The 72,089-nt window shown below is 41.2% G+C and overlaps 1 long non-coding RNA gene across 2 annotated transcripts; it reads right to left on the reverse strand.

The window, feature by feature from the left end:
* Positions 1–8,677: 8,677 nt before the first annotated feature.
* On the reverse strand, positions 8,678–44,643 carry LOC129527976 (uncharacterized). 2 transcript variants are annotated; one of them, XR_008673091.2, is made up of 5 exons: positions 44,553–44,639; positions 22,042–22,138; positions 16,298–16,504; positions 15,268–15,306; positions 8,678–9,232 (listed from the first exon to the last, which is right to left on the reverse strand). It is a non-coding gene; the product is annotated as an uncharacterized lncRNA (long non-coding RNA). The 2 variants fall into 2 exon arrangements; XR_008673092.2 differs by lacking the exon at positions 22,042–22,138 and having other exon boundaries at positions 44,553–44,643.
* Positions 44,644–72,089: the final 27,446 nt, after the last annotated feature.

Raw genomic sequence — 72,089 nt, forward strand, 5'->3', positions numbered from 1 at the left:
AACAAAACAAACAAACAAAACAAACAAACAAAAAAACTCTCCTAGAACTAATAAGCAATTAGAGCAAGGCTGCAGGGTGGTCAATCACTTCTATATACCAGCAATGAACATGTTAAATTTGAAATTAAAAACACTACACCATTTATATTAGCTCTCCCCAAAATGAAATAGGTATAAATATAATATATACAATATCTATATGCGGGAAAATACAAAATTCTGATGAAAGAAACCAAAGAACAACTAAATAAATGGAGAGATAGTTTGTGTTCATGGGTAGGAAGACACAATATTGTCAAGTATTAGTTCTTCCCAACTTGATTTATAGATTCAGCAAAATCCCAGCAAACTTTTTTGTGGACATTGACAAACTGATACCAAAGTGTATATGGAGAAGCAAAACACCAAGAATAGCCAACACAATATTGAAGTTTAGAAGAACAAAATCAGAGGACTGACATTACCTAATTTCCTAATTACCTTATTTCAAGCCTTACTATAAAGCTACAGTAATCAAGACAGAGTAGTAGCAGAAAAAAAAAAAAAAAACCCAGATAAATAGATTAATGGCGCAGAATAAAGAGCACATAAATAGACCCATATAAATATTGTCAACTGGCTGGGTGTGGTGGCTTACGTCTATAATCCCAACACGTTAGGAGGCTGAGGCGGGTGGATCACCTTAGATCAGGAGTTCAAGACCAGCCTGACCAATATGGTGAAATCTTGTCTTTACTAAAAAAAAATACAAAAGTTAGCCAGGTGTGGTGACAGGCACCTGTAGTCCCAGCTACTTAGGAGGCTAAAGCAGGAGAATTGCTTGAGCCTGGGAGGCGGAGGTTGCAGTGAGTTGAGATCGCGCCATCGCACTCCAGCCTGGGCAATAACAGCGAAACTCTGTCTCAAAAAAAAAAAAAATTATCAATTGATTTTTTACAAAGGAGCAAAGGCAATACAATGGAGAAGACAGTCTTTTAACAAAGGTGCTGGAATAACTGGACAGCCATGCACACACACAGAAAAGAATCGAGACACAGACTTTACATCTTCACAAAGGTAATGCAAAATGGATCATACACCTAAATGTAAAATACACAATTATGAAACTCCTAGAAGATAACATAGGAGAAAATCTGACAACCTTGGGTTTGGCAATGACTTTTTAGGTACAACACTGAAGGCACCGCCCATGAAAGAAACAACAGATAGGCCGAACTCCATTAAAATTAAAAGCTTTTGCTCTGCAAATACAAGAGAATGAGAACACAAACCGTGAGTAGGAAAAAATATTGCAAAAGATATATTAGATAAAGGACTGTTATCTAAAATATACAAAGCATATAGCACAATGTTTGACCCAGTTAGTGCTCACTAAATATTAGCTATTACTATTATTTGACTATCGCTAGTTCATGTTGCTTCAGAGTCCCTTCATTTCCATCACTTTTCATCAGTTAATTTTTTGTTAGTAGCAGTTGGTTTACGCTAGTTAAGTATGTCTCAGTCAAATCTTGATAGTAGGCTGGCGGATTTCATCAAGAATTTATTGAGCTCATCTTCCAGACAAACCTCGATGACACAGAGGAAATGTGTTTGCTGGACCTGGGGTCATGCAACAGGCCTCCTCAGTGAGAAAATTGGGTGGGGTTAATGACAGTAGGTGCAACCCTCAGGGAGCAGACATGGCTCTGCACCCCCTGGCTATGTAGAGTGGGCTGTGGAGAACCGACTAAAGCAAACTAGGAAATAGTACAATTCTAGGGAAACACCTCCTTTCCCTGTCCACTCCCATATCTCGAAGAGTTGGCTTTACAAAGTCTAAATTTCTCTCTCTCTGAAGTTCTGGGGCCCATCTTTTAGAAGCGGTTCCCTCTTGGGGAAGACCTCTGGAGAATCCCCTCTCTCCTTGCCTATCAAGTGCTGTGGGTGCCACCATCCACACTGCTATGGGACTCACAGAGGCAGGGAAGCTGCACAGGAGCTTCTAGGTGAAGTTTGTGTGGAGTTTGGTTCACAGTAGAGAGTGGGTTGTGTGTGAGTCCAGGGTGGTAGTAATGGTGGCCCTGAGAGTGTGTAATGCATCCTCCACCATCATCCCCACCCCCACATCTCTCTAGTTCTTCCCTCTGGGCCACCTCCTGCTTAAGTAACAAGCTTCCTTCAGCCCCTGTCAAATGAATTAAAGAATAGCTTTAGAGGAATTATACAACGTCATAAATGCAGATTAGTGGTTTTTTTTTTTTGTTGGGGGGGAGTTGAATAGAGTCTTTATTAATGTTAATTTCACCTGCTTCTTTATTTTAAAATTCCAGGGTACATGTGTAGGATATACAGGTTTGTTACATAGGTAAACGTGTGCCATGGTGGTTTGTGAAGATTCAAGTTTTAGAATTTGGGTTTCTCTCTTATTGTTGGGACTATTTAATTGCTTATTAGACACCCATGAGGTGTTGGCAGCATATGGAAGATGTAGGGAGGTTTCCTGGTCAGTGGACTTATATTCTTATCAAAAATGACAGAACAGCTGGGCGCAGTGCCTCATGCATGTAACCCCAGCACTTTGGGAGGCTGAGGCAGGCAGATAACCTGAGGTCAGGAGTTCAAGACCAGCCTGGCCAGCATGGTAAAACCCCATCTCTACTAAAAATACAAAAATTAGCTGGGTGTGGTGATGTGCGCCTGTAATCCAGCTTCTAGGGAGGCTGAGGCAGGAGAATTGCTTCTAGGGACGCTGAGGCAGAAGAATTGCTTGAACCCAGGAGGTGGAGGTTGCAGTGAGCCAAGATCGCACCACTGCACTCCAGCCTGGGTGACAGAGCAAGATTCTGTCTCAAAAAAAAAAAAAGAAAAAAAGATAATGCAGAGCTGTAACAAAGAGACACATCAGGTGGGGTTAGACAGACCTTCCCAGTAAGTTTTTAAGAGCATTTCATTTCATTTCCCCTTTGCCCTTGGGTCTGTTCCTCTGATCCATCAGCCTTACATCAGTAAGAATGAGGAGCAGGTAAAAGTAAGCAGCAGAGTATTGCATTATATCGTCTCTGAACATGTGGAGCATAATGAAGGCTCTGAAAGAGCAGAGAGAGAGAAGAGTTTGACAAACGAAATTTTAGAGCATGTGCAAGTAAAAGTAATAGTGACTGAGAAAAATAAAGTGAAAGAATGGAGAAAAACATAAAACTTAAGTATTATTGACTTTATTGGCGAAAGATGGGAATTGGGTGCCCAATACTTCACTTGAGGGTTTTAGGCTTTTTGAAGAGGAGGATGAGTCTATGAAAACACAACTGAAAACACAACTAAAAACACAGAGAAGTCTGTGTGTGTGTGTGTGTGTGTGTGTGTTTTAAGGGACAGAAGCCACCATAATATGGGAAGCTGCTCAAACATGGCAATCCCTGTTCTACCTTCTGCTATTAGCTGACTGCCTCTATGATAAACTGTATCAGTTGGAATTAGCATTGGCTGCAAGTAACAAAGGCCCCAGTTCTAGCAGCTTAAACAAGTTAGTTTATTTTTCTCTTGTGTGCAAGTAGAAGGTGGGCAGTCCAGGACTGAAATAACCCCAGTCCTCACAAAGTCCTCAGAGACTTGGGCTCTTCAACTTGCTGCTCTGCTATCTTTAGAGCAAGACCTTTGTCATCCAATAAGGGGGTTAGAGCTCAAGTCATCACATCCAAGTTACCAGCAACATAATGAAGGGAGGGTTGGCGAGGAAAGGGGCAAAGAGTATGCTTCAGCTTTCTTTTAGGAAGGTTACTGAACCTGCGTGACACTCCCCTCTATTTCCCAGTGGTCAGAAATTAGTGATATGGACACATCTTGTTGCAAAGAAAACCAAGAAACATGGCCGTGAGCCCAGCTAGAAATTTAGGTTCTATTATTATGAAAGAAGGTGATCAAATTGTCATTGTAATTTCCTAAATCTTAGTTTTCAATAGAAGAATGTGTTAACAATGCATCCTGGTGTAGCCTTCTTAAGTATCAAAGTAAGACTGCCATTATATGCAATGTAAAAAGATGTGACTACTTACAACTTCAGGTTGGTAATCAAAGAATCCAGCTTCCTTCCATGATTCTGATAAGTCTGAACAGCTCTTCTCAAGGGTGTCCTAATAGTTACCGAGTTTCCACTACAAATTGGAATAAGAGCCAGGCATAACTGGACTGAAATCCTGGCTCTTCCATTTACTAGCTGTGTGACTGAGCAGACCAATGAAGCTCTCCAAGCCTCAATTTCATCCCCACAATAGGCATGGCACCTATGCCTAAGGATATTGTTAGGACTAGACAGCAATACATATATGAAATACGCGAATACAATTAATAAGAACTTTCTTCTGTTCCCTTCTCTTTTAATATACATTATCCTTTCTCATTTGGAAGCTGCTTTTCTGCTCTCTGACTATGTCTTTCCAAGAAGTCTTTTTCTTTCTGGTGTGGATCTTTATCACCCAATTCACATAAAGGGGTAGTACCAGCAGACCCAAGCTATACCACCAACTACAGCAATTGCCATGCTGACATCAAAAACAGGAAATTCACTATAACCAGGAAAACATTCTACGGACTAGTGTTCAACAAGAAATATGCAAAACATACACAGCTATATCTAAGACTTAAATAAATATACACGCAAATGAGCAGAGGCATAAGCATTTATAATTTTATAAGCAACAGATCATCATAGCTGAACCTTACATTTCCTGAAAGAGCTGAAGCAAATATGGTCCCTAAACTAGTTGCACGCTGCAGACTTCAGGGGGCCTAGAGGGACAGAGGACAAGCCGTCAGGCGCCCAGCCTGGCCCCCATGATTTCTCTCCACTCTTGCCCTTGCTAACATTCCATTTTTATTTCTCATCAGTCATGAGGCTCACCAGGAGGAGTATATTTATACTTACTCCAGTTGTTTTCTAGGGCTGCCATAAAAACGTACCATAAACTAGGTGGCTTAAAACAGTAGAAATTTATTCTCTCACAGTTCTGGAATCTGTAAGTCTGAAATCAAGATGTCATCAGGGCTATGTTCCTTCTGAGAAACACTGAGTGGGATCCTTCCTTGCTGCTGCCTGCCTTCTGGCGGTGGCTGGCAATCCTTTGTGTGGCTTGTAGTTGCATCCCTTTAGTCTCTGCCTCCATTGTAACGTGACATTTTCCCTGCCTGTGTGTCTTCTCCCCTTCTAATAAGGAGACCAGTCATACTGGTTTAGGGCCTATCCGAATAACTTCATCTTAGCTTGATTACATCTACAAAGGCTCTAATTCCAAGTAAGATCACATTCCCCGGTATGGGGGGTTAGGACTTCAACATATCTTTCTAAGGAACACAATTCGATTCAAAACATATATAGAATTTTGTGAAATTAAAGAGAAACTAAAACAAATTCAAAGTTAACCTTATGCAGATTTCACTCTTAATTGCTTCCTGATAATCTTGATTAGCGAAAAGAATGGAGTGGAGTCATATGCTGCTGACACTGGAAAAGCCAGGACTCTAAGTGAGTTTTGGGAGTGTCTTGAATGTGAATGTCACTATTATCATATAGGTCCCCCAAAATGAAAGGTTTTCCTCCTGCTTAGGGGTGAAGCTGGGGTGTTCAAGGGAGGGAAGAGATGGCCAAGTAGTTGCGCAGGTGGTCAGAGTCAGGAAGTGGATTGTGCTAGGCTAACATGAGAATATGTGTATGTGCTTAGGAGTGATTGTGCGTGTGCACGTGAATGACTGTGTATAAGCTGTGTGTGTGTGTGACTGTGTACATATGCAGTGAACTAGCATGTGTGAAGTTTCTGGGAGAAGGAAGTATTGAGAACATTGAGATGTTAACAGCAATTAGGAGGTGGGTGGGGAGAAAAGACTATCATGGGGCAAAGCATCTAACCACACAAAACTAGAATGTGACTTTCTGGTGAAAGGGAACACAGAAGATTCTACAAAATTAGAAACCTACAAGTCTGTGCCAAGTCTATATCCGGTTGCCTTATGCTTCCCTTCCTTCATTATTTAGCATGAGTGGCTATAGGCCAGATCCAATTGTAGTTTTTGCCTCTGACTTTTTTTTAATGAGAAACAAACACTAGTATTTTTTATTTTGTCATATGTAGAAAACTATATCTCTTCTTCTCCCTTTCTTGATTCTGCTGTAATATAAGAACCACCAAACAGATTGAGATCAATCTTGCCAAGAAAGTTTTACTATAAAGATGAAAATGCACAGAGGAATGTTTTAGTCTGAAAATGTAAGGTAGTTAGATATCTACCAAAAGTAGAAATCAGAAATTGTAATGCATGGACACATTTTGTTGTAATTATTTTATTTGCCATTAGCAATGAATCTCAAGCTGTTGAGCAACCAAAAACCCATCTGGGGACTTAGTACCAGTGAATGAGCCATTATCTTTACCTATTCACTTATTCTCAAAGTCCTTTGATGTCACAGTCAAAGAGTTTGACTGTAATGAAATAATGCAAAAGAACAAGATAGAATGAAAAGTGAAACTAGCTTTGAAGCTATTTTTCCTGGAAAAAAATTGTAAGAATTCCCAAGAACGTGGTATACCAAAGGAAGATGAATTCCCTGCAGTCTTGCTGTAAAATAAATATGAATCAGAATATGATGCCCTGCATGTGGAAGACACTAAATAAGAAGTTGTTAATAGTGATGGTGGTGGGAGTAGCAACTTCAGATCTGGAATAACTTGAACTCAAAAGAATATTTGTATGCTAGATTTGAAAGGTGGCCACAATTATATGGCCATCACAAAAATGTCTCTTTCCACATAATGTTCTTACAATGTGATGTTGACCTACCTTTATTGAGAGGTTGGGTCTGTGTTTCCTTCTTCTCAACCTAAGCAAAACTTTGTAACTATCTTGGCCAATGGAAGATGGAAGAAATGATTCTGCATGACTGCCAAAGCTAGGTCATGGAATGCAATATGTCTCTCTCTCTCTAATCTTCCCTCCTTTTCTCTCTCCCTTTCTTATCTCTCTCCATTCTCCCTCTCTCCCCTTTTCTCTCTCTCTTTCTTTCTCCTCTCAATGCTTGTCCTTGGAGCCCAATCACCATGATCTGAGGAAGGCTAGGCCACAAGGGGAGGCCATGGGTGGGTGTTCCAGCTGGCTGTCTTAAGTAGGCCCCCAAATGACAGCAAGCATCAATGGCCACACATGCGATTAAATGAGTCTTCAGATAATTCCAGCCCTCAACCTGCAAGTCCTCCAGCTGAGGACTCAGGTCCAGTGCCCTGTCTGGATTTCTTACTAAAGGAACTTATTATTGTTTAAGTCATTAACTTTTGGGGGTAATTTGCTATGCAGCAATGGCTTACCTCCTGGGAGGATTTGGGGATGAACCAGATTCCCCCATCCAGGGAGGCGAGAGCTTCTGCTTCTTGTGGAGTTATCTTGCTGGAATGATGCAAGAGGTCTCCATCCTGGTGATCCTTCTTGACCCAGGTCCCATCATTGCCAGGCTCAGCCACTGTCTTCAAACTGAGGCATCTCAGATATGGTTAGAATTCCATAGTCCACTATCAAAATCATTTTTGGTAGGTCACATCGTTTACTTATTTTGAATTTTTGATCATCATGTTGAATAAATAAGTGCTCCTCAACCTGTAATGTGCATACAAATCACCTGGGGTCTTGTTAAAATGTAAATTCTGCTTTAATAGCTTTGGGGTGGGGTCTGAGATCATGCTTTTCTAATTCCCAGGTGATGCTGAAGTTACAAGTCTGTGAACCACACGTAGACTATCATAGGTATGGAAGATTGTATGGACAAAGCAAAATTTTGCATAACTCATCCCCAAGGAAGGAAACCAGGGATAGCACTTAATGCCATTGAGCATCTACAATGTGATAAGAATCTTCCTTAAGTATTTCATATATATCACTGTAGTCCTCAGAATACTCCTCCAAAATAAATACAATTTATTTTCCTCACTTTATAAAGAAACTAAGGTTCGTAGAATTTACATAAGTGGAAAAGCCAGGACTCAAACCCAGGACTCACTATGAAATTGTGTCCTTGCCACTATACATTCATCTCTTATGATTCCTACGCCTGGCATTGGTTCTTCTAGTTATCATTTCTCTTTGAATAAAGAGGTGCCTCTGTAACAGTGCTGCCCAATAAACTTCATACAGCAATAGAAATGTTCTTTATCTATCCTGTCCAATATGGTAGCTACCTGTGGCTCCTGAGAATTGAAGTATGGCTAGTGTGACTGCAGAACTAAATTTTAAGTTTTATTTAATTTTAATTTAAAATGTAAATAGCCATCTATGGCTAGTGGCTGGGACAAGTGGCTAATTGCTGGTGGCTACTGTATAGGACAGCATAGCTTCATAGAAAGAATCCCAGAAAACATTGGGATATTAGGTTTGAAAGGTGCCTTGGATTTTGAGACATTAAGTTTGAAAGGTGCCTTGGATTTGGGGACATTAGGTTTGAAAGGTGCCTTGGATTTTCACTGTGGAATGTGTGCCATGGCTCTCCCTCACATTCAGCATCTTGAGTTGTGCACAATTCTCATCTTTGATTGTGTAGAGTTGTCATCCACAATCTTTCCTTCCCTCTGCTTCCCTTTCCTGTATTACACAGCATCAAACAACTTCTTCCTTTCAGATTTACATCAACTAAACAGAAGTCCTAACCATGGTGCACGTACTGGAGATACAAAGAGGAACAAATTCCAATTCAGGAAAGAGGAGGATATGATAGGAGGAATCCCTAAGAGACTGAAATAGCAAGTGGAAACCACTCTTCTATTCTTTGAGGGTTTGGGGAAATGAATGAAAAAGATCTGTTCAGATGCTTTGCCTTCCTGTTGGGAATTTTAACAATTAGAACACTTTTAGCTACAAGTAGAAGAAACTCTGGCTTGATTTAAACAACAAAGAAGTGTATTATTTCAGGTAAATTGAAAATCCAGGGGTGGAGTGGACTTCAGAGTTAGTTGATTCAGTTGCTCAGCAATATCTTAGAAGACTCATCCTCTTACTACCTTTCCTTTCTCCCACTTTTAATGTTGGCTTCATCCTCATGCTGGTAGCAAGATGGCTACAGAAGTTCTGGAAATATACCAGACGTGGCAATGCTGCAGAGGAAGGAGGGAGAATATGCCTTTCTGCAGATCTTTCTTGGAGGAGAGGCAAGTTTCTCCAAAATTACTCAGATGATTTCCCCTCATGTGTCTCTGGCTGGAATTAGGTCACATGGCCATTCCTGAACAAAAAGACAAGGAAAATAAGACTTTTCTTATACCCAGCCACTCCTGGGGCTGGGAGTAAGGTTAGATTTTTCCAGGTACATGGGCTGTGTTAAACAGTGGGGGAATACCTGAATAAAATTGGGGTTCTGTTAGAAGGAAAGAAAGGAGGAGGTAACCAGTGTTACCTTAGGACCAAACCCCAAAGGGTGTTTGGGATGGGGGAGCTGTGAAGCATTCAGTTTGGTAAAAGCAACCTGGAGGTTATCAGGGTTAGTGGCCTCCTTCTAGCAGCATGGCCGTGGGTGGCTCTAAGTCTCTAGGGAAGTCCCACATTCGGATCAGTGCCACACCCAGTGCATTTTGGGACTGAGGCTATTGGTGGGCTCATGCTGAAGGGCCTGCTGTGGCATCCCCAATTCCTCATGGCCTGGACAGGGCACACAGACACCCAGAGGTTCCCACATGCCCTGCCAAGAGGTCAAAGAGGGGCTGCGCGGTCCAGTGGACCAGCACAGAGTTTGGAGTAGAATGTCATGAGTCTTCTTCCTCTCCCTAGGAATATTCCCAGCTCCTTTGTGTCTTCTCTACAGGCTGCGGCTGAGCTTTGCCCATCCCCATGAAGACTCCATTGTGTCAGGGGACTGCTTTTGCCCACATCTGAGTCCTTGCTTTTTGCCCCATTTGGGGAACACCCATCTGGCATGGCCAGTACCTTCAGGGCTTCACCCCTAGGCCTCTGTGCAGAATCAAAGGCCTAGGTACAATTTGGCTTTGGTATTTTTTCCTCCACTTCTGTAAAAACATCTAACGAAACCATGGCAAACATCCATCAGCATCAAATCTCTTTCCTGTTAATAGATCATTCTGAGTCACATTCTCTTATTTTGCTTTTCTTTAAATTAACTCAAACTATTCCTGCGCTCTCAGAGTGAAGTGTCCAAGGTGGCCAATACTGCACCTGTGCCACCTCACTTCTTCTGTTTCCCGGTGACAGTCACAACTTTCCTATTGAAACAAGAAAGCACCCAGCCAGGACCCCATCTCCATGTATTCAGGCAGGAACCACTTACCCTGGCTTGGAAGTCCCTCCTGCCATGCACACTGGAAATCCCCAGGGCTGACCCTCCGCAGCAGCCTTTCCTGAATTGCCGTGTAGCTTCCTCAGACTTCCTGCCTGCCCCCACCCCATCCTTTCTCCTCAAAGCCTTGTTTCTGCAGTCACCTTTTCCGTCATTATTCACGTCATACCTCACATTGCTCCCGAGTTTCGTGAATTCAGTGGTAAGGGGTATGCTCTCACCATCTTCTGTGTCCCTCAACCCTACTCATCTCTGCCTATCATATCCCCCTTCCTGACAGATCCCATTCCTAAGAATGCTGCCCCACCACTCCCTTGGGTGTCCTTCCCCCTTCCTTGGTTCCATATCCCCTATAACACAATAGACCAATCCCTTTAGAAAAGTCTTAACTGAGCCCTGATGGATGACCCAGGTCAAAGTTTCCAAAGGCCAGTCTACCCACTAGATTCTCATCTGTATCAGAACTACCTGGGGAGTTTTTGAAAAAGGCACACTCAGCTGGGTACAGTGGCTCACGCCTGTAATTCTGGCAATTTGGGAGGCTGAGGTGGGCGGGTAACTTGAGGTCAGGAGTTTGAAACCAGCCTGGCCAACATGGCAAAACCCCGTCTCTACTAAAAATTCAAAAATTAGCCAGGCATGGTGGTACACACCTGTAATCCCCGTACTCGGGAGGCTGAGGCAGGAGAATCGCTTGAACCTGGGAGGCAGAGTTTGCAGTGAGCTGAGATCGTACTACTGCACTCCAGCCTGAGCAACAGAGCAAGACTCCATCTCAAAAAAAAAAAAAAAAAAAAAAGCAGACTCCTGGGCCCATGTTCTGACTACTGAATTAAAGCCTAGGGGGAAGAGGTGGGGGAGAGAGTCTAAGTTTGTTTTAGTACACTTCCCAGGCGATCCTGCTGATCCAGGTGTGGGACGCACTGGCTGGGTGTCTCTCAAGTTCTCATGTAGCCACTGGGTTCATATGGCTGTCTGGATTCCCATGTTGAAAGCACTCATGTCATCGGGGGTTAAGTTGGGAACCGAAGCCTCCTTCAGGCGCTGGGCTAACACAGTTCCCTGGGGAACCAGTGGGAGAGGAGATTCACCTGCAAGCCAGACAACAGGTCCACATATTCTGCACTGCCATTTGGTGGGGTCAGCAATAAGGTGCTGCAGACATTTGTGTTTGTTTATTTGAGGGCTAGGTGTTTAGGGATTTAGGTTAATGATAATGCCTAGAATGGTGTCATGGGTTAGACAGTTGAGGAAGCATTAATTTAATTATCATCAACAACAAACAGCCATTGAGTGTACCTTGTATAGGACGCTGGGGCTTAGTAATAGAGACTCAAAAATAATTAAACACCTTCACCTGGAATCACTTACAAGGTAGCTGGGAAAGATCGCACAGGCTTCTAAAGATGTGCTGACATTGTTATTTTCTAAGAAAAATTGGAATTTAGTTGTTTTTGACTTTTTCTCTTAACTCATTCACTCCAGAGTTTCTAAGGGGCTGTGATATACCAGGCACTGTGCTCAGCCAATGGTAGGGAGAGTGGTAAGAATACAGAAATGAGAGGACGTGGGCCTCTGTAACACAGAGAGAGATACATTACACACAATATGATCAGGGCCAGAGAGAGAAACCTACTAATTCCTGTGAAAACACAGAGAAGGGAGCTCTTTCACTGTGAAGTTCAGGAAACTGGTTGTTTGGATCTGCCCAAGAATAAACTATAATACGTACTAGCGAATGCACTGTAATATGTACTATATAATACATAAGCTATAATTCGTACGAGCGACTGCACGAGGCACTTTGAATATGTTACCTCACTTAATATAATCTAATTTTTCATTCCCAGGCCCTCATTAGGTATGTATTATTACCATAGTTTTACATGTTACATAGATTCTCCCTTGATGGTAGGTGATGCTTGATGTTGAGAGGAAACAAAATACTGTCCCTGCAACCCCCAAGCAACTATTTGCATATGCTGATTTGCAGAGGAGGCCCTGGAGTGCTCAGATGTAAGAAGAACTTAAACTCAGGTGGGAACAATGAACTCTCAGGTGGGAACAGTTGGAGAGCCCTTAGGAGGAAACCTGCCAAAAGGGGAACAGGTGTCTGGCCCACTGAGTTGACTCAGTTAAAATTTGACCAAGGTATAAGGCTTAGAGAGTACGTGGGGTTTTTGCATACAGGTGTACTCTGTATTTATAATCAACCACAATCTGGAGAACCAGAAAAGCTGCAAAACTTTGAAGCTCAATAAGCATTGTTTGGAGGCAATCCTTCACAGACCAAAAGATGAGAGCTTTCTATTTTGTTTCAAAAATAACTGTTAAGAAACAGTGATGATATTGCCCAAAGGCCTGAGCATGGAGGAACCAGATGGCAGCAACGATGGTGGTGGAATTTTCTCCTGACTGGCAGACAGTTGCTCTAACTGGCAATGAAAAGTCAGTTGCTTTCAGGTGACTGAAATAATGGCAACAGTAACAATAAGGGCAAGATCTCAGCCTCCAAGTGAACTTTGTGGACCAGCTGGGTCTGGACTTAGAGTCTGTTCAACAATCTCCCTTAGAAGTTCCCAACAATAGTTGCAGAGGGAGAATCTGTTAGAAACAACAACAACAACAACAGCAACAAACTAAATAGCCCCTAAACTGATTTGGAGAGGGACAGGGTGAAGGCAATCAAGTCAGAGATTTATGTTAAGTGCCTAGATTTTTACTCCCAGCAACGTGGAGCTTGAGCTCTTAGGACTCCATACAGATGAGAAAACTGAATGTTATTGCTCAAGGTCAAAGAACCAGGAAAAAGCAGAGCCAGGATTCAAACCCAGATTCTTCTCTCTACAAATTTATTCCTCTTGTGAGATGATATTTGAATTGAGGCTTTATAATTGGATAGGGGGCTAAAGGCAGATCATTCCAGAGATAGTTGAAACTAAGCTTGTAAAGACAGAAAGGATGAAAAGAGCAGGGCTAGGCCACGCAATTTATAATTCAGCGAGGCTGATGATGGGCTGTGTAGAGGGAGTTTCAACAGGTGAGCCTGGCAAGGCAGTTTAGTAGTAGCCCTGTGTGCCCTGCTAAGGCAGAGCTTCTAGTCCTTTCTTAACCTACTCTCCCATCTTTTGACAAACACACAAATCTCTTTCCTCCTTTACAGTTATTTGAAATAACAGATGCAGTAAATATTTTGACCAAAAAAAAAAAAAATCTCAGCAATGAAAAATTTTAAATGTGGATTTTCAAATTACTATATTCTTGAGTCCATTGAGTATTTTCTATCTCAGCTGCCTGGAGGTAGAGCTGTCTGTCAGTCAAGGAGATGAGGAAGAGGCCATCACATTTCTATGAAGGCAGTGAGGAAGGTGAAGGAATGGAGTCAAGAGCCCTTTCAGAGGAAGAACTGATGAGGGTCTCATGGGACAGAATTATTAGATTTCCGAGCTACCTTGATTTTGAGGACTTTTGCTTTGAATCAGAAAGCTGCAATATTCCAACCCAACGTGCACCGAGTGTTGGTTTCTCAGATCAGGAATCAATCAAAGAAGCGAATTTTAGTCCTGACAAATACTTTGCCATTCACAACATCCCTAGGTGTTTTGTGTCAAAATGAGGGAATCTATGACTTTAATGATTTCTCCTGCAAAGCAAATGGACTCTTTCCCAGATGCATATTGATTACTATAATAACTGCTGATGGTTGTTGGGCTTTTATTGTATGCTAGATGCTGTACAAAGTACTTTGCATGTATCATCTCAATAATGCTCGCAATAACTCCAAGAGTTAAGTGCCATTATTATCATCCTCATTTACAGATAAGGGAACAGAGGCTCAGAAAGAAGTGATCTGCATAAGGTCACACAGCTGGTAAGTGGTAGAGTTGCAATTAGAACTCAGGTCTGTCTAATATCAGTCACTGAGTATATGAGGAACCACTCAAAAGAGAATTCAGGGACCTATAGAGTGAGCTGGGATGTGGTTGTATCCTCATCTATACCTCGGGCAGGAGATCCAGGCAGCATTGAAGTGTAAATGTCCCCTGGGGTTAGGGTGCATCATTCCTGCAGGGAGACTCTTAGCCTTTGCTGAAGGTGGCCTCTTCAGGTTTTTTTTTTTTTTTTTTTTTTTTGAGATGGAGTCTTGCTCTGTCACACAGGCTGGAGTGCAGTGGCGTGATCTCGGCTCACTGTGACCTCCGCCTCTCGGGTTCAAGCGATTCTCCTGCCTAGGCCTCCTGACTAGCTGGGACTACAGATGTGTGCCACCACACCCAGCTAATTTTTTGTATTTTTAGTAGGGAATGGGATTTCACTATGTTAGCCAGGATGGTCTTGATCTCCTGACCTCGTGATCTCCCCGCCCCGGCCTCCCAAAGTGCTGGGGTTACAGGCATGAGACATTGCACCTGGTCTCTTCAGTTCTTTGACTTAGAACAGACAAAACAACATTCGTTTCCCATTTTCAAAAGCTTCCCCCAGATGCTGTTCAACTGAGGTCCAGATGGTGTATGGAATAGATCTAGGTGTTTGCTGGCCAAAAAGCTAATTCCTGAATTGTAGGGCTTGTCCCCAGGCTTGATAGTAGAGATGCTGGGAAGGCCAGGACAATGCCAGAAACAGAGTCTCAAAGGAAAGCAGAGAGAATTGTCCACTGAGACCTCTGACTCAGTGTCCCCAGCCATTAAATGACCTTTACCTTACCTGGGGTATATGAAGAACTCCTTTTACATGTCCTTTTTTTTTTAAGTGATATCTTAAACATAACTGTGAAAAAAGTGCATACTCTTCTAAAATTCAGATGTTATAAAATACTTGAGCAGCTTTTAAACATTTAACCTTCAAAGTTTTGCAACTTAGGCTGCAAGTATGAAAGAAACAAGTTATAAATGGTACTTAAACACAAATTACATTCTTTTCTCACAACTGATACGGACTTCAGTCTTGCTAATGATAGGACAGAAGTTTACCTTGTCATCTATGGCATCCTTTGTTATTTGTCATAGATTCTGGGGAAAAAAGCACATCATGTATGCTTGTCTTAAACTTAACAAATGTAGTTGTTTAAAATTTAATAAATATTTTTCTGAAAACCACTTGCAGATTATTTCTAACAGGGTTACAACCTAAATTACTGAGGTTTAGAAGTGTACAAAGATGTCATGAATGCCCTTGGCTGTTGCTGCTCTTTTTTCTCCATGTATTTGACACCTAAGTCTAGACCAGACAAATCCCAGCTGTAATCCAATGATGACCAACCTCAGAATTGTGGTATATGGCTCTAGAAGTTAAAAAGAAAAGAGCCATCACTGAAACAGTTGAAATTTGTTACCACTTAACTGGCAGAAACTGAATGGTGTAATGGTGGAACAATGAATCCATGCTTCTTTGGAAGAGGAAACTAAGTATGAATGGAACAATCTATAAATGTGGGAGGGGAGTAAAGAGCGAGCCTCCCAGGGTTAACTGCAATGCCAGTACTATAATTTTCCAAAATTGGAAAAAAATGGACAAAGTTTTGCACCACCCAAAATGAAGTCAGACCAAGCCCATCATATTTTAAATATGTGGTGATGCTTTCTTTAGAAAGGGCCTCTGAACAAGATGTAAGAAAGAACAGTTCTGCTTGCAAGCTCAGTCTAATGCTGGCCTTGACAGCTCCTGTGGGCTTCTATGTGACTACTGTGAGTGAATAATGGAACAACATTTTCACGCAAGGCCTGCTAATTCTACAGCCTTCTGAGATCCATAAGTTACTGCAAAAAACAGAGTTTGTGCTTATACGCACTAGGAGATCTCGAAGTCCAGCAAGAAGCTTGAAAACCCCTCACACTGGAATCCTTCATCTAACTAACACCAAGAGTCTTTGTTCCATTTGCACTTAGGGTGTTGTATTGTTTTTTGGTTGGTTGGTTGGTTGTGTCTTCCAGTTACATTTTAAAGAAGGGATGGGGCAATAGAGTATTTGCATAGATTTGTAGGAAAAAGGTTGACACCTACCTCTGTCTTTCACCTGAATCTAGCTGTATCATGTTGAGTTTCCAAAGAGATCTCTTGTCAATTATTGGGGGTGAAGGGAGTAGACAGAATTAGTAATTGACTTATCTTTCTCTCGATGATGGTATAGGAATAAGTGCTAATAGCCAAGGTAAAGGGCCAGCTTCTCTCCTCCACAAGTGGTATTCTCCAAGGTGTTCAGACTTTTCACTGTAATGAGGGAAGGGAGTGGAATTAATTGTACATCCCTCTTTTGCTGACCTCTAAGACTGCTGCTATCTCTCCTTGCCATGCTTACCACTCCCTAGTCCTATGGGGAGCCCACTTTCATTAATACGCCGTTTCGGAAGTGAACTCTGGGTCAATGAGAGTAAATCAAATGGAGGAAAAAGACTAGAAAGAACAAAAAAGAAGTGGGCCTTCACTTTAGCAGTGGTCACACTTCAACTTGAAAACAGATGGAAAGAAATATAGACTGTGGTTACCACAAATAGAGAATGCATAAAATTGCATTCGTTAAATTAGGTACACATTTTTACCATGACATACTTGTAGCCTTCCAAATGATTCTCTTTACTTAGACGCTATGGAAGGAAGGGATTTTTTTTTTTTTTTTGTAAATTTCTTCATTTCCCAGATGATGTCTGCAGAACCACAAATGTGGAAAAGGTGGATATTAACTTTCTCAGTAACTGCCTGCTGACTTGTTTGCTTCTCCTAATTGTAAGCTCCTTGAGGGAGGCAATGGGTTTAACCACTGCTGAATACCCAGTGTGCATGGGAGATGCTCGGATAGTTAATGAGTGAGTGAATGAATGAATTAGCAGCAAGAAGAATTGAAGAGATAGGAATTGAGTGCTATAGCAACAAATGCACTAAGTGAGCAGAAAGTTTTATTACTACATGTATCCATAATGGTGACATGCAGGTAAAAAATATTCTTTTTATGGTTTACAGTTGAAGTTCAGTTTTAGGAGTGAGGGATGACAAGAAGTAAGTGTCAAAGTATTCAGTGAAGTTGCCAACATCAAGGACTGATGAGCAAAAGTAATTAGTAGTGGCAGTAGTTAGTAGTTTTTAGAGACTCAAAACAGTCATTTGCAAGGAGGGCTAAAAAAAATCAGCTGGGAAGCATGAGATTATCTTCTGCCCCATCTCTTTATGACACCACCACTTTCCTTAAGGAAGTTAGACATCCATAGGTATTACACTAACCCTTAAAGCTGTCGAGCTGGCAAGTCACTCCCCTGGGATCAATCATTTATTCATTCAATAACTTTTTTTCTATCCAGCATAGGTCATTATACTAGGTGGAACAGAAAAATTGTAGCACGGTTGGGTGCGGTGGCTCATGCCTGTAATTCTAGTGGTTTGGGAGGCCGAGGTGGGCAGATCACGAGGTTAAGAGATTGAGAACATCCTGGCCAACATGGTAAAACCCTGTCTCTACTAAAAATACAAAACTTAGCTGGGTGTGGTGGCGGGCACCTGTAGTCCCAGCTACTCGGGAGGCTGAGGAAAAAGAATTGCTTGAACCCGGGAGGTGGAGGTTGCAGTGAGCTGAGATGGCACCACTGCAGAGCAAGATCCCATCTCAAAAAAAAAAAAGGAAAAAGAAAAATTGTAGCACATAGTTCTTTTCTTTAAGTTATTTATAACTTAATTGCAGAGAAAAGATATAAAAGCACTCAAAAAACTAAGGTAAAAAATCATGGAATACATAAAAGATGTCAGAAGGCAACATGTGATCACAAACCTGAAGAAAGGGTCTACCCAGTTTGTCTTTTGAGTAATATCACATCCCGTCCTGATATGCAGGATTACTGTATAAGTCATGTTCTTAGGACATAAACCTGCCTGCCTGGCCGAAGTTGAATGGACCCAGGGTGGCACCTGACCAAGCTGGGCCAATCAGATCCTCCCATAGGAACTTGGAATTTGTGTAAGTTCCAGTTTGGTTTGGTTTTCCTCCTTTATAAAATAGATGTAAATATTGGTAGTGACCATTTTCTACCATGACAAAGCAAAGAAGGTCAGTTGCAGAAAAGAAAAAAAAATATGAATCAAATGTGAAGAGAGAAGCAAAGATAGGAGAAGGAAAGAAGAGACTCTCTGGTTCCCTAACGGGCTCTAGTCTCTAGGTTCAGTAGTTCTGAGATTCAATTTTCTCCCTGTCCTTGAGGTATGTGAGACGTTACTGCATCCATACAAGAGTGCACTTCTGCTTGCTTCTGAAGAAAGCAATTTCATATTTTACAAGTTGAGTTGACATTGTTGACTTGACAGTGCTGTGTTATTGGAAATCCAGGGAATTCCTGGTCCAAGTTGAGGATGCTTTCCTAATACCCGCTTCCCCTTCCATGTGTGTACTAGCACCTCCTATTTCATGTCATCCCAGAGGCTGGGTCCTTCCAAAACCCCTTTAGTGCCCTCTCTTTCCACCTCCAGAGTACCAGTGCTTCAAATATTTTATTTTATGGAATCCTTATAATAAGTTCCTATGAGGTAGATTCTATTATCTCCATTTCACAGATAAATCTGACACAAAAATAAATGGGACAATTTACCCAACATCACATGTCTAATAAGTAGTAGAGCCATGACATGAACTGAGTCAGGGTGATTCCTGAATGCATACTCCTAACCACTAAACTACCCTTCCTCTTTTTTATTTTTTATTCTTTTGCTAGTATACTACAGGAAACATTACATAATATGATCTTTTCTTTAACACATTACAATCTTTCTGTTTCTGCTATTCCATATACTGGTTTGTTTATTTGTTTGTTTGAGGCAGAATCTTGCTCTCTCCCAGGCTGGAGTGCAGTGGGGCAATCTTGGCTCACTGCAACCTCTGCCTCCCAGGTTCAAGTGATTCTCCTGCCTCAGCCTCCCGAGTAGCTGGGATTACAGGCATGCACCACCACGCCCGGCTAATTTTTAAATTTTTAGTAGAGAGGGGGTTTCACCATGTTGGCCAGGCTGGTCTTGAACTGCTGGCCTCAAGTGATCCGCCCACCTTGGCCTCGCAAAGTGCTGGGATTACAGGTGTGAGCCACCATGCCTGGCCTCCATGTACTGTTATTTAAGGCATAAACCTGATTGCAGAGACTAGGGAAATGCCCACCAATTCCTTTCATCTTGCTAGGCACACTGGAAATATAAATTTCCTACCCTTCCTTGCAGTTAGGTTGGAGATATTTGCTGGGTACTGGCCAATGGGGACAAAAAGTGATATATGCTACTTCCAAGCCTCATATAAATTTCTCTAGGTAATTTTCTTTGGTCTTTCTTCTCCTTCCATGTAGATAAGGAGTTCATATGCTGGAATGATAGTGACACAGGCTATAAGGAGCCTGGATCCCTGAGTCATCAGATGGAGAAGAACTACTCAGGAGAGTCATCCAACCTTCATAGACAGTGGCATGAGGGGGAATTAAACATTGATTATGTTAAGCCATTGAAATTTGGGGTTGTTTGTTACAGAAATGTTCATTTTCCCTTATTGACCCACCTACTGAATTCCAAAAATTGGGTAAGCACTGGTAGCAGCCAATAAAGTAGGCACTTGCGTAGACATACAAAGATTACTTTTTATAGAAGCTTGATCCTTTATGAAATCTGGTTTGTGTGATCAATGAAAGTACTGATAATATTCTCAACAGACACTTGGCCTAGTGCTTCTTAGTTATTAAGAAGACAGTTCCATGAGAGTCTTTGCTATAGCTGTTGGAGTAGATCTTTCTTTTGCTCCTCAGAATGTTCCTTGGGTTGTAGGATCAGCTTCTTGCTTATGTAGGGACAGGAACTTTAGTCAGAGGGTCAGGGAGTTACATTTCCGGACAGGATGCTCAGGGGCCCAGCTCCAACTTACATACAGCCTGCATTTAGTTGCTTTTTGACAGCAACTAAACAGGATAGAATTTTGTTTGTGTGCGTGTGTGTGTTTTTTAACTTACGTACATTGTGGCCATTCAGCCCATCATTGCAAGGGCTTTCTCCATTCCTACAAGTTAGAAAGGGGAATCACAGTTACCCAAATGGAAAACTTCTAGCTTGAGTGAATAAAGGAAGATGTAACCAAGTGGATTTGATTAAGGATGAACCCCTATTTTTGCAGCTCCACTGGCGGGGCTATGGAATGAAACCTAAGTTTCTTCATGCTGGGAAATTCAAATTGGAAGCTGATAAGTTACGGAAATAGCATAAAATATGCCGTGAAAGTTGCTCAATTTAATGTTAATCTCATCATTAAGTCAAAGATCAAGGTTTATTTCAAATGAAATTTATCATGAACTTAGGAAAACCTCTACATGGTTTTGGTAAATTGTCATCTTTCAAATGAACCTCCTGACTTTCCCAGTGCAAAAAGTTCTCTGCATGATCACCTTAAGAGAAAGAAAGACACGGGGCTAAAATTCTTGCTTTTGTTACATTTCTACAGTTGAAAGTAAATGACCCAAGAATACCTACCATTCCTTCAAAATGCCTTCGGCTTCCAAGGGACTGCTGCATTAAAACTAAAGGTCATGAGTTTTGGGGGTGTCATGCTCTAAATAATCTGTAGCTGTTGTTTTAGTATTGTTATCCATTCAACCAGTATTTCTGGAGTATCTCAATGTTCTAAGCACTATCTAAGTGAGACAAAACTGCTATCTCCTGTCTAATGGAGTAATTATTTATTTACAATTTGCTGCCACTGCCATTAGAACAATGGAATCCAGAGTCTAGCACGTAGTAGGAGCTCAGTAAACACTTGTTGAATAAATGTACAAGCTCCTTTGAAATCTGAGTACTCTTATGGGAGCAGTAGCAACAATATTGCCTCTGCTTTATCTTAGTTTTTGTCCCTATGAACAGGATTCACTTTCCCACTTTGAAAGAGGAAACAAATTGCTTCTACAGGCAGCCAATATTTCTTGAGTACCTATTTTGTGGTGGAGACAGTGCTAGACACACTGCCTGGGAGATACTCATTCTTTGACCTCTGGCTTCCAACAGTGGCATAGTGGCTGGCCTTTGCTTTACTGACTTGGGTAGACAGATAATTCTCAGATAAGTACTAATGCTTCTGAAAATATCTCCTTTCTTTCACACTCAGTTATTCCAAGAAGGCAAAGAGGGAGGCAGTTAGTTGTTATGAATTCAGGGCCATTATAACCCTGATTTACTTAAGAGTACATGGAATGAAACAAATAAAGCGTTAACCAACATTTTCTTTGAAATGAGTTTGGGTAAGATTAGCTTAGAGGAGGGCATCATTACGGGGAGAAGAGCCATTCATCACTGTCTGCAATAATCCATGTTGAATATCTTAATGTTTAATTATTTTTAATCTTTTGGAAATAAAGAACTGCCCCAGGGTGTTTTCCTTACTCTTTCCCTCCTACAGAGCAGCCTGCTTTGGGAGCTGAAGATTTTCTATGTATTCTTTGAAATGGATCCAAATTCATTACAGATACACTGTGAAGTGGACATAGACGATGAAACTGGTGGGTGGGGGCGGGTGTGTGGAGGGAAAAAAGAAAAGCTACCATAAGTAGCCAGGGCTAGTTTGAAAAGTTGAAAGGTGATCTTTGACCTTCTCATGACTCATAAAGCACTTTATGACTCCTACCCCTTAGTCAAGAATTCTCAAGCTCAACAAAAGAGCTTTTAGCTGAATTGCCATTTGTTAACCTAGCTTCAAAAGGACTACTTATTTCAGTTTCTGTGTTGACCAAGTAAAGTTCTTTACTTTTGACTACCTTATAGTTTACCATCTTGGTTGACTTCATGTCGATTTTCTAGGCCATGTACTTTGTCCAGCCACAGAATTGGATGGGTGAGGAAAAGACCAGGTGTCTTATTTAGCCATGTGGATAGAATAGAAAAAAAAAAAAAAAAAAAAAAAAAGGGAGGGGAGAAGGGGGTGGTGGGGGGCGGGGAGAGAGAGAGAGAGAGAGAGAGAGAGAGAGAGAGAAAAGAATTTGCAATTAAGAGACATCCAGAGTTGCAAACCCCAAGAAGGCAAACTAAGGGTATTCCTATAGTAGAAGTTTCCTGGGCTAAATACCCTGGGCCTATTCCTAGAACTTTCTAAAACTTTCACAGCTCCAATTTCTGACCTTGTCTTAAAACTGATAAAGAGTGTCAATTATTTCATTCACCGCCATTGACATGTCCATTTACCTTCTGGGGAAGGAACTACTGGAGGCCACAATGGGACTCAAATGTAGTTCAAAAGGCCTGTGACCAATTTAATTGGACTAAACTATAAAGGGCCATAGGCACTAGAAATATCTTTGGATTTTTCTTTCTTTCTTTCTTTCTTTCTTTTTTAATACCTTGTCTCATGTCTTCTGAACTCTATTTCCTAGGCCACAAAACATGATTGGTTTATTTGCCTCTTTGAAATGCTCATAAAGTCAGATTAAAGAATTATACCCAGTCTGTTTTTAATAGACTTTGGCAGGGACTGTGTGGTAGATTAAAGATGGCCAAAAATTCAACGTTCCTTCAATGAGAGGTGGGGTCTTTGTCCCCCAAGCCTTGAATCTGGACATGCTCTATGACTGTTTGACCAATGGAATTAATTGGAAGTGACACTGTGCCAGTTTCTGTGGTAAGTAGTTATACGGCAATAGAGAAATAGAATATGTTGTTTGGGTTCAACCAACATATTCATCTGGATATGGTCATATATAGGGAACTCTTACAGTTGTGAGAACTCTTAGCAAAAATCTACTATGTTCCAGGAATTGTACCCAGTTTGGAGAATATGGCTATTCATATATGGCTCCTGTTTGCAAGATATTCAGTCTAATGGAAATAATAGACATGTACATGAAACTTCAAGATTTAAGCTAACGATGGTACAAAGGGCCATAGCAGTAATTCTCAAATGTCAGTGTGTGTAAGAATCAACTAAGGAGTGGGTTAGAAATGGAATACCCCAGGGCCATATGTCCAAAGACTCTGACTTAGCAGATCTGTGATGGAGTGCAGGCTTAACAAGATCACCCAGATTATTCTAAAGAATAGGAATGAGAACAGCATTTTAAGAAACACTTGCTGTAGGAATAACTAGCTTGGAATGACTCCCTGGGACTGTGTGGAGAGGCCTCCAGAGAGCTCCACAGTTCTGCAAGGCTTTGAAAGAAGAGTAGGAGCTTGTGCTCCCAAATCCAGGCTTCTGACATGTTGTCATTGGTATAAGATGACAAATGCTAAAGGACTTCCCTAACCAAAAATACTTCCCTTGTGAGTCCTGCTATAGTGTTTAACACTCCTACAGTATTTAATCTTTGAATAGGCTTTGTAGGACTCTGCAAAATGGTAAATATGATCTGCAAAGGGTAACACAGTAGTCCATTTTTAGTGACTAATGCATTAGCCCAAAATTTCTTCTTTTATGTTCCAAATAATCAAATTTATTTAACTATCTGCTAGCTCTTGTGTACTGTAAGTGCTCAATATACTTTTTTTCTGATTGAATAAATACTTTTTGTGGGCTCAGAAAGTATGAACCATGGATGCTTAAAGGCATAGGCTATTTTATAGAAAGACACTCCAGTGAGTTGTAAGGAAATTCTCCTTCCAAAGCACAAATTGGTTCCTGGGTAGAGAGAGTGACTACCTGCTCTTGAAGAAACAAATACTGTCTGTGTTCAGAGCATGTTTAGCACTGGAAGTGGTGGTAAGGAACACACCGCAGGATTAGGCATGGTGCATTCATGGAGGTTGAAATCTAATTAATCAAAATTAACAACAAACTCAGAGAAAATTACAATGTGTACATAATTGCATGTGAAGTAATGTGGCAGCTATTTAAGGTGGTGTAGGAGTTCAGCAGAAGAGTCAGTCTTCTCATGCTAAGGAAGGCTCCTTAGAAGTTTAAGACAAAAAAAGAACTTGGCGCTCCTATGCAATATGTTCAGTATGTTCCAGATGCAGCCAAAGAATGTCCATAGATTCTGTGAAAGGATACAAAGAACCTAGAGGAAGACTATCTTGTGGAGAAGATAATTAAGCATAATCACTGTCTAGGTTATAAAGGGAGATGATTGTACTGACTCCTTCTCAGATGTTACCAAAACCAAAGGCTTTGGGACTATCATGGTCAAGAAGAATTATTTTATTTATGTTGATTACCTAGTTTCTTTGTCCTACCTGTTTCTGGAAAGGGGTTTGAAGCGCCATATCATCATTAATTCCGTCTCTAGGGAGCTGATAGACTTTCTGTAAAATGTGGATCTGAAGCTACGTCCATCAGACGCTTGCATGCCTTCACCTGGCATATGGGGATTCCACAGCCCAACCCCTCTGTCTCTCCAGGCTTCTGTCTTGCCGCTGCTATTTACACCCCTGGCTCTGGCCACATAGCTGTTTTCTAAAGCTCTTTTCCCTATAGCCTTTTTCAGCCCACAATGTCTTCCCCTTCCATCTATATCAGACTTTTACCTGTGCTAGAATCAGCTCAAGCATCAAATCTCTAATTATACATTTGTGTTTAGCTTCCAGAAAGAATACATTTATTGCACGCTTTGTTGTGTCCTCACTTCCCTTACAATCGATATGCCAGGTGTCTTTGTTTGTCTCTGCAGGTTCATTCTTCACCCTTCTACATCCTCCTCTGTGCCCCAGGAGCTGGTCCATATGGACTTTTGGCTCTCTTGTTCTCCAGCTCCCAGTGGGGTTCAGCTAATGTGAAATACCAACAGGAGTTCATAAAGGAGAAGGAGAGAGTTACGGTATTTATTTCCTGGCTGTCTCCCTTCCTTTCTAGTTGCTTTGGTTTGTCTAAGTCTTTATACCAGGAGCTACAATTTCTTTTAGGCAGCCCTCTGTAGCTGCCTGCTTTTGTTCTGGTATACCCTCCCCTCCTTGTTTTTTTGGGCGTCTGGTGGTAGCAACAGTTCTCAGTTGCTGCTAGCCCTTACTTCACTGCCCTTGTTTCCTGAAACCCTGGCCATGCCTTTCTGAATAGTCACTAATTTGTTTCATGAATTGCTCAGTATGAGTGGACCATCCATGTCCTATAAGACTGACTGATACACCTAGTTTGGAGAGTAGATCAAGAACATTTTGTAATGTTTATAGTCTGATAATTTTGTGTCTTTCTTCCAAGATGCTCTCTGCACTGCTTCTGTGAGCTGTCAAATGGGTAGACCAAGCCCAATGATAACACCAGAAAACATTATTTCAAGCCCCCCATAACTGCACCTCAGATGGGGTGTTCGAATGCCATTCACCAAGTCCATAGAGACAAATCTAATCAATTCAGATCAGGAAAACTGTAACATTAGAACTTCAGTAGCTGGGTGTCCCTCAAGCTTATTAGCAGAGGATGAAACATTTATAAGACAAATATAGCAGCAAATGTAGAGAACCAATCCTGGTAGTGCAATCCCACCATAGGATGAGAAGGCAGCAGTTCAATTAAATAGCAGGCATTTAGATTAATTATCTATGGCAAACCAAATCACAAATTCGATGCTCAATAAATGCTTGTAAAATGGAATATAATCAGATTATTGCTTGAGCCACAAGCTCTGTGGAGCACTGACTTGAAACCAGAGTTGAATTCCTGTTTGAACCAACCAGAATTTCTGAAGGCACCATGTCCTTCTTTGGAGATTGGCGGAATGCCCCAAGTGGGGAATGCCATGTAACAGCCTCTTAATTGCAAATCAAGGAGAGCAACTCAATGTAAAGTACAGTCATCCCCCAGTATCCATGGGAGATTGGTTCCAGAACTCCAGCAGATACCAAAATCCATAGATGCTCAAAGTCCCTGGTGTACAATAGCATAGTATTTGCATGTAACCCAACCACATCCTCCTATATACTTTAAATCATCCCTAGATTACATATAACACCTAATACAAGGTAAATGCTATGTAAATAGTTGTTCTACTGTATTATTTAGGGAATAATGACCAAAAGATGTCTGTACATGTTAAGTACAGATGCAATTTTTTTCCCCATGTATTTTCTTATTTTATTTTTGAAATGGAGCCTCATACTCTGTTGCCCAGGCTGGAGTGCAGTGGCATGACCTCAGCTCCCTTCAACTTCTGCCTCCTGGGTTCAAGCGATTCTTGTGCCTCAGCCTCCCAAGTAGATGAGACTACAGGTGTGTGCCACCATGCCTGGCTAATTTTTGTATTTCTAGTAGAGACAGGGGTTTACCATGTTGGTCAGGCTGGTTTTGAACTCCTGACCTCAGTTGATCTGCCTGCCTCAGCCTCCCAAAGTGCTGGGATTACCTCCCCAAATATTTTCTATTTGCAGTTGGTTGAATCCATGAATACAGAACACACAGATATGGAGGGCCAACTGTATTTGCTAAATGATAATGGTGACCACACAGAAACTGCAGTGTGTGGAAAATTACATGTCTGATCTGGGGACAGTTGAATATTTATAGGTCAAGATCAATGAGGAATCTCTCTGGCTTTCCTCTCCTACAAATCCCCAGATTCACACAGGCACATGCATCTGAGCCTCTAGGCTGGGGGGTCTGGAGAGGCAGGCACCGTAGAGAAGGAGTTTTTCATGAGTGATGGTTGTGGATGAAAGCAAAACCCCTGACTTGTGTGCCCAGGGGCTAAGATCTGAACTCCTGGCCTGAAAGAAGGGCTCTGTTGAAAGAACAGTAGGCCTCCCTATGCTAAATTTGGCCAGTGGGATTTTTTCAATTTGCACCTGGTGTTGGGCTGGAGTTCATGAAAATCCACAAAAAGGAATGTTTCCGAGTTGAATGACGAAAGGGGAAAAAAAAGTTGAACGGGAGTCCTTTGGAATCATGAAAAGCACTGATTCAGCTTGTGAAACGGAGTCTTTGCTAGGGAGAATGTTTCTAGGCCAGCCTTGGAGGTCTGGACTCTGTTCTCCACAAACATGCGCAATGGAGTATTTGCTATCCCCTGGTTGGTTAGCCTTTGAAAGGTGAGTTGAGATGCTCAAAACCACCCAGTGGGAGCCAAAAAGTCTATCCTTTTCTAACCAGGAGCCTTGCTCATCATCTCTTTCCACTGCAGAAGGTTTTTTCCACCCCACTAAATATTTAAAATTCATATTCAGTGACAGCCCTTTTTTTACTAAGTTGAAGCGTTTTGGTACTTTCAAAAGGGCTAGTCTTTTTGTAAAACATGCATTTTATTTCATCTAAAAACTTATCTTTTAGTAGTATGAAAATAATAAATGCTCATTATACAAATTTCAAATGGCAGTAAAGAGAACAATGCAGAAATACAAAGTCATCCTTAATTTTACTCAAGAGACAACCACTGTCGAAAGATTGGAGGATATTCTTCCAGACTTTATTTTCCATGCGTTTAGCAATATACAAGGCGTGCATCTTAAAAATCCTAATACAGCAAAGTTAAAATTGCACAGTGAATTCTCTGTACTTATGCAAAGGAATAAACTGCTTTTCTGATAAGCATAGATGACCTAATTGGTCTCATTCTTGGCACATTGCTAATTTTTGAGACATTTAGAAAACTTTTAAATGACTTGTCCTAAAAATATTTGGCAGGACATATATTAGAAAACTATGGAGTAAAGTGATCAGGGTGAGGCAGAATGATTCAGTTGATGATTTTCAGTTTATTCTAGGGCTGGATCCACATTAATGAGGGAGAAAAATGGTACTGTTAATCCAAATGATGTGAAAAAAGCTTCACTATGTTTTATTTAAATGCTCTGTAAAGTTTTACAGAAAGGGTTGTTCTGACGTTGCAAGCTCCTCGCTTGTTGCCTTGTCAGGCAAGGCTGCTGAACTCATCAGTCATTATTTTAATTTCTTTGTATTGTTGTTGTTCTTTTAATTTTGTCAGTTTTTACAGATGAATTTTCTGCTTTTTTTTTTTTTTTTTTTTTTTTGAGATGTAGTCTCACTCTTTTGCCCAGGCTGGAATGCAGTGGCGCGATCTTGGCTCACTGCAACATGCACCTCCGCACCTCCTGGGTTCAAGCCATTCTCCTGCCTCAGGAGCAGTAGCTGGGATTACAGGTGTGCACCACCATGCCTGACTAATTTTTGTATTTTTAGTAGAGATGGGGTTTTGCCATGTTGGCCAGTCTCATCTTGAACTCCTGTACTGAAGAAATCTGCCTGCCTCAGCCTTCCTAAGTGCTGGGATTACAGGCATGAGTCACTGCACCTGGCCCATTTTCTGCTTTTGTATATGATTTTAATTTCTATTAAAATGCTCATTTGCTCCCATATTGACTAATCTCAGCCTCAGCCTTGTTTCTTTGGGGCCCTTCTTAAAGATGCTTGAATTCATCAATGTGCTTGGCTAAGGCTGTGCTTCAAAGTTATGATAATTTATGAAGCTGATGGATGCAAAAACTTTAGAAATGTACATTGGACTTTCCAGTGCCTTTATAAAGATTAGAAATTTTTTAACATAGAAAGATAATGATAATGAAAAAAAACTAGGGCTTTGACTGTGTGCCACACATTGTATCAAGTGCTTTTTGTGCCTTATTTAATTCTCCATTGTTCTTAGGCAGTAACTACATTTATTATTGCTAGCCTAAAGATGTGTAAACAGAGGCTCAGTGTATTAGTCCGTTTTCACACTGCTGATAAAGACATACCTGAGACTGGGCAATTTACAAAAGAAAGAAATTTTTTTTTTTTTTTTTGAGACGGAGTCTTGCTTTGTCGCCCAGGCTGGAGTGCAGTGGCGCGATCTCGGCTCACTGCAACCTCCACCTCCCGGGTTCACGCCATTCTCCTGCCTCAGCCTCCCTAGTAGCTGGGACTACAGGCGCCCACTACCACGCCTGGCTAATTTTTTGTATTTTTAGTAGAGATGGGGTTTCACCGTGTTAGCCAGGATGGTCTCGATCTCCTGACCTCGTGATCCGCCCGCCTCGGCCTCCCAAAGTGCTGGGATTACAGGCGTGAGCCACCGTGCCCAGCAAAGAAAGAGGTTTATTGGACTTACAGTTCCACATGGATGGATAGGCCTCACAATCATGGCAGAAGGCAAGGAGGAGCAAGTCACATCTTACGTGGATGGCAGCAGGCAAAAAGAGAGCTTGTGCAGGGAAACTCCTGTTTTTAAAACCATCAGATCTCATGAGACCCATTCACTATCTCGAGAACAGCATGGCAAAGACCCACCCCATGATTCAATCATCTCCCACCATGTCCGTCCCACAACACGTGGGAATTATGGGAGCTATAGGATCAGATTTAGGTGGGAACACAGAGCCAAACCATATCATTCCGCTCTGTCCCCTCCCAAATCTCATATCTTCACATTTCAAAACCAATCATGCCTTCCCAACAGTCCCCAAAAGTCTCAATTTATTCCAGCATTAACTCAAAAGTCCACAGTCCAAAGTCTCATCAGAGACAAGGCAAGTCCCTTCTGCCTATGAGCCTGTAAAGTTAAAAGCAAGTTAGTTACTTCCTAGATACAATGTGGGTACAGGCCTTGGGTAAATACAGCCATTCCAAATGGGAGAAATTGGCCAAAACAAAGGGCTACAGGCCTGATGCAAGTCCAAAATCCAGCAGGGCAGTCAAATCTTAACGGTCCAAAATGATCTCCTTTGACTCCATGCCTCAAATCCAGATCACACTGATGCAAGAGTTCGGTTCCCATGGTCTTGGGCAGCTCTGCCTCTGTGGCTTTGCAGGGTACAGTCTCCCTCCTGGCTGCCTTCACAGGCTGGCATTGAGTGTCTGTGGCTTTTCCAGGCACATGGTGCAAGCTGTCAGTGGATCTCCCATTCTGGGATCTGGAAGATCGTGGCCCTGTTCTCACAGATCCACTAGGTGGTGCCCCAGTAGGGATTCTATGTGGGGGTTCTGACCCCACATTTCCCTTCTGCACTGCCCTAGCAGAGGTTCTCCATGAGGGCCCCGCCCCTGCAGCAAACTTCTGCCTGGACATCCAGTCATTTCCATACATCTTCTCAAATCTAGGCAGAGGTTCCCAAACCCCAATCCTTGACTTCTGTGTATGCTCAGGCTCAACACCATGTGGAAGCTGTCAAGGCTTGGGTCTTGCACCCTCTGAAGCCATGGCCCAAGCTCTACAGTGGCCCCTTTTAGCCACAGCTAGAGCGGCTGGGAAGCAGGGCACCAAGTCCCTAGGTTGCACATAGCACAGAGATCCTGGGCCTGGCCCATGAAACCACTTTTTCCTCCTAGGTCTCCAGGCCTATATTGGGCAGGGGGGCTGCCATGAAGACCTCTGACATGACTTGGAGACATTTTCTCCATTGTCTTGGGGGTTAACTTTTGGCTCTTTGTTACTTTTGCAAATTCCTGCAGGCTGCTTGAATTTCTCCTCAGAAAACGGGATTTTCTTTTCTATTGCATTGTCAGGCTGGAAATTTTCTGAGATTTTATGCTCTGTTTCCCTTATAAAACTGAATACCTTTAACAGCACCCCAGTCACCTCTTGAATGCTTTGCTGCTTAGAAATTTCTTCTGCCCAATACCTAAATCGTCTCTCTCAAGTTCAAAGTTCCACAAGTCTCTAGGACAGGGGGAAAATGTCACCAGTCTCTTTGCTAAAACATAACAAGAGCCATCTTTGCTCCAGTTCCCAACAAGTTCCTCATCTCCAACTGAGACCACCTCAGCCTGGACCATATTGTCCATATCATTATCAACATTTTTGTCAAAGCCATTCAACAAGTCTCTAGGAAGTTCCAAACTTTCCCACATTTTCTTGTCTTCTTCTGAGCCCTCCAAACTGTTCCAACCTCTGCCTGTTACCCAGTTCCAAAGTTGCTTCCACATTTTTGGTTATCTTATCAGCAGTGTCCCACTCTACTGGTACCAATTTACTGAATTAGTCTGTTTTCATGCTGCTGATAAAGACATACCAGAGACTGGGCAATTTACAAAAGAAAGAGGTTTATTGGACTTACAGTTTTGCATGGCTGGGGAGTCTTCACAATCATGGCAGAAGGTAAGGAGGAGCAAGTCACATCTTATGTGGATGGCAGCAGGCAAAGAGAACTTGTGCAGGAAAATGCCTGTTTTTAAAACCATCAGATCTCATAAGACCCATTCACTATTATGAGAACAGCACAGGAAAGACCTACCCCCATGATTCAATCATCTCCCACTGGGTCTGTCTCATAGCACATAGGAATTATGGGAGCTACAAGATCAGATCTGGGTGGAGACACAGAGCCAAACCATATCACTCAGAGAGGTTGAATCACTTGCCCAAGGTCACCTAGCAGGTAACTTGCGGAGTCTAGATTTAAACCTAGGCTAGAGCCTTAACCACTGTGTGTCACCGTGTGTCACCTTATTGTTATGAGGCATTTCTCCTTTGTTTAACCCTGTGATGCCATTTCAGGCTATGTGCAGAGGATCTCAACCCTGGATGCACATCAGACTCACTGGGGATCTTGGAAAATATGCCAGTTCCAAGCCCACCCCTTAGAGATTCTGATTTGAGACTGAACACAAAAGTAAAAGTTAACAAAAGTTAACAAAAGTTAAATAGAGGCCAGAGTTGGTCTTTTAATTAAGTGATTCTAAAGCACAAACTTTGGATTAGAAATATATTGCTCTGGGCGATGGATACATAAACTCTAAGAGTTTCATAGCTTTTCCTTATCTTGTTTTACCTTGCTTTGAATACTCATGACACATCTCCCATTGATGCACCTGTTTCAAGAATCAGCTCCTATACGAAATTTTCTAATCACTCCCTGCCTTCATTCCCTAAGCAATTTCATATTTAGTTTGGCCCAGATACTGGTGTAGTAAATGCCTTGTAGTTAGATTTTGATCAATTTATGCAGCGGTATCTTCCGACCCAGTTAATTTGTGTAGTCTTTAAGGGAAGAACTATGTCTTCTACAACTTCTGTCTTCCTTAAACTACCCTCCATGGTGCTGGGAGTGCAGATATACAAAAAAATGCTGGCTGAGTTAGTGGCAAAACTGCTGTGGATTTTGAACCTGTGAGAGGGTGTGCAAGGGGCAAAGAAGAAAAATAAGTCAAGTAATGGCAGTCTTGTTGTTCTAATCACATTTTATTTACATCATACTTATTGAGCATCTCCTAAGTGGTAATCTTGTTTAGTTTGCCACAGATGCCAGACAGTCCTTGCTGTCATGTTGCTTATATTCTAGTGAGAGGGACATTGATTTCTCACATAAATAAATGTACAACCAAGTCATTTCAGATACTATAAGGGTCTGGAAGGAAACATAAGTTAATGTGGAAGAGAGTGACCGGGAGGAAAGGGGACTTCAGGGAAGTTGGGGAAGGCCTTGCTGAGGGAGGGAATGTGTGAGACTGAAATCAGAGGAGTCAGCCATGAGAATTCTGCAGAACATTCCAGGCAGAAGCCCTGGAAGTAGGCATAAGATCTCTGTCTGTGTGTCAGGTAGGGCAAACATACTTGACAAGGAGGCCAGTGAGGGGTCCAGAGACAAAAGTGTGTGTTGGATTCTGTAGGCCTTGTAAGTCACAGTAAGAAGTGTGTATTTTATTATGAGCATGAGATTTTGAAAACTGCATGTACCCAATTGCAAATCACAGTCAATTGTTGGTGCAAATGCAAAGGCATATAGGCTGCCCTAATTATTTCATACATTTGGATGGGGGCCTTAAGACAATTCTGATAGTGACTTCTAGGGTAGGGAAAGGTGCAGTGTATTGGGTTCTATTTGTTCTAACAAAACATGTCCCTTGATGCAGCATCCAAATGCCTGAGGGACAGATGTTTTTTCTAACTATGCTGAAAGAGGGGAAAGGCAAGCCCCAATTTAATGTTTCTCATTTTACGCTGGTAGTAACTTGGCACTAGTAAAATTATGGCTTATTGTACTGTTTAATAATATCAGTTGACTATAACTCAGCTTTCTTTTCATACATCAATATGAAACTCATAAGTAGCAGAAACAATTTTGATAGCTACATGGTGTATTAGTTTTCTATTGCTGCATAACTAACTCCCACTAGTGTAGCAGCTTAAAATAGTACACACTTATTACCTCACAGCTTCTGTGAGTCACAAATCCCTGTACCACTTAGCTGAGTCCCCAGCTCAGGGTCTCACAAGGTTGCAGTCAGTGTCTCAAGGCTTAACTAGGGAAGAATCTGTTTCTGAGATCACTCAATTTGTTGGCGAACTTCATCTCCTTGCAGCTGTAGGACTGAAGGCTCCAGTTACTTGCCAACTCTCAGCCAAAGACCACCCTCAGACCTAGAAGCTGCCCTCAGCCCATAAGCAGGTCTCAAACATTTTTCTTTTATACATTTACTTTGCTCTCCATGGGTATCTTCTGGAGGTAGAGAGGGAGGTGCATCTTTTAAAACACTAGTTGAAAACTGGCTTTTAAACTTACAAATAACTGCACCATTTTTAGTTTTGACAACAGTCCCAAGACTGCTTCCTATCTTTTTCAGGTAAGATCATGCCATTCTCTAGCGTATAGTCAAAATAAATCTACTGAATTTTCCAACCTACCTTTCTAGGAGACAAGCCTGCCCCTGGAATATTTGCAGAGTGGATGTCCTATACATACACACACAAAGTGCTCTGTCATCTTTCAGAAGAAAGCCAATATTATAAAAATTACCAAAAAAGAAAAAATGAATCACAAAAAAAACCTGGGCATTTAACTAGTCCGTGAGTATGGCATGAAGTCAATATCTTCGTAAACCGAAAAGCATCTGAGACAAGTCTCAATCAATTTAGAAGTTTATTTTTCCAAGGTTAAGGACAAGCCCAAGGACAGCCTCAGGAGATCCTGACAACATGTGCCCAAGGTGGTTGGACTACAGCTTGGTTTTACACACTTTAGGGAGACATAAGACATCAATCAATACATGTAAGAAATGCATTAGTTTGATCTGGAAAGGTGGGACAACTCAAAGGGTGGGGTGGGGGACTTCTGGGTCACAGGTGGATTCAAAGGTTTTCTGATTGGCAATTGGTTAAAATAATTTATCTAAAGACCTGGAATCAATATAATGGAGTGTCTGGGTTAAGATAAGGGGTTGTGGAGACCAAAGTTCTTATTATGCAGATGAAGCCTCCAGGTGGCTGTTTCAGAGAGAATAGATTACAAATGTTTTTTGTTTTTTTTTTTTTATCAGTCTTACAGAGTCTATTCTGTCAGTTCTAAGGTCTCTGTTTTAATGTTAATGCTGGTCAGATGTGTCTGAATTCCAAGGGGAGAAAGCTGTAATGAGGCACGTCCTACCACCCATTCCCATCATGGCCCAAATTCGTGTTTCGGGTTTACTTTAGAATGCCCTTGGCTGACAGAAGGGGTCTATTCAGTTGGCTGGGGGGCTTGGAATTTTGTTTTTGATTTACACCTTTTAGCAAAGGTTTGTCTTTAATTGTCACTCTTTGCCTACCCAGTATTTGAGTGGTTCCTGTTGATTCTGGAGACTTCAGTCCTCAAGATATTAGATCCAAAGTGTGATATTGTTAGGTCAAAAGCAGTGAAGTAGTGGCAGCCAAGATTCTCCATGACTGCCATAGTCCACTCCTTCCCAGTTCCCCACTCCATTACCTCTACTCATTCCTCGATATGGACAGTAGATGTTTTCTCCATCTTATGTAAAGAGTTACGTAAACTGGGCTCCAGGACAAGACACATCGACACTCTTCAATTACGTTGCTGCTCCCAAACCTCTTCCATTTAGAATACCTGGGGCTGCTTCCATTTCAGGTTGATATCAACTAACAGACATTTGGAAACATAACTTTTTCCTCACTTCTGAGAATTCCAAGGGAAAAAATATCATTTGAAACCCTATCTAAAGGAAAGATGTGGGCTAGCTTCTTCCCAGGCTCAGACAACCAGTTTGGTTTGTTCTTTAGGGGGTGGCTGCTGCCAACCTCTCAGGGTTTCCTGGGTCAGAGAAACAGAATTTGGAACCTGTAAGTGTTGACTAAGACAAATACCACATATTTGATGAGCTAAGTATTAATAAACCAGCTAAGTAATAATAAATAATAAATCTAATTGTAATAAAATTAATAAATAAATTTGTGGCTTAAATTCCCTTTGAAATATACACACACACACAGGTTAAGGAGAGAAAGCATTTGGCAGAATACATTTGAGGAGTTGCCAGCCATATAATTCTTGAAAATAGCCAGATAAAGTTTGCCAAACCTAAAAGTAGTTAGATTTGCTCATCTATACGTTAAAGAAACATTAAGGCCTTTACCTATCGACCTGCACCTACTAAAGAAAAGGGAATTTCAGAGTTGAAACTAACATTTCTTTAAAAAAAAAATCACCTTCCCCTGACTAATTATCGCTGAGATCTCAATGGGTATTATTGCATACCTAATGCATGATATCCAATAACACACCAGTGTGGAGTTCGCAAATACGTAAAGGTTGTTTTAAAGAGGGCAAGGACAAGTTAGCCTCATTAGGTCAAGCAAATATAAGAACAAGTAACGGCCTCTGGTCAAAGTAGGAAAGAGGTAGATAAAATATTAAAAAAGATGGTATTATGTAATAAGCAAGGCCATAACTGCGTCAGAATATAAAATGGCATGCCAGAGGTAGAAAGTATGATATAGATACAGTCTTGAAGTTCTCAGAAGAAAAGAGGTATTCAAATGATGGTGATGATGATGGTGGTGGTGGTGGTTTATGTATTTATTATTATTGTTATAACTACTATTTATTACATTCCTAGCATGAGTTTAAAACTGGGCTAGGTTTGGTGCTAAGCCCTTTGCATATAGCATTTTTAAGCCTTCTCAGAGCCCTTCAGCATAAGTATTCAGTTTACGTGATGACTTCTGTAAAATTACTGAACAGAACCTAAAAGACCTATTGTCCATCTGAATCTTAGGCCCCTATGAAAAGGCACCTATGAATAGTAGAATATCTGATACTTAGAAGTCCTCACAGATTTCCAACCATTTGAACGTAGTGCCTTGCTTAATCTGACCCAAAGTGATTAAATGAAGCTCATCATAGAACCCAGTAGTAACTATGAGGGATGGGTGGCCCAGTCTATATTCAAATTTGCTAAGAAGATGCAAATAGCATTTCTTCAAGTTAATGGACCAAGTGGGGTTCTTGGATTGACCCAACCAACCAATTCTACGCTTATAATATGCAAGATAACATTTATCAAGAGCTTATTATATGCCAGATACCGTTCTATAATAGTACTCTTTATATACAGTAACTCATTTAATCTTCTCTACAACCCCAATATATAGTTTTTAGTCAAGAGTAACTAATACTTTGAAATAGTATTAGAGTAGGCTGACTTCTATAACAAATGTCCCCCAAATCTTAATGCCTTCCCACAAGAAAAGATTTATTTCTTGCTTACATCATAGTAAATCTGATGATTGGAAGACAAATGTTCATGCCATGTTTCAGGGAGGCAGCAACAGCTTCAGGGTCCTAAATATTCCTCTCCTGGATCTTCTACAACTGGCCAGCAGACAATGAGAAGAGAGAAAAGGCATGGAAAATCTTGTGGAAAGTTTTAGGGGTCAAATTAGTACTGATATAGCTAGCCATGTCTGCCCACATCCCAGTGGGCAGAGCTAGTCACATGGTCCCACATAGATGCAGAGAAAGAATGGGAAACATGATTTTCCATTGTTCCAGGAAAGAAAAGAACCAGGAGAGTAGGGACAAACAATGTTTCTGCCACAGATAGGTGCTACTATTATCCATGCCTTATAATGGAGGAAATTAAGGGACCACTACACAAGATCACACAGTTTGATACCCAGTATCACCCAATCAAGAAGCAGGACAGGGATTCAAACAGCAAGCAATCTTATCCTTAGCCTATGCTTATACCATGACTACTGCTCCTCAACTATAATTCAGGGTCAAAAACATTATTCGCCAGTCATCACTATTTGGTTTGATAGTTTCATCCCAAATCTAGCCCAAAACTGTCATTTTTGTGATTGCTTAAGTATGTCACTTACAGAGTCCCAATTGCAGAGCATAGGAAAGGCTGTTATTCAAACAAAACAAGATTCTAAACTTTGCAGAAACATTGTACATTAGCCCTCCACTCCCACCTTCTGTATTCATTCCTAATTTCAGGCCCACCCTCCTACTTACTAACTACCACTACCGCCCCGCAAAAAGAAAAGAAGAAGAAAGAAAAAGTCCTGATAAAGCTTTTCCAGTATTTAAGAAGGTCAAGGGGAGTTTAGTGAGTTAATATCTGCCTGCACCTAGATTTAAACAGACATTTGGCTCCTTTCTTATAATGGATGGCTGAGAATATCAAATCATGAGCTGTGACTGAGTCTAACCCAGCTTTCAGCCTTGTGCTCAATAGCAGGATGCCCCATTACTTTCCTTACCCACAACTGCTATGTGTCATGTGTCCAAAGACATTTGAAACCACATCACTGAGACTCCCCTGTGTTGCTTTTCCCTGAAGTCTTACAGACAACTCAGACTGGCCTGGTCAGACCCTTGGAAAGCTTCAAAAGCCCGGCTGTCAGATGTGTACATGTCAACACACCACCTGTTCTGGCAGGAAACCCACTTTGTTTTCTATTTCTTCCTCCCTTGGGAAATGTGCCTGTATCTGGCATCCATCCCCACTGATCCTGCATCACACACCTAGACAAAAAAGTAATTTCATTTCTTAAGCCATTTCTCCCACTTTTATGAAAATTTACTTGAGTTCTCTCTCAACAGGCATGTTGAACTCCTACGTCTTCCTCCTCTTTATGTATTCAAAACTATTCTTGCTCCATTTTTTTCATGCTTCCCCTAATTTGTTTCTGTTTGGAGTCTTAATTCCCTCTCTCCTTACTACCTTTGATTATATAAAAGAACCCTTCTTAAGTAACCTAAGATGTTTTCATTTGTATCAGCTACTAATCTTAATTGTTTTTACTGCTATTCCGGAATCTATTGTCGTTTCTCTTTAGACAAGTTTGACTATTTGCTTTTCTTCACTCCTAATAGCACATACTAAGGTATAAATAGTATGAGTGGGTAAACATGACAATATTAAAATATGGTCTTATGCTATTGATCTGTATTTTAAGAAACATTGCTTTCTGGATCTTTAAAAGATCAATGGATTTTCCATTTTTCCAAAGTTCTACCACCTCTGTTGTTTCAAACATAATTTCTCTGGAGTATGAAAAGAAATGGGTTTCAAGGAGGTTGCTTCACTAGAGTGTAGGTAGGTCAGATGGATTTTCTTCTTCCTACAGAATCATCCTGTGATATTGAAAAAGTGAAGCTGGAGGAAAAAGTGTATTTAAGGAAAGATATTATGGGACCGGAAGCTTACAGAATTTAACTTTACTTCTGTGACTCAGATGCCTCCCATTTTAAGCAAGTCATCTGAACGCTGTGTACTTTGGTCTTGCCTCTTTATAAAAAGGAAACCAATAAAAATATAGCACCCAAAATATAGGCCCCTTACAAATTTCCAATAATGGCTCATTAAAATTCTCTTCAAAGTGGTGTAGGTGAAAAATTAATGAACTCACCCAGCAGGTTTTTTTCCTAGAAATTGATATTTTGTAAACATTCCATGCTTTCCTCCTTCTACCTCCTCCTGCCAAACTTTCAGCTGGTTCTTCTTTGTGGAACACTCTTCCAGTGAGCAGTACTTTGATTTGTGTTTCATGGGGCATGAAAATTGTAGTGAAAAGCATGGGAAAACAGGGTATAATGAGATTTGTGGTACACAGTCTTGAACATGACATGGATTTTCTTGTCCATGCCCCTCTGTCTTTTCTACAACACTGTGACACATGTCAGTACTCTTACAAGTTGTCTTGACTCTTTCAAGGTCAAGTTGAACACGTGGGCTCAAATCCTGGCTCCATTTCTGATTAGTTATATGATTTTCAGCAAGATCTATAACCTCTCTAAGACTTGGTGTCCTCATAAGTGAAGAACTCATTGGGCACTGTGAGAATTAAATGAGAAAAAGCCTGAGAAGCACATAGTGCCTCGCGTATGGTTAGCACACAACAGTTTGCTGTCCATAAACTCAGTGGAGGATATTTTAAAAATATTAAATTAGTTTTTCTTATTCTTCCTTTCAAGAAATTCCCTGACAAATCCTATTTACCTGGGTTCCTTTTTAACGTTGGTTGCCACGGGGAAAGAGGTGGGCACAATAATCTTGAAAGTCAAGCTTTTGAAAAATACAAGAATCTTCTACATAGTAAAACTTCCCTTTACTCATTAAGAGTCAAGTGTGATATACCACATTAATAGAATAAGGATAAAAATCACATGATCACCTCAGTAGAAGCAGAAAAAGCATTTGACAAACTTCAACACCCTTTCATGATAAAAACACTCAACAAACTGGATATAGAAGGAATATACCCTAACATAATAAAGACCATGTATCATAAGCCCACAGCTAACATCATACTCAGTAGTGAAAAACTGAAAACAATTTCCTTTAAGATCAGGAACAAGGGAAAGATGCCCATTCTTGCCACTTATACTCAACATAATTCTGGAAGTCCTATCCAGAACAATCAAGTAAGAAAAAGAAATAAAAGAAATCTACATTGGAAAGCCATAAGTAAAATCATCACATGACATAATCTTTTATGTAGAAAATGGTAAGGACTCCACAAAACACCTTTAGAGCTAAAAAATGAATTCAGTAAAGGTACAGGACACAAAATCAAAGTACAAAAATCAATTGTGTTTCTGTACACTAACAGTGAACTATTTAAAACAGAAATTTAAAAATTCCATTTATAGTAGCACAAAAAAGAGTAAAATACTTAGGAATAAACTTAATCAAGGAGGTGAAAGACTTCTCCACTGAAAACTTTAAAACATTGATGAAAGAAAGACGTAAATAAATAAAAGACATTCTATGTTCAACGATAATAAGAGTTAATATTGTTAAAATATCCATACTACCTAAACTAATCTGCACATTCAGTGCTATTCCCATCAATATCCCAGTGAAATTTTTTTACAGATATAGAAAAAATGATTCTAAAATTCATATGGAATCACAAAAGACCCACAATAGCCAAAGTGATATAGAAAAAGAAGAACAAAGCTGTGGCCATCACATTTCCTGATTCAAAATATATTACAAAGGTACGGTAACTAAAACAGTATGGTACTACCATAAAGATAGACATATAGACCAATGGAACAGAATAGAGAGCCCAGAAAAAAACTCACACACATATAGTCCAACTAATCTTTGACATGGGTGTCAAGATTACACAATGGAGAAAGTACAGTCTCTTTAATCTAGACTTAAAGACTAAAATATAAGACCTGAAACTGTAAATACCCTAGAAGAAATATAGGAGAAAATTTTGACATGGGTCTTGGCAATAATTTCTTGGAGATGGTTTCAAAAATACCGGCCAAAAAAAAGCAAAAGTAGACAAGTTGAACTATATAAAACTAAAAAGCATCTGCACAGCAGAGGAAACAATCAACAGAGTGAAAAGGCAGCCTATGGAATAACAGAAAATATTTGCAAACCATAAATCTGATAAAGGACTAATATCTAAAATTAGATAAGAAATTCCCACAACTCAATAGCAAAAACACAACGACCCTATTTAAAAATGGCAAAGGACCTGAATAGATATTTCTTAAAGGAAGGCATAAAAATGGCCAACAGGAATATGAAAAGGTGCTCAATGTCACTAATCATCAGAGAAATGCAAATCAAAACCACAGTTTGATATCACCTCACATCTTTTAGATGGCTGGTATCAAAAAGTCAAAAGACAACAAGTGTTGGTGAGAATGTAGAGAAAAGGGAACTCTTGTACACTATTAGTAGGAATGTAAATTAGTACAACTATTATGGAAAACAGTGTGGAGATTTCTCAAAAATTTAAAATAGAAATACCATATGCTCCAGCAATTCCACTTGTGGGTATATATCCAAAGGCAATGAAATCAGTATGTTGAAATATATATGCATTCCCATGTTGATTGCAGCATTATCACAATAGCCAAGATATGGAATCAACCTGAAGTGGCCATCAACAGATGAATGAATAAAGAAAATGTGGTATATATACACAATGTAATACTATTCAGCCTTTAAAAAAGAAGGAAATCCTGTTATTTGCTACAATTGGATGGATCTGGAGGACATTATGCTAAGTGAAATAAGCCAAGCACAGAAAGACAAATAATGCATGATCTCACTTAAATGTGGAATCTTGAAAAGGTCAAACTCAGAAGCAGAGAGTAGAATGGTGGTTGCCAGGGACTGCGGGGTGGGAAAGGGAGAATATGGAGAGATGTTGGTCAAAGGATACAAAGTTTCAGTCAGACAGGATGAATAAGTTCTGGAGATCTACTTTACAGCTTGTTAACTATAGTTAACAATCATATGTTGTATACTTGAAAATTGCTAAGAGAATGGATCTTAAATGTTCTCACCACAAACAATGATAAGTAGTGAAGTGGTAGATATGTTAACTAGCTTGATTTAATAATTTCACAATGTTTACATATATAAAAACATCATGTTGTATACCATAAATATATATAATTTTTATTTGTACTTGTCCTTCAATAGAGCTTTTGGGGAGTGGGGGAGAAGAGTGAAGCTTGGTAGATTTGAACTCCAGAGATTTATTTGTAGACTGTAGTAAAAAGGGGAAGGAGGATATGATGTAAGAAAAAATTTTACTTGACGGAAAGGAAAAGTAAAAAAGCCCTTCAGATTCCAGAGAGAGGAGCCCAGGAAGGAGAAGAAAGAGAAGCAAGATGTCAGAATTGAGGAACATGACTTCATTATCTGGATCAAAATCCCTGGAGGAATAAAGTTTCGAGAAACTCTGAGGGGAGGTTGACATATTCCAAATGTTTTAACGTAAATATTATAATATTGATTCCCTATAGGGGAGTTTCCTGTTTTCTTCCTGGCACGGAGCAACATGGTGCCACCCAGGAGGGAGTTTAGAAAGGAGGTAGCCTGTGTGGCCTGGACAGGCATTCAGTGTCCCCATGCTCCTCAATAAAGGAATCAAGAAGTGCTGTAGGGCGCTGGACCAGAGAGGGACAGAGAACAGTCTGAGAGGGGAGATGAGAAGATCATTTCATGATGCCAGGTCTTCATGACAGGAGAATATGACAGAAACTATAAACTTCTACCTCAAATGCCAGGGCAAATAAGACGAGCTGCGTCACACTGGAGACAAGTGAAGGCAACAGAGGCAAGAGCCAAAGAGGTCTGGAACAGTTCAAGGAAGAGCAGAAACAGAGTAACCCTGAGTGGCAATGTGAAAATATCAACTTTTCTTTGCTGTCTTTGGAAATGAAGAGCTCCCAAACAAGATGAAATGTGAAAGAGAAAATCTGTGTTTACTTTTGTACATCTGAATATAATATCTAAGTTGTTGACCTTTCTCAGAAATAATTGAGAACCGGCCTCATATCAAAGCTTACTTTTAGTTTGTTCATTTGAAAGGGGTGGAGGTATTTTGCTTAAGACATCTAACTAGCTCACATAGCTGTGGTGAATGCAAAAAGCTATTTTTAAAGTAAATTTTGAAGCCCTATAGGATAAAAGTAGGAATCTATTTTTTTAAATATGAGAGTGGATCACCTAAAGGCATTCACCAAAACACACATACATGTAGACACACCATGTCACACCAGCCACTTAGCTATAGAAGTAGTTCTGAATAAAGTTTATGAGCCCTAATCAGATGTACCTCAGTACTTACCGCCTTAAGCACTTTCTGTTTGGGGCTGAAGTAATCTGACTAAAAATATATCTACCAATCAACACCTTTCTGCTGTTTCTAGCTGCATGGATGCTAAGGGTAGTCTCCAAATATACTTCAAAGAGCCCACAGTTCTCCAGGACACTAATTCACACCAGTATTGTGTAAAGCAGAATAGATGTGTACCACAGTTACCAACAATGTCAACAAACTCAAGGTGTTAGCATGTGAAATGAGGTTGTTATTTTGATGATAGTGATTATATCAACTGTTCCTCCTTACAATCACAGGGTACTTTCAGATCATGGACACTAAAATTACCAACCAGTAATTTGGAGATCAAATTAACAGCAACCATTCAAAGTAAATTGGGTCATTTCGACTCAGTGGCATTAGGCAACAGAAAGAATGTGAAGTTCTCAAACTGGTATGAGAACTGCAGCTCAAGCTTGTTGCAGTTCTAGACAGATGGCTCTTTCAGGCATTGTTCAACTAAGGGGTCATTTCTGCTGTTGTCAGAACAGTAATTCCCAAAACACATACTTTAGAGTCTGTAGGCTGCCTTCATAGTATATTTCAGTAACTCCAAAGGCTTCACTGTTGTAAAATTCTTTACTTTGTAACCCAAGTTCTCCAACCTCCTGAGGAGCCACTGTGTCCTTGGAAGTCCATCAGTCTTAGTCCAAGTCTCCATTTTGGATACAAGAAGTCCTGCATCCTACTCAAGTATTTCTAAGCATCCCAGTAGAGTTTACATTCCTGGTGGTTGCTTATTGTGTCAGTTAGAAATTAGGTCCAGCTGCATGTAACAGAAACTCAACTGCTGTGGTTTAACCAAACAGGAGGAGGGGTGATTTTCTCATGTATTCAAAGTCTGGACATGAGCAGTATGAGGGCTCTGTAAAGTCTTAGGAGCTCCACGTCCTATCAACATTTTTTTCCTCTATCCTTAACATGTGACTTCTTGCCTCATGCTTGTTGCCTCATGGTCACAAAATGGCTGCCCTTTTTCCAGGCTCATGTCCTTGCTCTCAGCAGAAAGAATAAGGGGCAAAGGACCAAGGGGAACCCCTGAAGCAGAAAAGTGAAACTTTCCCAGAAATTCCTAGCCAAGTTTTAATTATATCTCAGTGACCTGAAATGAGTGTCAGTGCATTTTCTGAAGCCTGGGAAGGCAAGGATTATAGCAAAGTGCACTCCCATCTAAAACAAAATATGAATATGGCTGATAAAGAAAAGGGGAGCTGGACTGCTGAGTACCCAGCAGTGTCTGCCACTCTTCCCAGCTCTCATCCTGAACCACTCCACGCTGGCCATGTCTGGTCATCTCCTAACTATGAGATAGGAAAAATTTAAAACTAGATCTCAGACATGAATACCCTAGTAGTGGCCTTGCCTCTTCCTGGGAGGAGTAGCCTCCTGGGTGCCTTCTTCCTGATCCTCCACTCCAATACCATATTGCTGAGATCATGGTTTTTTTTTCTTTATTCATTCAATTAATAAATACTTTTTGATCAATTTCTATGCATTAAGTACTGTTTTAGACATTGGGGATATGAAAGAAACCAAGATCTCAAGACCCTTACCTTACATGGAACTCATATTCTAATGGAGGTTACTGTATTTCTCTCCCCAGTTGTCCTCTTAGCAGGCACATTTTGCAGGGCACTCCCTGCACCACTGTTTATGGTAACCATGGTCACTCCCCAGAGACCAACGTTCTAGTCTTCTGTCTCTCTCTCCATTAGAAGAAGTTTAAAAAATCAGGCAAAGAATATATTTTTGCAGAAATAAACACAATGACCTATTCCAAGTCTTTTATTGTCAAACAGTATGTTTTATCATCTCAGTCTGAAGCCCCCGCCTTTAGGTATTTCCATTTGTCCAGTGTTTCCTCAAGAAGAATGTTTTTACTTTCTTACTGCATGAGAGGCTTTGCTAAACACAAATTCCAGTTTTCACCTTTACAGCCACAAAGAGTTCAGAAAATTGGGCACCCAGTGTATTTGAGCATCTCCTTAAGCTTATGTATAATAGAGATTCCTCAAAGAGCAACTCATGCCCATTGATAGTTAGTGATTTAATTTTCCCGCACATTTCAATTGAAGGTCTATGTGCATTCTGAAGCCCCTTTATAAAATGTAAATTAAGTGTTTACTTGAATCTAGTTGATCTCTTGCATTAAGCCTCTACTTTTGTTAGGGAAAGGGGATAATACAAATCTCAGTTCTGGAAAGGCCTTTCTCTGTTTTTCTTTCTGACTCAGGACCCCCATGTACACAGGCGATATGACAACACCAAAGTAATAACCAAAGGTATTTGAAGTGGATGAGGTCTTTGAGGTTCTGTGTACAGGTGATCAAGGGTAATGTGGTTGAATCTATGAGTTTCTAAACTTCCCAACATATATTCCTTACCAAACTGCTTCATCTCCAGCTGCCATACTCTGTCTTGTGTTCTCTCCTCCAGCTAAGCATGGAATTTTCCTTCTTCACCTCAAAACCTTCCCTCAGGTGCTTCTCCCTGCTCTCTGCCAAGCCAGTTCTTCAAACCATTGCTCAGGCTATTCCTCCTTCTTAAACTCGCCACACACCACACCATGCTACCTGTCATTATTCTGTTCTCCCTGACTCTCCCTCAGCACTTGTATATGGCTATGTCCAACTGTCCATCTCTCTGCCCTTCACTGATGCCAGTTCTAGTTCTTCATGAAATGATAAACTCACAAAAGGGGCATCAGGGTCCTCTACATACTCAGGAACTCCCCACTGTATATTGTGTTACTCCTTGCTCAAAATAGACCATCTGTAAATAGGGGTGCTGCAGGTTTAAGACAAAGCTTCTCATCAGCATGCTCAGTTTTCTAGGCAGTTTACATTTGAGACTGCAAAGCAGTGGGCGTGTAACTGCTTCCAACCTTCTCTGGGTGGTGATGCAATCATGGGGAGACCATCTGTGTTTCCTCCATCTGTTGAGGCTTCTCTGCACCTAATCAAGTGCAATGCACCAACTCAAGCCTCATCTTTCCAAGCAGCCTTCTCCGCCTGAACCTCCCTTCCTCAGGAGTCCACTCAACCTGGGTCTCCAGAGCAGTGGATATGTAGACAGGCTATAGCAGAATCGCTGAGCCTCCATTTCCTTATCAATAAAATGGGATGATAATGTATTCCTCATACGTTTGATGTGAGGATTAAATGAGAAAATGTATAATAAACCCTTTGCACATGGTAGGTGTTCAGCATATGTTAAATCTCTGCCCCCTCCCTATCACGCTTTCATGCTGGGATAACCATTGTTCATTTGCACAGTCTCATTTCCCCTGCATGATTGTGAACTCCTTGAGGACAAAGTCTCATCTAATTTGTCTTTACATAAGGAAGGGTAGGGTGTTAGAGAATTAGAAATCATCAAATCATGACCTTGGTCATGGATCTGCCACTTATGATCTGTGTGACTTTAGGCTGGTTCATTCATCGGTAAAACAAGGCGTTTGGTTTGGAGGACTGCTAAGATCTATGTGTCTAACCTAAATCTCCTAAGGAGCTTAGTGAGTGAATGGGCACCAAGGAAGCATGATTCCTAAGACTTGTTCCTCCTTTAATAGGTGAGCGAGTGAGTGTCCAATGTCTTAAAGGCTCTATGATCACACTAGCCATTCCTTTCCACTGGGCTCATTCAAGTCCAGCAGACTAGAGCTTAAATACACTGCAGCTCCTCAGGCCCACAGAAGGAAGGTGTTCCTTAAAATTAAAGCTCCACCCAGGGCAAATTCTATGAACCAGCCAAGCAGGTCTCCTGAATTCACACGCTCCCTTAAACCCCATCCACCCAACTGCCCAGCAAGGATGACATAAGTCCTATCGGCGGGAATGCTAGAGTGAGGGATGGGAGTCTATATTCAGTTTCTGCAACTGCCCTTTTGATTCACTCACACAGCTGATGCTGGAAGCTAAGGTGCATAACTGGTGAGCAAATGTTTTGTTATCTTCTTTACCCACTGGCAATGTTATAAAAAGTCAGTATTGATGCCAAGAATTTCTTTGAGATTGTCAAGTAAAAAATGCTAATATGGATCAGATTATAAAATGGCTGATTCTATTACAATAAGCACCTTTATATAAGGAGAAAGGTTTTTTCCTGCTTTGGGCCATATATTTCAAGTTATACCAAACATGACAAATTTGTAGTACAACCAGTCCATTTATATGGGACCTTTGAGCCTATATTAAGCAAAGTGAGGATGAAGGTCTCTATTCTTGGCCTCTTCCTGTACCATCACAAGAATATCTGCCACATTTATGTCTAGTGAGCTAGTTTGAACACATAGATGCTGAATACTTTCATACTTATCCTTCTTATTAATGCTCAGGGAAAGAAACGTGTGGGAGAGAAAGAGACTTGAGTCCCTAAATGTGCAGGTACTGTGCTAGGTCCCATCAGACTTCATCTCATTAGACAGCTAAGGCTCAGAGAAGAAACTTGTCTCTAATCATACAGCCAGTACATGGCAGAGCTGAGATCTGAATCAAGACCTCACTCAAGTGTCCATGCTCTTATCCACTGCACCCCAGTGGCTCCCTGGGTTAGCAATTAGGTGAGTTGTTAGTCAATCAAGTAGGCAAAAATGTAGGCAACACAAGGTATGGGGGTCCATAGAAAACTCTCTCCCTTTCTGTCCTGAGACCTGTGTTCCATGGCAGGTGTACCTTGGTGATTAATGCTTCTGAAGCTCTGGGTGTGCCCAGATGATATGCTATCTACAGCACACAAATGGGAAATTTCAAGATGCTGTTCTCTAACAGGCTTGCCACCAAATGCTGTCAGAAAACTAAAATTGTTCAGGCTATTTTGAGACCAAACTCAAAGTTTTATCCAGCTTCTCCCTGAAGTAAATTGATGTTCATGGATCTCAGAGCTGTTCTTTGCCTCACATTTTAGGTGGGGCCGTATAGCTAGAGTTTGTGCTCATTCAGATTCATGTCCTTGTGTTGACCCCAATCCTTCTGAAAAGCCCAGTGGAATTACAGGGTCTTAGATAAAATCAGAGGCCTGTATTTTCTAGCTTCAAAATAAAGAGAAGGCAAGAGTTGACTCAGAACACAAACACAGTTCTGAGAATAAAATTAGAATTGCTCATTTAATGTTTATACACCTTGTAGGCTGGGGGTGGGTGTAGCTTGTTTACTTTCTGAGTATAAATTACTGAGTTTTCCCACCTTGAGATAGAAACCTGACCTGTGAGACAAAATTTTATTTTCTTTCCTCTTTTTATAACAAGTAGAAATGGCTTGGTGAAATGTGTGTTGGTTTTCATTCTGGGTGAGAAAGTAGAAGTGAGGCTGCAAATTCTAAGTAATGTGTTCTAAGATGCACCTGAGACTGACTGGGCACTAATATAAATTATAACAAAGACTGGAAAATTTATTGCCCCCTCCCCTGTGTTGGCTCTTGACATTTGGCCTGGAGTCTTCATGGTCACTGTGCAGCCCGGGAAGTGATGCAGGATGACACACATGGGGAATCTTTTCCTGGAAATGGGTTTAGAGGACAGCTTATTATAAACAATAAGCCCTTGTGTAGGGGGTTGAAAATAAACTCAGACAGTGCATGAGGTTACAGTTATGTGCTGAAAGGCGAAAATCCACCATCTGTCACCTGTCCACAAGCCCTGATGGAAGCATTTGCCTCTGCCTGGAATCCCATTCCAGAAAATCCAGCTCAGTCATTAGACACTTCTTTATGCAGAGTCCAGGGACTTAGGGATAGACTCCCATGGTATTTAAGCTTATTTTTAAAAACATCATTTTTTTGGTTATTTTTAAGAAAGGAGGCAATGTTGTATTAGACGGCCACATGATCTTTTTAATCTGTCAGCTCATTGCCCAAATGTCACAGTCTAAAGGACTATTCTGGGCCAGCTCTCATATATTTCCCTCCATTAATTGTGTATGTTATTATTTAGGCACAGCATGCGTGTTGGCTCCAACCTGTATGAATGAAAAAAAAAATGACAAGCTCTGAAGCTTTGTCTCTCCAATACAGAAAAACCATCATAGTTTTCTACCATTGCTTTTGATTCTGTACTAAAAGTCTTGTTGAGTGAATGATATTTGTGGACCAGAAAACTGTATATACGAGTCAGGCCATTGTCTCCCCTTCTCCCATGATGTCTATCACAGTTTAAATGTTCCCTTCATCTCTTTCTTTCTTATATTGCACAGCTTCAGCTCCAGAGTTAACTGTAAAATTTCAGAAGCATATTTTTCTAGCAACTCAAAGCACTTAAGAGGACTCAGGGAAAAGTATTTTGGCACTTACTTAGGGGGAATTATTATGTTGGTTGCAAAAACATTTTGGAAATAAAAAGTGTCTTTAGTCTTGTGATTACATAAATTTCTACTTGGCAAACAAGGACTGTTCTGGCATTGTGGACCTAGAATTTAAGACATCATCTTTTTAACCTAAATTCCTTTTCTGTGAATCTACATTGTTGGTGATGAAGCAACCCAGGGAGGTAGTGGCTATAATTCCAGTCTTCAAGTCTATGGACAATGCAGGGGTCTAGGGCAGTCCAGAGCTCCTAGATCATTCTGTGGGTAGAGAGAACTGAGGTGGAAGAGACAAGCTTCTTGTTCAGTTGGCCCATGTACAGCTACCAGAGGGAGCCCTAGGGCACCCATAATAGGCTCCCTGAAATAGAAACATTTCAGGTACTAACAGAGTCCCATGACAGCTTAATGCTATGAGAAGGGTTAGAACCTTTACCCTAAGTACAGGTTCCCAGCCTGTGGACTGTGGGCTCCTGGCAGCTGCAGCTCTGTAAAGAGCGAGAAATTCACAGCTGGGTAGAAAACAGCCTGGGTAAGGTTTCACACAATTATGTCCTAGGTCATCTAACATAGCAAGGAAGGCTCTGGAGACTAACATTTTAGGTTCAAATGCTGGCTGTGTCTCTTACTAGTTGTGTGGCCCTGAACAAGTTATTTAACCTCTGAATACTTCAGTTTCTTCATCTGTAAAATGGAGATAATGGTGATAATATCACCTCACAGGGTTGTTGTCTTAAATGAGTTAATATCTGCAGAACAGTGCTGCTTACATAGTTAGGGCTCGGTGCATTTTAGCCATTCTTATTGTTTGACAGACATATTTGAAGCTGCTGTCATGATAAATTAAAATACGTTCATTTAAATGTGATTTCATTGTTACTCTTTGTCAATATGCACAGTTTCGGTTGATGGAAACCAAACACAGAATTGTCATAACAGAGGAGTCCTCATTCTCAGAAATGAATGAAAGAAATAAAACAGGGGGGCTGAGTTATCCTAAAATAGGGAAGAAAATATGTATGGCAAGCAGGGCTAACTTCTCTATTAGGCAAAGTAGGCAGAGAATTTAGGGCCCACAATGCTTTCAGAGGCCCATGAAAATGTTTTAATTTCCTTTGAAACCGGAAGAAAAAGTTAATTTTCAGATTGAAGAAAGTGTTTTAATATGTAATATTAATACATTTGTCTTTAGGCACTTCATATAAACATGAAATACAGTTTTTAATATTTTTATGGAAGAAGGGGTCAACAAAGGCAAAATATTAGGAAGCTATAATGTAGCCCAGACTGCAAGTGCCTCTGTTGTATTTGCTCATGTCTTTTTCTGTGTTCCTAACTGAATGGGGAGCCCTTTGAAAGCAGAAGATTGCATCCTATTTACCATTGTACACACCGAGCCTAGCATGGTACCTGGCATATCGTAGGCAACAAATATATATTTGATGAATGAAAGAAATGATTAGTATTTTAAGTCACATGGAACAAGCCCTGGAAAGAGGGCTTTTGCTAAGGCTCCAAGCAAGTCAACCTCTGTGCAGCTTAGAAGTACTTTGAAAGTGGCATTCTATGTCACATGGATGAAAAATCAAAATGATGAAAACATCATTAAGCAAGGCAAAATAGAGACACTCTGTTGTCTCTGGCTTTGACTCTAAAGCAGACTTTGCATGAAAGACTGCAAGTTTAGCTCCAGCTAAGGCCCATCCACTTGGAAGAAAGCCCTCAGAGATGGTCCCTGGAAGAGTGAGTCTGTCCTGCTGCAGAAGGGCCAAAGAAATAGAGTGCAACTTCAGAGACTCAAAAACACAAAGGAGGCACCCCTCGCAGCCCTCCCTTAGAGCTCTGCTGGGCCCTCCATGGCCAGGCCAGAGGCCACATAGGGAGGAAAGGGAGAAAGGCCTCCTAGTGGGAGGGCTACGCCTCAGGGAAGCCAAGGTCTAAGTGGTGACTGAGAGCCAAATCCAACGGGAAAAAGTTGAAACACCAAGGTTCTCTGGCCGAAGTTCAACTGGAGTTACATCTGCCTCACGGAATTCTGGGGTGGGGTGGTGGAGGGGATGGATATATTCAGGAGCAGGACAGAATTGGAGAGGAGCATGCAAAAAATTGAGGAAACTGCAGTCAGTGGGAAAAGGGAAAATATTGCTACATTGGATTTTTGGGTTAACCAAAAATCTCCTTTGCTTCAGTCCTTAATAGTGAAAAATAAACAGTGATCTATTTGCAATAGGGACTGTATTATACGAAATCAAAACACACAATAGGCAGGAATCTTAGCAATACAATATTCAGTTAAAAAACCTCCTAAAGTATTACATACAGCATGATACCCTTGAAAAATTTTATATGGACAATTTAAAACACATACAAAAGAGAATACTGTCACCTCCCTCAGGCATCCTGCATCCAGCTTCCATCTTGGCCAATCTTGTTTCATCCATATATACCTCTTACCCCCTTTTCTCCTCCTTTATTATTTTGAAGAAAATCTCAGACATACTGGAATAACATTTGTATAATATTGAAAACAGTTAAAAATTAAGAAATACTTTCATGAATATATAGATGCCATTAAAACATATAAAAAGCTTTTTATTTTATCTTATTTTATTTTTTGAGATGGAGTCTTGCTCTATTGCCAGGTTGGAGTGCAGTGGCACGATCTTGGCTCCCTGCAACCTCCACCTCCCGGGTTCCAGCGATTCTCCTGCCTCAGCCTCTCAAGTAACTGGGACTACAGGCGCCCGCCAACACACCCGGCTACTTTTTGTATTTTTAGTAGAGACGGGGTTTCACCATGTTGGCCAGGATGGTCTCGATCTCTTGACCTTGTGATCTGCCCGCCTCAGCCTCCCAAAGTGCGGGATTACAGGCGTGAACCACCGCGCCCAGCCCATAAAAAGCTTTTTAAAAGGATGATGGTGACCACAGGTGTGGGGTGGGCTACATGTAGATTAGCATCAAGTTCTGAGATTTTGTTTTGAATGGCCAATTCTGGGTTCTTATTACCTTGTTACTAATAATTGATTAACGAACTGACTAGCAGAATAAAAGGAGACCACGCAAAGACCAATATGAGAGTGTGCGTGAACCCAAGATTTTAATTCCTCTCATTTTCTGTGCCAGAAGCTGCATCGGTCCCCTTTTCTGCCTGTGTAACTGCAATCATCATCATCTTTCCTTTCAAGGGTGACTAGAATGTGTGGGAGGGCGGTGGGGGTTGGAGAGGAAGACTTTAAATCCAGTTTGTTTGAAGTCCTGGTTAGCTGGGTTGCAGACTTAGACTCACTGTGTCCATGAGCACGTCCTGTCCACGGCCTACTTTGCTTTAACCCACTTTGCCTATTCCTGTCTGAATTCTGGAACTCAGAACCACAGCTTGGTAGCAGAGGCTGCAAAATGATTGCAACCTACACAAGAGAGGCACATTCATTACAACCAAATGGACTGTGGGGGCTCCAATGAGAAGCCTGTGCCACAAGTTTTATTTCTGGCAGGAGAGGCTCCAGAGGTAGGGGAAGAAAGGAGTGAGAGAGAGTGGAGAAAGGTGTAACAAAGACAGAAAAAGAAAGAGTGAGGAGACTGTTTGCTTATAACTATTTACAGTATAGTTTTTTTTTTTCAATCTAAGATGTATTTAAATCAATTCATTTGAAAGACTGTTCTACTTTCAGCATATGTCCTGATTTGAGTTTTGGATTTTAATACAATCACTACAGGTTGAATTGCTTGATTTAATTAACTTTTTCCTATTAATTGAGGAGGTGGAGCAGAGGGTAGTGCATTGAGACACCCTCTCTTAACCTTGGCTCTGACCTGTAGAGCAGGCCATGTAAGCTTTCTGGGCTTAGTTTCTACATCTGTAAAAATAACGAAGTAGGACTAGAAGATCTCTAGGGTCCATTTCAGTTGTAAAATTTTATCATTTTAAGTGGCCTGAACAAACCATAAATGGGTTTGTCAGAAGCACAGAGATGGGTATGTCACAGAGATTGAAAAGAACAGGAAATTTGTTCTTTGACTTCCCAGACCAGTGTTTAACTTCTACACATCCAGTTGCTTAGGTCTTAAATGTTCATGTGTTTCCACATTTCCTTATGACCTACACACCTTAAAAGAAAATGAAGGTTGCAAAATTTTCTGCCCAAAATCCGACGTTAAGTGGAGCAAAACTTTTCTTGAATAAGAAAGAGTTTTCTGAATGGAAATAGTCACAAAGTCAGCCCCAGATTCTAGCCATTCTATTTGGTAATACAAGTTACAGGTAGAAAATGGCTTTCTGGTTTGGAGAGCCATGGGCCATGGGATACATAGCCCTGAGACACACACATGCATACACACACACACATTCATAACTGAAGGAAGTATTTTTTTTTTCAGCTCATTCATCCCGATTTGGGACCCAGAATCCATGTCTCCTCTTCTCCCTAGAGGGCACAAGTGACAAGGCATTAGATGCTGTTGTCAAGACCCTGGGTGCCCACACCAGAGTGATGCTGAGATAGATGTGGATTCTACCTTTAGCACCTGGGGTGGTCATGGGGTAGAGAAGGGAGAAACCATAACTAGAATCAGTATTAACATATCAAAGGAAGTGAATAGAAAGCCTGGAGTCAAACCCAAATATCTATAGTACTTAAAACGTAATGAAGAACAAATTGGTAGGGAGAAATGCGTTATTTAGTAATAGTGTTGGGATAACAGCTTACACATTGGAAAAACTGCATATTGAAACTTAGCTCACATTATACACTTCAATACACTCTAGGTAGACTAAAGAATATAAAACTGTAAACTAGGTTTAAAAATGTATGTAATTTTAGTTTGAAAAGGCTTTTCTAAGGCAGAAACTATGAAGAAATAGATTGGTAGATTTGACAACATAAAAATTTTACTTTTCTGTACATCCTAAAACAATAAAAAATTAAAGACAGCCAGGCGCGGTGGCTCACGCCTGTAATCCCAGCACTTTGGGAGGCCGAGGCGGGTGAATCACGAGGTCAGGAATTCGAGACCAGCCTGGCCAACGTGGTGAAACCCTGTCTGTACTAAAAAATACAAAAAATTAGCTGGGTGTGGTGGAGGGCACCTGTAATCCCAGCTACTCGGGAGGCTGAGGCAGGAGAACAGAGGCTGCAGTGAGCCAAGATTGTACCACTGCACTCCAGCCCAGGAAACAGTGCCAGACTCTGTCTCAAACAAAACAAAACAAAACAAAACAAACAGAAAAAAACCACAGGACAAAGTGGAAAATATATTTGTAAAATAAGATAATATCAGTATTATGGCAAGAGTCCTTATTAGTCAACTCATAAAAGATAACCATTCTTCCCACCAAAAAAAAAAAAAAAAAAAAAAAGAAATAGGTATAGGCAACAGGTAAGAAAGAACTGGAAAAGAGCCTCATAGATACTCAAAGCAGCATAAACTAAAACAAGGAAATACTGTTTTGCCTATAGAGTCAGTTAAAAGACTGATAATAGCCTTGGTAATTATGTGGTGAAATGAACACTCTAAGATTAGCTTTATTCCTCATTCTTACTTTAGTATAAAATCTTAGGAAAGCCGCTTAAGCTTTTTGAGCCTCGATTTTCTCATCTGTAAACTGGGGATTATAATAGTATCACTTGCAGGGTTAGTCTGAGAATTAGACGGGCTAATACATTTTAAATGAACTTTGTAAATTCAAAAGTAATATACACACAGGTATATATAATTATTGGGTCCTATAGCCCTTTGTTCTCAAAGAACAAAGGGGATGTAAGGGAATGGGTAGAGTTGTTTCCTTGATGCTATCTTTAAGATCCTGCACTAAAGCATTGTAGCTTTGTTAAGCTACTCTCCAGAGATGGCACTGAGGACTGAGATACATGGATATTGTTATAGGAACAGCAGAAACTAAGAGGGCACTAAAACTGATGTTGGCAGGAGTGGATGACCAGAGCCACCATTCACTGGCAACAGCCAAGAGGTGATGATGGAAGCCGCTTCTAATGGCAGAAACTACCTCAATGAAGCAGCAGCTGAGAGTGGTTCCTGGAATAGAGCTATGTCCAAGGAGAGGATCCACTAGGAGTGACTTCAGTGAGCCTAGCAGGAATCACTCTCAGTCACAGATCAGAGGTGGAGCTGGGAAGACTCCAGAGGAAATGGGTACCACTGGCCTTTTGTGTAGTAAGTAATATTACACAAAGAGCTACATAACTGTACTTCCTGGGTTCAAATCCCAACTCCACCAATTGTGTGACCTTGGGGAAGACACTTTATTTCTCTGTGTCTCACTTTTCTCATTTGCTAATAAAATAATAGTAATATCTAGCTAATGATTATTGTGAGAATTATGTAAGCTAATATATGTAAAGCACTTAAAGATGTCTGGAACATGTAAATACCTAATGTTACATGTTATTATTGTTGCTATGGTCATTATTAGCACTACTACTACCATGACCACAATCTTTCTTAAAGAGACAATAACATTTTCTCACTAGGAAACCTAGTATTGTTGGAAGCTAAAAATTCTGGTTAGGAGGTAAGAAAAGGAAGTTTCAACCATAAGAGTAGGTTTTTCCCCTTGCTACCTAGAGAAATATTTATCCACCAGTTGGCTCCATGTTTTCTTTTCCATGGAAAGAAGGGGAATAAAAGTCTTCAGTTCACACCACGGTGGTAACTTACAGCATCCTTAAAGATGCAGCTCCCTCTAACCCCTAACAGAGACCTCTCTCAAGTTCATAGGCTCAAATCTACAATTCAAATAAGTGCCCCAAAGGGAAGGCTATTCCTGTGTTCTGGAGAGTAGTGTGAGAGAGGCCTAATATAGCTTCTTGCTTCATTTATTCAACAGTAAGTTCAAATATTTCAAGAATATTTCCTAGAGAATATCCCACGATGCCTTTGAAATCTCCAAAATGGAAGGATTTGATTTAAAAATGAATGATTAGGTCAAACTCCACTTATAAAATTACCTAGCCTTGCACTTTCAGGTCAAAGTGTACTTCATGTCCTGGTGTTAAAGGTGCCACAGCAAAACTTTCTTCCTATGTAATAAGATTCAAGAGAATAATTTTTAAATATAGTATTTGAGTGAATGTGGCCAGTGGCAAGTACATAGTGGGCCTGCTGTGATGTCTGATCTCCCTCACCTCCCAAAATTGGTGCTGTTTACCAACCACAAATGCCATTCAGAATTCCCACTATAAGATGGCTCTCTTGAAGGCATATATTTGTAATAGTGGATCACTATTCATGTCACAAGCAAGATATGTGACATATCTCCACTGGTGTGGAACAGGGGGTCTAGGTGGCCCCTGCTGTCAGCCACATCCGGGACCTTCATCTCTACAGATAAAATCACCAGAGTTTCAAGCGGTTAAGTGACTTGCTCAAGATCACTCATCCATGCAGTCTTTTTCCCCAGAAAAAAACAAGAGGTCACAGCCACCAATGGCTATAGAATATATACCAAATCTTTTTAAACTATAAACTCTAAAATAGGCAGCTAGAAAAAAAAGAAGAGTGGAAAAGAAGCAAAATGCTTGGACACTCAAAATAGACAAAACAAATCAAAGCCTGGAGCTTGAACAGGCAGGAAAAGACACCAGAACACGTTTCTCTACCTGTGTTGTCAGGGATGAGTTGAAAGAAGAGGGAGGGTCTCAAGAGTGATAACGCGATCCAGCATTGTTGGCTTCTCTCAGAAGCCACTCAATTTTCCTGTCCTGTTGAATCTCCAGCTACTCTGAACAAAAGGAATACTATTACTGTTACTTCTAGGGTTTCTTGGGTGATGCTGAAAACATGTCCCCCTTTAACCTGTGCAGTAGAAAGAGAAAGCTTTGGAATAATATAGGATGCTGACTTGGCTAACTAACAGTGTGAGAACATATTTGCTCATCTGGAAAATGGGAATGATAATGCTAGTAACTATGTTGGAGGACAGTTGCAAGAATTACATGGGACAGTATTTGTGAAGCAGTCAACATCATGCCTAGCACGTGGTTCTTTCTTTGTTAGGAAAGAGGTTAATTCTCTACATTTTTTTTTTTTTTGGAAAATAAAAGTGGGGGAAAAAACTGACACCACACTCTGTCTTTTCCTCTTTCCTCCTTCTTTCCTTTGAACTTGAAATAGAGGACCTGAGCTTAATAATTTCCATTCCTATTGTAGTTATTTTTCTCTTTAAAAAATATCTTGAATTGTGAGATATCCCAGCAGCCAACAAAATAAAACTTCAATTCACCAGCGTTTTGAGCCTGTGCAACCCAATGATGACACAAGACAACCCCAGCTACCCAGTGGTTTCACATCCTCAGTGTCAAATATTTACAAGAAATTGAACACTATTAATCTGGACATTGTATCAAAATGTATCAGCAATGGGGAGTTCAAGTTAGGGTGTTAATGTGAACAAACCCAAAGTAAAGATAGCAAAGTAAATTACTCAGAAAACACATCCTGGCACAGGAATAAAATTGGTGTTCCATTTAATGTTGGAAAACCTGAGGGGCTGGAGCCAGGGATAACCTGTTGATATCTGCAGAGTGTACCATGTTGCAGGAGGCACATTCGCCCTCTGTGGTACAACTTGAATGATAACTGATCCTGGATGATTTAAATGAAGACAGTCAACAGTCAGTCAACCCTGAGGTGAGTCATATAAGAAAACTGCATGTTTATTATCAAGTTTGAAGGGAGAAGCAGGACTAGATTAGTTAAAAGCCCACTAACCACAGAAGAAGTGCAGATATCCCAATCCTACAAAACCTTGTCTGGACCAGGGAGCTCAGAAGCATGGGCTGTTTCAATGAAAGAGGAAGAAAAAAGACCCAGAGGTCCCTATAGAGGAAGAATGCTTCAGAACATGGTATTTGTACTTGTTGGTTTTCTTAATTAGAAACAACAACTTTGGTCAGATTTTACTAAAACATAATTTCTTGAAAAGATATTTAATAGCTTCACAAATGCCTGAAAATGGAGAATCATGAAGGATCAGAGCTAAAATCATACCACAAGAATTTTTGGTAAGGATGGTGTCTTAGTTTGCCTGAACTGCTGTAACAAAGTGCCACAGACTGTGTGGCTTAGGTAAGAGGCACATTCTCACAGCTCTGGAGGCTGGAAGTCCATGATCAACGTGTCCACAGGGTTGGTTCCTTCTGAGGGCTGTGAGGGATCTGATCCAGGCTGCTCTCCTTGGCTTGGAGATGGTGTCTTCATGTTCACTTGGCATCCTCCCTGTACATCTCTTCACAGTGTCTTCCCTCTGTGTATGTCTCTGTGTCTAAGTTTGCCTTTTTTATAATCAGTCCTGTAGGATTAGGGCTCACCCCAATAACCTCACTGTAACCTGATTACCTCCGCAAAGACCCCATCTCCAAATCTGCTCACATTCTTAGATACTTGGGGTTAGATATTCAGCATGTGAGTTTAGGGGGTAGGGGACAAAATTCAACCCATAACAGATAGTCCCTCTGGGTGCTGGTTGTTAGATATTGTTTCCTGCTGGTGCTGTGACCCCTGCTCCCTTGGTCACTGGGAGAAGAATGCTCCACTGCCCCAGGTTGGAGCATCTGATTGGCTAGGCTGCTCACACACACTCTGCCAGTGAGGAGAAGGAAAGTTAGACTCTGGCTTTCTCAGTTTCTAGGGCAGGAGGCAGGTTCTGTCTTCTACCAAGACTCATGCTGTGGGATTGCCCTCAGTGGAGGAGGAGGCTCAGCAGCTAAACAGTCAGAAACCCGCCAAGTAGCCACATTTGTACTTTTTAAACCAGTCAATGTCTTCAAGTGGGCATACTAGTCTATGGAAAGAGGCCTTGAATAACAATTTTTAAATATATTTATTTATTTATTATTAAGACATGGTCTCACTCCCATTGCCCAGGCTGGAGTACAGTGGCGTGATTTTGGCTCACTGCAGCCTCAACCTCCCAGGCTCAAGCAATGCCCACCTCAGCCTCCCAAGTAGCTGGGACTACAGGTGCACACCACCATACCCAGATAATTTTTGTACTTTTTATAGACACACGGTTTCACCATGTTGCCCAGGCTGGTCTCAAACTCCTGGGCTCAAGCAGTCCTCCTGCCTTGGCCTCCCAAAATGCTGGGATTACAGGCATGAGCCACCATGCCTGGCCTTGAATAACATGTAAATAGAGGGTCTAGAATCAAGCCAGGTGATGAAGGAACTCTAATGCTTAATGGCAAAACTCATAAATTTTAGTCTATCTCTCATTCACATTGAGAGAGGTGGGATACCATGGAGCCTTTCTACTCAAGATGATTAATTTCCACCATCACAATCCCAAATGGAAGTGAGGAAAGCACCTAGGCCTACCTATCCCTTGTCCTCTCTGACTTTCCTACAATGACCTATGATGAGACATACAAGTGCCCGAGAAGAGGGGAGCAAGAGCTTCTTTTATTTATTTATTTATTTATTTATTTATTTATATTTTTGAGACAGAGTCTAGCTCTGTCACCAGGCCGGAGTCCGGTGGCACCATCTTGGCTCACTGCAATTTCCACCTCCCAGGTTCAAGTGACTCCCCTGCCTCAGCCTCCCGAGTAGCTGGGACTACAGGTGCACACCACCATGTCTGGCTAATTTTTTGTATTTGTAGAGACAGGGTTTCACCATGTTGGTCTGGATGGTCTCGATCTCCTGACCTCTTGACCTGCCCGCCTTGGCCTCCCAAAGTGCTGGGATTACAGATGTGAGCCACCGCATCCGGGTTATAGGAGAGAAGCAGTTCTGGGTGAATGCTGACCAAGCCATTGGTCAGAATCACCATTGTGATAGACATTGGAGTCAGGGGGCATCCCTATAGAGACTTACTGAGAGAAGGGCACGTCAGGGAGAAAGGGAAGTCCTTCCCATGGGAAAACATAAGACTTGACAGGAATGAGCTCTTGAAAACAAATAGGTACTGCCAGGGCAGAGTCCATGGCTCCACACCCCTCACTGCCAAGCCTTCTGCAGCGCTCTCCTGCCCACTGGCAGGTTTATTATTTACTGAACACTTATGGAGCCAGGCACCATACTAGAGACTTGAGGTGCAAAGATGAAAACTTAGTCTCTGTCCTAAAGGAGATCGATGCTGGTATAGTGTGGAAAACACACTCATAAAGAAACATAAAGGAGTATTTTTAGAGCACACATCAGTATGTGGAATTGGGTATATTTTAATCTTTACTTATTCACTCTCTGTTCCCCACCATTAAAATGTAATAGACTTTGTACATTCACTGCTGTATCTGGAGCGCCCCAGCACATAGAGTCTAGGAAATGTTAGGAATTATCAATAACTTCTATCATGAAAGCATATCAGAAAGAGTGCTCAAGGCTGCTGAGGAAGATTAACGAAGACTTCCTAGAGGAGGAAGCACCACATCACTATTATTCCATTCCATTTTGGTGGGTTGTGTTATTGGACAAGGATTTTGCACATATCCCTGTATTCATGCCCTTTGGCAGTGGGCTTAGCCATTAGACTTGTTTAGACAATGGGATAGTAGCACACTTGATGCAAGCAGAAACTTGAAATGTGCTTAAAGGTGTCTGATTGCTCTCTCGGAACCTTGCCACCACCAGAAACACAAACCCAGACTAGCCTGCTGGGAGAGATGAAACTATATGGAACAGAGATGAGTGGCGTCAGCTGAAGGCCATCTTAAGCCAGCTAGCCCCCAGGTGAGTGGGCAGCTGATTGCAGATACATGACTGAGCCTAGTCCAGATCAGCAAAACTTCCCAGCTGACCCACAGAGGTGTGAGAAACACCAAATGGCTGGCTTAAGCCACTAAGCTTTGGGGTGGTTGTTACATATTGTGGCAGTAAATAACTGATACACCTACTGTCTCACTCAGCAAAAACTTGTAAAATAGTAGTTTTTACTACCACTTCAAATATACAAAAACTGGGGCTCAGAAACAAATAAATAGGAGGGAAACAGAATTTCCCTCGAGTCTCCTGAGTCTTTGGACTTCAAATTTGGTCCTCCCGTCCTTAGGCCATAACTGTCTTGATGTTTAAAAACATGAGTCTAACAGCTCATTGGAGCCTACAAATTAATTATGTCAACAAGAGGGAGGAAAGGAGGGAAAGAATGAAGGAAAAGGGGAGAGAAGGAGGGCAAGAGGAAGGAAGAGAGGGACAGAGGTAGGAAGGGAGGAGTATGTGTGACCCCCAAGCCAATGTGGTTGCTCCATGAATTTAGCCCCATGGGTGGTGCTTAGAGAATTCTAAGTGATGTCTAATATACATCACAGGCTAACTTAAGAAATGGGTTAAAGAGAACCTTTTAAAGAATGAAACAGGGAAAGAGAGGTAGACAAGACAGGACAGGATAAAAGATGTGTATGTTTCTGTGAGACAGATGAAATAATCCATCCTACTTTTGGCTGAGTGGCCAAGGAAAGACTCTCTCTGGGGAGGTAGCATTAAATCTAAGATTTGAATAACAAGAAAGAACCGGGATCAGGGAGAACAACATTCCAAAGCAAGAGGACAGCTGTGGCAAAGGGCCCAAGGCTAAAACAAGCTTGGCAAGAGCAAGGACCCAAAAAAGGACCCAGGTGGCTTGACTGAAGTAGTTGGCGGGGGAGGGACAGATTTCATTTTCAGTGGCATCTGACATGTGTTTTTAAAAGATGACTTTAGAGAACGGATTGTGGGAAGAATGGATTGTAGGCAGGTAAACACAGAAATAGGAAGACCAGATAAGAGGTTATCACAGTTGTCCATGCAATGGGTGCTGGCTGGGTGCGGTGGCTCACGCCTGGAATCCCAACAGTTCGAGAGGACAAGGTGGGACAACTGCTTGAGGCCAGGAGTTCGAGACCGGCCTGAACAATATAGCAAAACCCAGTCTCTACAAAAAAAAATTTTTTTTTTAATTAACCAAATGTGGTGGTGTGTGCTTGTAGTCCCAGCTACTTGGGAGACTGAGGTGGGAGGACTGTTTGAGCCCAGGAGTTCAAGAATCCAGTGAGCTGTGATCATGCTACTGTGTTCCAGCCTGGGCAAGAGACCCTGTCCCTGAAAAACAAACAAGCAAACAAAAACAGAGAGATGCTGGTTGCTGGACTGTGGTGATGGCCATAAAGGTGGTAAAAAGTGACTTTCTCTTGGAAGTTGTCAATCAGATGTAACAATGAATTGGATATGAGGGAAAGATCGGAATTATGAAAGACTCTCACGTTTTGACTTGAACAACTTGGCAGATAGTAGTGCCATTTACTGAAACACGGATGGCCACAGAAAGAAAAGGATGTTTTTTTTTCCAGAGTGGGGGATTAATAGGAAAAGGAGAATAAGGAGAAGAGGAAAGGAATAAAGGGTTAAAAACACAGGGCCAATGTTGGGGAGACGTAGGGTAGCCTCCTGCAGAGTATCACTGCAAGCATCAGGCCCTTGGGCTGTGTGTCTCTCATCTGATGTTTTGATGTGTATGAATGATCCAGGAAGGTCTGATTGTTATGGAATAAAAACAAACAATTAAAAATTAAAATAGAACCACAGCACTGCTGAGGAACAGCTTGCTGGTAAACAGCAGCAGCTAAAGGCAGAAGATGCAGTGTCTGTTTTTCCTTCCCTAACCTAAGCACTGCACGCATGCGAGGCCAGCACTTTTTGGTGGTGGGTCTGTGGGTAACCACCTCCCTTTCCATACACCCCCTCTCTGCCACAAAGGAAACAAGAGACTGTTGGGTCTGTTTTCTAATAGAGCTCACACTTTTAAAGCACTTCAGATAATTGGTGACGACAGCTCAGTGAGGTGAACAGGAAAGATGCCATTATTCCCAGTTTTTAAATGAGGAATCTGAAGAGTCAGGGCCACATGGGTAATAAGTGGTGGAGCTGGGACTAGAACCTAGGTCTTTGAACACCTAGGTCAGTGTGCTTCCATGGCCCAGGGCTGCCCTTCTTTCCCAAGCCTGATTCTGTGTCACTGTTGGCCAGCCCTCTATGTTTTCCATGCCTGTTCCCCCACCTCTTTGGAACCTTCTCTTGTCAACTCCTCCTTCTTCCTGTCCTTAGCACCCACCTTTCCTCACTCCCTTCCTTCCTAACATGAACTCTATGGTTCATCCTTTCAATCTTTCCCTTGCAAATGTAGTAAAACCCCCATGATGGTACCTCCTGTTGCAGTGTGAAGTTAGCAGCCTGTAATTGGTGTTTGGCTCCCACCTTCCACCCAGTCCCTATCCTCATTTCACTAACCTAGTTATAACAAGGCTCTCCATTTTATGCAATTCAGTTTTTGGATCTCACATATAATGTTGTGGTGGGGTTTGACTCTACCATCAGCTCCTTTTTCCTGTGCTCTTTCATCATATCTGGATGACTCACTGTTCATCTTCTCAGGTTGAGCGCTCAGGCTGCTGGGCACTGCTGCGGGAAATCACCAACTGATCTGATGAGGCCAATTCCTCCCCTGCTGGGCCACAGGCACTGCTCTGAAATCCTACTCTACCTCTGGTGTGTTTTTCTACACTCTGTTTCAAATCTCTCTGTTCTCTTCAAACCTTGGATTTCTTGCTCGCTTTAAGGAGACAATGTAACTTCCTACTTCACAGAAGTAATAGAAACCATTACATGGAAACAACTTCAGTTTCTGGCCGTGAGATCTATACAAACTTTCCTGCTTTTGTGTTCATCCTTTTGCTTCGAGGTACAGTGGAGGACATGGTCCCTCTCAATTCCAACATCTCTCCATCCACCCATGCCGTGGATCCCATCTTCTGTCTTTTAGCTTGTGTTTCCAACTTTCGTCTCAATAAGTTCAAGTGTCTCTTTTAAAACATAAAACAAAAATCCCTCCTAGACCCCCTTTGCCTACTCTTGCCATTCTTTTGTCAGTCTCCATTTCTTCATAGTAAATTTCTAATCTTTACCATATTTTCAACTCTGATTCACCCTTCCACCACCTACCAAACCTGGCTTCCTTCCCCAATGCTCTAAGGACACCTGTTCCACTGACTAAGGTCACCAACAATCTCAGTGTTGCTACATTTGAGGAACACTTCTGCATCTGATTTTCTCTCTCAGAGGCATGGCATATAGTTAATCATTCCATACTCACTGTCAGGACAGAGGCTTGACTTTGATGGCACCATTCCCACTAGGTTTCCTTCTAACTAGCTGACAGGACCTTCTTTTATTCTGGGCTCCGCAGCCTCTTCCTCTACCCGGACATTAAATTTCCTTTTCTCATCTGACTCCCTCCTCAGATGATCCTGTCCATATCCTGTGCAGTGATAACTCCAGGAACTTGAACTACTGCCAAGAATTTTCTACTGATACTCATGGATCAGACTCATGGATCCATCTGCCCACTTGATATCCCCATGTGATCATAGGCCTCAAAAAGAACACGTGCAAACCTGAACTTGTGATCTTTCCCCTCAACACTCTACCCTTCCTTCGATGAATAAACCCTACCCCCATCCCTCCGCCATCCACTCAGTTTTGCCTATAAAAATCCTCGGAGTTACCTGGACTCCTTATTAGTACTGTCATTCTTGCCTACTTAGCACTCATTCACCTTTGTACTGGGAATAGCTCTTCAGATTTCCTTTCCTGCTCACAATGTCTTTACTCCAGGTGAGATTAATCCTACCCGTTAGCTCCATGGGTAAACATGTTACCCAGGACTAGCCAATAAGGCTCAATTCTAGGAAGTTTCCTGAAACTATTGAGAAGTTGCCTTCTTCTGGAGTGGCTAACCTCTGAGGATGTGAACCTAGAGCTGCCAGCAGCTATTTTGCCACCACAAGAAGAGCTTTCCAGAGAGAGTGAAGCCATTACACCAGATAAAGAATTCGAAAGAGAGCTACTCTAGAAGACATCATCTGAACTCCTGGATCCAGCCATATATGAAGTATCTGATCTACCCCCAGGACTTTTCCTTCACTTGAATCAATAAATTTTCATTTAGGCTTAAGCCAGTTTGAATGGGATTGCAATCACCCCTACAGAAACAATGCTGACAGATATATCATCCTTAGCTCCTCTCCTTCCTTTACCTCTCCCTAACCTCTCCTCATCCAATCAGTCCCCAAGTCTTTTTGGTTCCACTTGCTGATTCACTAAATATCTCTGAAATCACTCCTCTTCAATCCATTCCAGCCATTACTTTAGGCCAAGCTATCATCCCTCAGTGGCGCAACCACAGTGGCCTTCTAACTGGTAATTCGTGCCCAGTCCCATCCCTTTCATGTACTCTGATATGGTTTGGCTGTGTCCCTGTCCAAATCTCATCTTGAATTCCCATGTGTTGTGGGAGGGACCTGGTGGGAGGTAACCGAATCATGAGGGCAGGTCTTTCCCGTGCTGTTCTCGTGATAGTGAATAAGTCTTATGAGATCTGATGGTTTTAAAAAGAGGGGTTCCACTGAACAAGCTCTCTCTCTTTGCCTGCTCCATCCATGTAAGCCATGACTTGCTCCTCCTTGCCTTCCACCATGGTTGTGAGGCTTCTCCACCCACATGGAACTGTGAGTCGAATTAAACCTCTTTCTTTCAGAAATTACCCAGTCTCTGTTATGTCTTTATCAGCAGTGTGAAAACGAACTAATACATACTCTTTACACAATAGTCAGCCTGATCTTAGTAAAATATAAATCTCAGAGCTCTTCATTGCTCCCCCTTGCCCACATAATCAAGCCCAAAGTTGTTCACATGGCCTATAAGCTCTGAATGAGCTGCTGCATGCCTTCCTTTCCAGCTTTATCTCATTCCATTTTTCCCCTAATCCGCTTTATCCCAGCCATGCTAGAAACTACTCCTAAACCTCAGCACCTTGGCAAATGCTGGTTTCACTGCCTGAAACAGTCTTCTCCTTCCTTTCTTCTTAACCAGTTCTAATCTCAATGCCATTTCTCTGGAAAAGGCTGCCGTAATATACCAGACAAGGCCCCTTTATTTCCTGAGCCACCTCTCACACCTGGACACCTTATACTCTATCCTTTGCCTTTTCAGCATTTGTCTTTGTCATCACCTAATTAAGCATTTAATGTTAATGATTAACTGAAGGTCTGATTCCCTCCCTAGACTATAAGCTCCATGAGGACAGGGACCATGGCTGTTTGGTTCACCACTATAGCTTATCACAGGGCCTGACACAAGTTTTGACTGATTATCCTTTGTTCTGGGCTGGAGGGACAGGCAGAGGGGAAACTTAAAGAAAAATAGAGATGTTTTCCAGGCTTTTGAGCAGGTTTACAGATTTCATTTTAGACGAAAAGCTTTACATTTCAGCAGCTGACCATCTGTCATACCATTAAGGCAGTATCTCTTGCAGGTGAAGATACAGCAAAAAGTTGGGCAATTTAAAAAAAAAATCTGGTTTATGTAAAGAACAAAATCTGAAAGAGAAAAAAACAAAAGAAAGCTTCCCTGTTTTTTTCAACAAGGAGTTTCGTGAAAAAAATAATAAAACGAGGGAAGAAGCCATGCTAGATTAAAGAGCTTTAAGGGACATAATACTAGATGCAATGCAGGGCCCTAGGTTTGAGTTTGGTTTGGACAAACCAACTGGAAAGGACATTTTTGGGGACGAGCAGGAGGAATTTGAATACAGACTGGGTTTTAGATAAGATGAAAATTTATTGGCAAGGAAAGATGGAGATCATTAACTAAAAAAAGCAGGTTACAAACAGCATGTACAACATGATCTCATTTTGGTAAAAATATGTATATGTATATTTATACACGCATAGAAAAAGCTTTAAGGATATACACACAGGTGTTAACAGTGGTAATCTATGGGTGGTAGGAATATGGTGCTATCGTTTTCTTATTTTTCTTTATCTGAATTTATAACTTTCGACAAGGCACAAATGCTGCTTTTGTAATAATAAAAATTAAAACATGCATTCATTTTAGAAAATTTTAAAGCAGGCTTAAGCAGACCCAGATTTTCACTGAAAGCTGTCCAGGATATTTTTTCTACGTCCTCCACCTTAGAAATGAATAGTGTGTCCCAACTTCTGAGTAGGTCTCTGCATGAAGGATTAAAAATTTTTGCAGTCCTCGAACTAAAAGTGAATCAATCAGATATTGAGCATGCATACATTTTCCACTAGCAATGTCAGTAAAGGACCTTCCCTTCAGTAGCAGGAAAGGTTGCAAGAAAGTAACCCTCACAGGAGGTGCTCACATCATTACCAGGCAACTTCTACACAGCCATTTCCCACTCTAGTGGAAAAATCCACAGTTCATCAACTGTTAAGGATAGTAAGTACACAGAAAATTTAGAAAATGCTGAGTTCCAATGTTATCTGAGGAGTGAAGGAAAGAGAGTTTTGAAGAAAACCGTAAAAGACTAGAAAGGTCACTACTGGACACTATTAAGCTGAATATCAGGGATTTGTAACCAAGCCCCAGCCTTATCCCAAAGGAACTGGAAAAGTTCCCAGCCATGGTGGTCCTCATATTCTTTATCTGTAAAATTAGGTCTAGATGAAGTCTAACATTTTTATTTGCTTCACAGCATGGTTCATTACATAACAAAATATTATGTTGCACACTAAGTCACAACATTAAATATAATAAGAGAATTTTGCAAATATCCTCTTCCTGGATTCTTACACGGTGGAGGAAGTTGCCTGTAGAGGGCACTAGTCAGTTAATAACATCTGAATCAGTTTGACTTAAAAGCAAGAAGGCACCTTAGGGATCACATAGTGGATCCCTCTCTTACAGAGAAGAAACTGAGCCCTAGTGAGATTAGGCGACTTGCTCAGAATCACACAGTTGGCATTTTCACAGAGCTGAGACGGAAAAAAGAACTCTGGTTCATGTTAAAAAACAAAAACCAAACCCAAAAACCTTACAAAGGCCTAGAAATTGAATTGCATTTAGTTGTTCTTTTAATGAATCACCCACCGTGAAAAATAATAAAAAGATTACCATCACCATAAAAAAGGAGACCATCCTAGGAAACCTACTCTTCAGGACACTAGGAGACAATTAATTCCAGTGTCACTCCCAGCCACAGGGTTATTCAGTGAAATTCCCTTGGCCCATAACCATTTTGTTGATAACCTTTGCTGTCTAAACATCCCTTTGCCAAATTTACACAGCACTCAGATTGCACTGGGTGACAGGATGGTATATAAGAGAGGGGACGGACTTGTTTTTCTTCCTCTCAGCCCCATCAACAGCAGTTAAGTGTCAACCAATGGATTGGATCTACTTCATTCACTGGTTAAAATTAGGCAAACAACTGGACTGGCAATGTGGCTCCCTGAGGCTGGTGTCTGGTTATTTCAGTCACCTTACAATCAGATTAGATCTATCCACCTTGCAAGATTGCCCCTTCCTTGCCAACATACTAGAAACCAGTTTATCTGTTCAAATACCGCATATGGACCCAGACTCTGTAAAACCATGACTAGGATGTTTGATGTATTATCTTAGGGTTTTTCTGTTTGTTGCTGTTTTGAGAAATAGACATGTAGGTGGTAACATGCTGCAGTAGAACCATCGACTTTGGAGCCCACTAGACAAGGCTTAAATTCTGCCTCCACTTGTGTGTCAGCTGGGTCTCCTCACTGTATTACTTGACTCTGAGTATCAGATTTCTCATCACAGTATTTACCTTACAGACTGAGGATTAAAGGAGAAAGTTCATATGAAGTGCCTAGATCAGCACCTGGCACTGTACAAATGAGTCTCCCACTTGAAGAATATGGCCGGTTTTCAGAATTAGGAGAGAGTAAGCAGTAGAATTCCACCATGTAATGAATTCAAGGTCATGGCTATTGAAGGAAGGTACTGTCTTTAAAACGTCCCATGAAAAATAGCTTAGATAAACATTGTAGTAGATAAGCTTCAGAAAAGTAATTTTTAACCTACTCCAAGCTAATGCCATGGTGTTCTCATTGTTCCTCTACTTTTATAAACAGTGGCATTACTAAATTACAGCCTAAATTCCCCCATGCATTTTAGTGGTGATCCAAGAGCATGCTCAGTTAAAAATATGGGTGGAAGGATTTAGGAGAGTTAGCCACCTCTCCCTACACAATATTTCTAGGGTGCAGAGACAACACTTCTGCTTCCTTTTAAACCCAGTATTTGCTTAGTTTTCAGAAAGAATGAGGCGGTCCCCAAAGGCATGTTGGTCTAAGCATAGAAGCACCATAGTGATGGCATTTTTTCCTAGTTTTACACAGTTGATTTATACCCACTGAGTGCATAGTATGTCTAGGGCACTGGTCATGTATTATTTCATTCAAACTCTACCACAACTCGATGAAGGAGTCACTATTATCAACTTCCATATATTGATGGAGAGGCTGAGGTGTGGAGAAAGTATGTTGCTCACCCAGGTCATGCAGGTGTCAGTGTGGTGAAGCCGGGATGGAGCCCGGCAGCAACATCCGAGCCCCTCCTTCTTCCCGCTGCCTCTTTAGTCTCTTTTTTTTTTTGTATTTTATTGGCTTTTCTGAATGTGGTAATAACGGGCAAAAGGGCAGGGGCAAAAAATCAAGGAACTTAAGGAATTCACTGAGCTCTAAAACGTATTTATATCCACACAGTCTACATTAACATGATTTTACTATTCCAGGATCTTCATCAGCATAACTTTACTGTTCCAGAAAACTCTTCCTCAAAAATATAACAGTTACAAATAACTGTATTGTTCATTCCAGGAATTTCCCCAAAGACACATCAACTCGTCAATAGAAAGCATTCAAGGAAAATTTTAAAATTTGAGCATTTCCGAGTCTTTGCCCTCAAAATCTTCATCTTGTGTTTGCCAGTTCTAAGTGATTAGATTATGGTCCTCACTAGACCCCAGCCAGGGCTCCCTGGCTCTCACACTAAAAGACACACATTGGAAAAAATTCAGACTTCACAATCTCAAAAATATTCCCAACTTTGCTCCATCCCCTACCTGCACCCCGAGACTCTAGTGAGATTTTTTGTAAATAGTGTTCTCCACTAACTTTAAGCCATCAGTTCTCAACTGGGGATGATTTTGCCTCCCAGGGGATATTTGGCCATGTCTGGCAACATTTCTGGTTGTCATGACTGGGGCTGCTCCTGGCATCTAGAGGGTAGAAGTCAGGAATGCTGCTAAACATCCTATAATGCACAGGACAACCTCCTCCCCTAATAAAGACTGTCCAGAATCAACAGATTATTTTAATAATATTTTGGAGAGCCACTAATTAGCAATATCTCAGTTAGTGCTACGAAGAAGCTTCCCAAACTCTGAACCCTTCTGGTTATGTTTTTACTCTCTTGACTGCCAGTGTTCTTGCAGGTTCATGAGCCCCAAATCCATGAAGCCCATCCTTAAGAAATTTCATTCCCGGAGGCTAGACTGCAGACATTTACCAACTCTTCTTATGATGGGGGTTTCCATCTCCTAAGATAGGATCACTTGGTGGCTCAGTTATTTTTTTTAAGACAGGGTCTTGCTCTGTTGCCCAGCCTGGAATGCAGTGGCGCAATCACGGCTCACTGCAGCCTTGGCCTCCCGGGTGTCAGGCGATTCTCCTACCTCAGCCTCCCGAGTAGCTGGGATTGCAGATGTGAGCCAGCGCACCCAGCCAAGTTATCTTTAATTTCTACATTTTGTATTGTGTATCAGCTGTTTGAAATGATGAACCTGAGTCCACAATTTTTTTAGAAGGTGCTCTTAACTATCTTAATAATGGCAGCATTCCTGAAGTTGTGAAGATGACTTTACTGAACAGGAAGCATGTTTTCCTTATAGACAAATAGCACGAATTCATATTACTTATAAAAGATACTGCCTCTTGAAATTAGCGCTTTGAATTTTACCTTTTCGTCTAGATATTTCCACTGGTAACAAAATTTCCCTGGAAGTCAGTGTTTGGAGTTATAAGATCAATTTGTGACCCAAAAATATAAACGGTCCACCTTTTATCCTGTTTGTGATGAGTGAAAGGCAAAAGTAAACAGAAAAAAGAAACCTGATATGACTTCACTCTTGAAATATTGTGCAGTGATTTTCTGAAGGTAAGTAGCAGGCTTTGTATCTTGAGAACCTAATGAAGTTAAACAGCAGTCCTCACTCTGGGCACAGAAGTCACAGCTTACAGTGCTGGAATGAGGCCCAGGATGATGTCATCCTGGGCAGAGACCTTATCCGTAACCCCACAGTGCATTTGTATTAGGCAGTGATGTCTCTGTCACCAGGAACTTCACTGAGCCTTCCTGAAGCTCTCAAGCATGTCATAGAAATATTGTCTATCTCAAAATTTGCCCTAGAAAGGAACCAGGAAGTTTTCCTTTTTAAAAGTTCTTGAGATGATATATGTCTTGAGTCTTGTGGGGATTCATTCAAATCCCTGGAGCTGGCATAAAGATTTTTGAAGTGAGAACATTTGAGCTAAAGAAGATACAGAAAAAAGTCTTATCTCGACTGCACTTACCTGACTAAAGCAGGGCCTCCCGAAAATACTGCTGCCATTAACCCCCATCTGAGGGAGTTTCCTGGAATTCCGCTGCCAGGGAGACAGAGTGTCCATTGCTATTAGCATCAAAAACCTCAACAGAACCTTCCATACCTTCTTATTGAAGCCCTAACCCCTCTCCCCTTTGTTAAATTTTGTATACGAACCCTTTAATCTCAGGCTATTGAGTGAGTTATTATCTCTGAGAACTCCTGTGTATGTGTAAATCGCCTGTCTTTTCTCCTGTTAATCTGTCTATTGTCAGTTAATTCATGGGCCTTCAACCACTGGAACTAAATTGGATGAGGAAAAGTTTTCTCCCAATAGTTTTGGTGATGACGATGGGATGGCTGGG

The sequence above is a fragment of the Gorilla gorilla genome, chromosome 19 (assembly GCF_029281585.2).
Source record: "Gorilla gorilla gorilla isolate KB3781 chromosome 19, NHGRI_mGorGor1-v2.1_pri, whole genome shotgun sequence".
In the NCBI taxonomy this organism is placed as follows: Eukaryota; Metazoa; Chordata; class Mammalia; order Primates; family Hominidae; genus Gorilla; species Gorilla gorilla.